At 36.4% G+C, this 70,847-nt stretch overlaps 3 protein-coding genes across 11 annotated transcripts in view; 2 read left to right on the forward strand and 1 right to left on the reverse strand.

Annotated features, from left to right (window-relative positions):
• The window catches only part of LOC144958584 (activin receptor type-1-like), a 56,865-nt gene extending 53,809 nt beyond the window's left edge, over window positions 1-3,056 (forward strand). Inside the window, exon 11 of the mRNA XM_078890658.1 lies at window positions 1,030-3,056. Within this exon, the coding sequence (XP_078746784.1) occupies window positions 1,030-1,245 (216 nt within the window). The 3' untranslated portion in view covers window positions 1,246-3,056. The remainder of the gene's footprint in view (window positions 1-1,029) is intronic.
• A 13,355-nt stretch (window positions 3,057-16,411) lies between these two features.
• Window positions 16,412-27,480, reverse strand: LOC144958585 (uncharacterized). 4 transcript variants are annotated; one of them, XM_078890659.1, is made up of 4 exons: window positions 27,394-27,480; window positions 22,315-22,547; window positions 21,629-21,820; window positions 16,412-19,379 (listed from the first exon to the last, which is right to left on the reverse strand). In XM_078890659.1, exons 2-4 carry the CDS (start codon window positions 22,510-22,512, stop codon window positions 18,756-18,758), a joined length of 1,014 nt encoding a protein of 337 aa, XP_078746785.1. In that variant the 5' UTR covers window positions 22,513-22,547; window positions 27,394-27,480; the 3' UTR covers window positions 16,412-18,755. The 4 variants fall into 4 exon arrangements, with proteins under 4 accessions (XP_078746785.1, XP_078746788.1, XP_078746787.1 ...); XM_078890662.1 differs by lacking the exon at window positions 27,394-27,480 and adding an exon at window positions 27,182-27,201; XM_078890661.1 differs by lacking the exon at window positions 27,394-27,480 and adding an exon at window positions 25,133-25,491.
• A 3,195-nt stretch (window positions 27,481-30,675) lies between these two features.
• Window positions 30,676-60,650, forward strand: LOC144959126 (inversin-like). Of its 6 annotated transcripts, none has more exons than XM_078891575.1 (20): window positions 30,681-30,766; window positions 38,833-39,144; window positions 41,046-41,246; window positions 41,846-41,966; window positions 42,406-42,575; window positions 43,444-43,617; window positions 44,167-44,232; window positions 44,614-44,715; window positions 45,395-45,493; window positions 46,207-46,282; window positions 46,982-47,088; window positions 48,195-48,357; window positions 49,750-49,858; window positions 51,944-52,042; window positions 52,335-52,415; window positions 54,027-54,123; window positions 56,159-56,265; window positions 57,132-57,249; window positions 57,604-57,695; window positions 58,394-60,650. In XM_078891575.1, exons 2-20 carry the CDS (start codon window positions 39,034-39,036, stop codon window positions 59,280-59,282), a joined length of 2,982 nt encoding a protein of 993 aa, XP_078747701.1. In that variant the 5' UTR covers window positions 30,681-30,766; window positions 38,833-39,033; the 3' UTR covers window positions 59,283-60,650. The 6 variants fall into 6 exon arrangements, with proteins under 6 accessions (XP_078747704.1, XP_078747701.1, XP_078747699.1 ...); XM_078891573.1 differs by lacking the exon at window positions 30,681-30,766 and adding an exon at window positions 34,069-34,150; XM_078891574.1 differs by lacking the exon at window positions 30,681-30,766 and adding an exon at window positions 34,076-34,119.
• Window positions 60,651-70,847: the final 10,197 nt, after the last annotated feature.

Below are 70,847 nucleotides of genomic sequence, written 5' to 3' on the forward strand. Positions count from 1 at the left end.
TGATAGTATGTGCTTGGAAACAAACTCAAACATCTTCAAATATTCATTTGCACCCCGTACTATCAAGGACTGGAACGCTCTTCCCAAATCATGTGTGAACATAACAGATTTAGAAACATTCAAACGAAGATTATCAAAATTCTTCAGCCTAAATTACCAACAATGGCTGTAATATTCAACAACTCTCTCTGCCCTCGATTACAAATACTCAGAATTGAGTCAACTCTGAGCAACATTCAGATTCAGAATCTACTTGTTTTCTATTTGAACAAAACTTTGTCTTATTTTTTATCTTGGATGCTTTTACTTGTAAACATATAACTTTTTTACCATTTCATTTTCTTCCTTTTTTGCTGGCCGTAATATGTCGAAAATATGTCACAAATGCCATAAATCCCTTAAAAACCAAATCACAAAGTTACAGTAAACCAACATCGAAAAGGAAGAAATAAATAGTTTTTAACAAAATGTGATTCTTTGTGTCAAATCTATTTTAATGTTGCAATAACAAGGTAAAGAAAGAGGGGGGGGGGGGGGGGGGGGGGGGGTTCAATTATCTGATTATTTCAACTTTAAATTCTGTTCCACACATTCTAATTGCTAAACTTAAGACTTTACAATGGAGTTACTGCCTATCACTTTGAAATAACCTAAATAATTATTAAATGAATAAATAATCTTTATTCATTCATAAGGAAATTGGTTTGACAAATGTGAATTACAAAAATGAATAAATAAATAAACATCAAAATATGATATTTACATAGTTTTATAGGGTAAAGCGAATGAATACAAGTAATAGTTAAAGAAAAAGTGAAGTGTATCTATTATTTTAAAATAAATACATAAAATAAACAATATTGCTACAATCAAATGTAAAGGGAGTTTAACTTAAACTTTCAATTTTTGTCTTTTAGATATTTAATTCAATTGATGTTGATGGTGTATAACTTTTGAAATAACCCCTAACCGTAGTCAGTTGAAAAAGGGTATTAAACTTTCAACCTTCTGTTTTGAAATGTTTTTCAGTTGATGTTAGAAATGGAGAAGCTGATGCGAGGTTGTTGGGCCCAGCACCCGTCGAACCGTCTCAACATCCTGCGTGTGAAGAAAAACCTACAGGCTCTGCGATCACACAACGAACAGATGATGGAGAAAAGGGAGAAATTGACGGGAAAGATTTTGGATGGTAGCACGACGACTAACAGTGTGGTCACTACATCCAGTAACTACACAATCAGTTGAGTGTGGACAATAGGAAGAACAACATTTGTGTGTGTGTGTGCATGCTTTTGTGTCTGTAAGTGAATGAGAGAGAGAGAGATAGAGAGAGAGAGAGAGAGAGTGACAGAGAGAGACAGATAGAGAGAGAGAGGATAGAGAGATGTCACTGAGACTGGTGACTAAATTGGTTGTGTACAGCTTTTTAAAAAGATCAATAAGTTGGTTGTGAGAGTGAGATGTATATAAAACTGAGCATCAGCGTGTTTTCGGTTAGAGTGATACCATTAATGAAAGCTTGAAGAAGTTAGTGAATGGTTTTAATTTTATAGAAAACTTACATGGGATTAATCTGTAAATAAAAAAGCGGTTGGGAGTTGGAAGTCGGGGAATGAAAAAAAAAAAAGGAATGTTTATTTTTAAATGAAATATATAAACAATATTTGGAAGTCTCTGGTTCCAACGACTACCACAACTGGTTTATTTATAACATGACAAATCTGCCTTTTTAAATTTTTTTTTTTTTTTTTAAATGATTTAATCCAGATGTTCATTTATTTTTTTATTTGAATTCTGTGTGTGGAGGAGTTGGAAAGTGAGCGAGGCTGAGAGGCTGCTGAACAATCATTAGATTATTCTATTTTCATCACAACTCATTGTATTATTATTGTTATTGTTATTATTATTATGATGATGTAATAATAATAATAATGCTTAATGCAAATTTGTAATGATTATTTTCCTATTCCTCGCATAGTTGATATAATTTTGTACAATGCCAATGCCATCTTTCTATTCGGTTGTAATTTGTTAAAGTTGTGTGTGACCTTTTAATAATAGCAGAATAAAAGGTTTAAAAGACTAATGTACCTATGTATCCTCCCCCCCCCCCTATCTCTTGACCAATAGGATTTTTCTTCGTTTCATATATATAAATATAGTTAAAAGTTTATAATTATATCACTTAATTCGTGAATGACAATGAACAAAGAGAAAAGTAAATGATTAGTGTAAATTTGTCTACTTGTGTCGACGTAATCCTAGTCCCATTCACCAATTTGGGTAAATGCCAGGATCGTTCTTTTGGGATTTAGGACAGAGGTCATTTGTTTGGTGTTTTTTTTTAAAACCTTGGATTTACCTATCTCACAAAAAGAAATCCACCGAGATGGAGTGAGGACACACTAAAACTGATAAAGCCAAAGACACAAAATGTCCGACGTCACAATGGAATCCCGGAGCAGTTGTTATTAGAACATACACAACATTAACCAATTTTAAAATTGCGCCTAAAAATTAACTTGTTTACAATGATGTGAGCTATACTCAATCCTGTGCTCTCCTTATTTAACTTTGAAGGCAGAGTTGATTGATGCTCGCAATTGAAATGCTGGGTGGGGTTCCTGACTTCCCAGAGTGGGCAGGGAGGTACATACTGTGTCTTCTATCCCCCGATATTTGTTTTCCAACTTGCTTTCTGTCTTTGTCTTGGAATGAGATTACTTGGTTTTGTCCTGGTCCTGGCAGGATACCCTAGCTGGGATGGAAACAGTCATAGGTATAGTTTTGGGAGATGATATTTTTTTCCTAGTAAATCATCTCTCTTTTATGTACAGTTTTTTTTAACACATGATTTGTAAACATTTAAGTGTATTCCTCTTAGTGGAGACGCTGGTGTCTGGGTGAGTCTTAGGTGATCTCAAACTAGGTACACTGATAGTGTGCTCTTGGTATCTACATCTGTTTCCTATTTGAACCAATTCCCATTTGTCTCGCGTTTCATGGGTGCTTCTTTTAACTATTCCATCTCAAAATCTTTTGTTTTCTTACCACCATTTAAAAGCTAAATAAATTATGAAAGGTTACACAAAATTTTAACAGTATGTCATCAACATTGTTGTGATTGCCGTCATCGTTATCATCATCATTATCTCATCATCATCACAATCTTCCGTATCACCATGACCATATTATTTACATGAACGTCTGCTGAGTTTCCATTTGAAGAAACGCATTGGAGTATATCCTCTAAATTAAATAAGGCTGTAAACTGAGTGCAATCATTTTCCTTTCAGGTCCATTTTGCTCTAAGTTTGACCTTTCCTCTCAGTCTGTCTCTTGTTTTATCATAGCAAAGCAAGTGACCCCTCTCGTTTTCAGTTGCCGAACTAAACGCAAAAGTTTTATCTTAGAATAAAAATTTATTTCAGTTTTCTACCAACGAAGTGAAACAACACACATAATTTATTGTTTTTAGAACATCTTTTGTATAATTTGATCTCACTAAATAAATGTATAAATAGTAATTTAAACGTTTTAGGTTACACATAAATTTGTGTGCTGGTATGTTTTATGTTTGTTGTGAGTAAATTACAGAAATGTATAACGTCCATGGCACACTGGTCATTCACGACCTGGTACCTGGTACTCAGCAGACGAAAATGAATGCACTCAGTTTACAGCCTAGGTGCACTCAGGTCTTAAATTATGATCATTTCATTGGCCTGTGTCGCACTACATCATGTTTTGTGAATAGTTATGCAAGGTTGTTTTTTGTTTTTTGTTGTTTGCTGTTTTAAAAATTTGAGATTGAGGTCTAAATTTGTTTTAGTTTTTTTTATATACCAAAGATACAAGTATACAAGTTTGAAAAAAAAAAAAAAGAATTAATTTGTTAGCATTAAAAAAAAAAGAATTTGTGACTTGTGTAAGTCAAGACTTTAACAAAATAAAGAAAAGAGTCGACAGGTCTGTTCTAAAAAGATACCATTTGATCTCTTGGGGAGGTGAAGATTGCCCAGTGGATAAAGCATTGCACTTACAATGCAATAAATAACAATGTGAAATTGAATGTAAGCTTCAATTTAATATACGAAAACAGATTATATGGACATTTCGGGTTTCCCCTTTATAAACAAAAGAGGATGAATGAAACACTACAGACGAATGAGACAATTTGGTACGTTATCTATACATTATCTCATTCGTTTGTAGTGTTTCATTCATTCTGTTTTGTTGATAAAGGGGAAACCCAAAATGTCCGTATTATGTTTTCGTATATTAAATTGAAGCTCACATAAAACGCAAAACAGACCACCAACCATTTGAGGGATTTTACTCCAATGATAGGTCAGTCTTCCATTGAGTCACAGTTACTCATTTTTCCAATTTACTGCTTAACAACAAACTTGCCATTCATCTGCTGCTCTCAGGTTAAGGAATCATGAAAAGACTTTTTAAAAAAATATTAGTAGATGCATAACTTCACTACTGTGGAATGAGACGACTAAGGCCATTGGGCTGACTAAGACCAGCCAATAAATTTTAAAATTATGGTAAAATGGTCATCATTTATTCCGTCTACTTTAATGCTGATAGGAGCCACTTGGAGGAAGCGCTGCGTCACGTGATCACTTTTTAGCGTTGCTTTAGCGTTGATCACTGGAGCCCACCAACTTCAATTTGATTTAAATTCTATATTATTATTATTCTATATTTTCAAACGGAATTGTGTTCAATTTATATGTTGTGAATTCATTCATCTGGATAGTGTATATATTCGTAAAACTTGTGCAATTTTAAACAATAGTTTAACACCTATTTATCGCCTGCCATCTCGGTCCCTTTGTTTACAAACAATGAACGCCATTTTTGGTTCCGAGTCAGTGATGGAGAAAGAAACAATCGAGAGTAGCCGAGCGGACGATAAGAAAGGGAAAGGAGTGGTTAAAGTGAAAGACGGGGCGAGCGAGAAGGAATGTGTTGGGAAAGGAAGTGTAAGAGGTGTGAAGGGGAAAGGTAAAGGAAAGAAAACGGAGGGGAGCAGTTACGGTGCTGGTAGTAGTAGCGTTGGTAGCAGTGAACTGGACTTTAATGAATAAAACAGCAACTCAGTGTGTTGATGGGATTGGTGCCAGTGGTGAGCCAAATGAAGGAGGCCTTTGACCGTTTTAATGAAATGGAGGAGGAAGATGCTAATGTCAATATTGGCCTTTCGCGGCCAATATGTAATGATGACATTGAGTCTGATCTTTCGCGATCAGGCAGTAAAGATGTAAGTAATGCTGACCTTTCGCGGTCAGGCAGTAAAGATGTAGAATGTAATGCTGACCTTTCGCGGTCAGTTGATATGGTGCCAGGCAGTAGTAGAGATGCAGGGATGATGGAGCAGGCATTCTCATATTTCGAGAATGTGGTAGGCAGGACAGAAGTGAAAGGGAAGGTGCTGGCAGAGAATGTTTCAACTGGTGTTACACAGGTTTTATGTGACGGTCTGCCCAAGGATACGATTACTGCTCTCTCTGAAAAATATCCAGTGCCAACAAATTGGTGAAGGAGGCCTTTGACCGTTTTAATGAAATGGAGGAGGAAGATGCTAATGTCAATATTGGCCTTTCGCGGCCAATATGTAATGATGACATTGAGTCTGATCTTTCGCGATCAGGCAGTAAAGATGTAAGTAATGCTGACCTTTCGCGGTCAGGCAGTAAAGATGTAGAATGTAATGCTGACCTTTCGCGGTCAGTTGATATGGTGCCAGGCAGTAGTAGAGATGCAGGGATGATGGAGCAGGCATTCTCATATTTCGAGAATGTGGTAGGCAGGACAGAAGTGAAAGGGAAGGTGCTGGCAGAGAATGTTTCAACTGGTGTTACACAGGTTTTATGTGACGGTCTGCCCAAGGATACGATTACTGCTCTCTCTGAAAAATATCCAGTGCCAGCAAATTGCTCTAGACTAGAGGTTGTCCAATGCAATGAGGAGGTTTTAAACAGATATCCCCTGCCTCTAGAATGAGGGACGCATCCTTGCAGAAAGTGCAGGTATCGCTTATGAAAGGCATTACTGCTGTTTGCAGGGCTATGGAGATGGTGAAAGGAGATAACAAAGAAGTACTGGAAAATATTTCGGATGGAGTCGCTTTGCTCACCAATGCCTCTCATAGTTTGGATATTTATAGAAGACAGTCACTTCGCGGTGAAATTAGAGATGACCTCAACGCTCTCTGTACCGCTTCCTATCCTGTTAGTGACAAGTTATTTGGGAGCAACATTAAAGATAAGATTAAAGACATGAACGATTCTATTCGAGTGGCAAAAACCACAAGGAGATTTTCCCCGTACCCGTCCCATGGCCAGAAAAGGTTTCCTTTTTTAGGCAAAGGTCAACCATGGAAAGGTCAAGGAGGGGGGACAAACACCTTTCGGGGGAATACAAGGACATGGAACAACCACAAACAACACCACAAGCAACACACATTCAAAAGGAGGAATTAAAGGATAAGGTAACCCATTTGCATGGGGGCAGAACTAAATTATTTATATCTACTTGGAAAATGTATACCTCTGATCCTTTTATTATTCAATGTATTTCTGGATGTGCAATTGATTTTTTGTCCCCTCCTGTTCAAATGAAACCAGCTCATACTATCCAATTTAAACAGGATGAAAAGTTAGCTTTACAGGAGATGATAATACAATATGAAAGGGATGGTGTTATCCAGAAATGTACACCGGAGGAGGGTGATTTTGTTAATAATGTTTTCCTTAGGGAGAAACGTGCTATACCCGGTGAGCAGAGGAAAAAGTATCGAATGATATTAAATGTAAAACATCTCAACTCCTTTGTGCGTTATCGCCATTTTAAGTATATAACTTTGATAGATATATTAAAGTTTCAGTTCAATCTTTTATTGAATTAGAATGGTGGAAGTCTGAAGGCGTCCACAGTAAGAAACGATTACATATAGATAACCCTTCTTTTGTGATGAGAACTGATGCTTCAGGTCATGGCTATGGAGCAATTATGAATGATGTTGCCACACAGGGTATGTGGACGGAAGAAGAGCAGATGGATCACATCAACGTTCTAGAAATAAAAGCAGTTTATTTAGGACTTCAATCTTTGTGCAAAGATATTTCCAATTGTCACATTCGGGTAGAAGTAGATAATATGACAGCTGTTTCTTACATTAATAACATGGGGGGAACCCATTCAGTTAAATGCAATGACATCACACGAGAGTTAATTTTATGGTGCAAAACCAGGGGAATATGGATTTCAGCATGTCATATTCCCGGAGTGGAAAATACCATTGCTGATGATTATAGTAGAAAATTATCTATTCATACTGAGTGGTCGCTTAATCGAGCAGAGTTCAATAAGCTTTGTGATCATTTTGGAAATCCAGAAATTGATCTTTTTGCTTCTAGAACCAATTTTCTTATTCCCAAATATATGTCGTTATATCCTGACCCATCTGCCTGTGCCATTAATGCCTTTTATCATTTATGGGCTGGATTTGTGTATTTATTCCCTCCATTCAATATGATCCCCAGGGCTCTACAAAAGATACAACAAGACAAAGTATCGCGAGCGTTGGTGATAGCACCAATTTGGCAAACACAGACTTGGTTCCCCAAACTTATGACTATGCTGATAGCGCCCCCGGTCCATCTAAAAGCCTCAAAACACCTATTGACATTGGCATCAGACAGGGCAGCTGTGCACCCTTTGTATCCAAAACTAAAGTTGATGGCTTGTCTCTTATCAGGGCAAAAATCCGGAAACAAGGAGTTTCCAAGCACGCCTTAAAAATAATTATGAAAAGTTGGCGTCGCAACACCCAAAAACAGTACAATAGTTACTTACTGAAATTTATCCAGTTTTGTGATGCTGATGGGGTGGACCCTATGAGTAAAAATGTTCAGACTACTATAGCTTTTTTGACAATATTATTTCAATCTGGATTGGGATACAGTGCCATCAATACAGCGAGGTCAGCAGTGTCAACATTGAACGAGACTGGTTCAGATCCGCTAGTGTGTAGATTTATGAAAGGTGTATTTCATTCTCGACCCACTCGTGCCCGTTACACTACTGTTTGGGACATATCTACTGTGTTAAATTATTTAAGATCACTTTCCCCTGCTCGTGATCTTAACCTTTTTATGTTAGGAGCCACAAGATATGAAGTGAATAGAAAAGTGCCAGAAGACAATAGAGAATAAAAATTTTTCGCGGCGGTGGTGGGGTTTGAACCTGCGACCTTATTGGTACGACAACTCCGCCTGGCAGGTGAGAGTGTGGCTCTACCGTGTGAGCTATCCACGAACACAAAAATATTCGTTTCAAACTCAAAGTCATTACTAGATCCCTCTCTCACCCACTTCTTGAGACCGCCGATTCGTTCGTACACCACCATCGCGAATAATTTTGACCAGCAGTTAAGCTTAAGCCAATATTCTCAACACAAACATATAACATAGAAACGATTGAGACATTGAGTATGCTCCGGTGTATGGGGTGAATTTTTAATTCAGAAAAGTGAGTGGAGCAGGCACTTATGTTGGTAACAACAAGATATGAAGTGAATAGAAAAGTGCCAGAAGACAATAGAGAATAAAAATTTTTCGCGGCGGTGGTGGGGTTTGAACCTGCGACCTTATTGGTACGACAACTCCGCCTGGCAGGTGAGAGTGTGGCTCTACCGTGTGAGCTATCCACGAACACAAAAATATTCGTTTCAAACTCAAAGTCATTACTAGATCCCTCTCTCACCCACTTCTTGAGACCGCCGATTCGTTCGTACACCACCATCGCGAATAATTTTGACCAGCAGTTAAGCTTAAGCCAATATTCTCAACACAAACATATAACATAGAAACGATTGAGACATTGAGTATGCTCCGGTGTATGGGGTGAATTTTTAATTCAGAAAAGTGAGTGGAGCAGGCACTTATGTTGGTAACAACAAGATATGAAGTGAATAGAAAAGTGCCAGAAGACAATAGAGAATAAAAATTTTTCGCGGCGGTGGTGGGGTTTGAACCTGCGACCTTATTGGTACGACAACTCCGCCTGGCAGGTGAGAGTGTGGCTCTACCGTGTGAGCTATCCACGAACACAAAAATATTCGTTTCAAACTCAAAGTCATTACTAGATCCCTCTCTCACCCACTTCTTGAGACCGCCGATTCGTTCGTACACCACCATCGCGAATAATTTTGACCAGCAGTTAAGCTTAAGCCAATATTCTCAACACAAACATATAACATAGAAACGATTGAGACATTGAGTATGCTCCGGTGTATGGGGTGAATTTTTAATTCAGAAAAGTGAGTGGAGCAGGCACTTATGTTGGTAACAACAAGATATGAAGTGAATAGAAAAGTGCCAGAAGACAATAGAGAATAAAAATTTTTCGCGGCGGTGGTGGGGTTTGAACCTGCGACCTTATTGGTACGACAACTCCGCCTGGCAGGTGAGAGTGTGGCTCTACCGTGTGAGCTATCCACGAACACAAAAATATTCGTTTCAAACTCAAAGTCATTACTAGATCCCTCTCTCACCCACTTCTTGAGACCGCCGATTCGTTCGTACACCACCATCGCGAATAATTTTGACCAGCAGTTAAGCTTAAGCCAATATTCTCAACACAAACATATAACATAGAAACGATTGAGACATTGAGTGTGCTCCGGTGTATGGGGTGAATTTTTAATTCAGAAATGTTAGGAGCCAAACTTCTTATGCTATGTGCTCTTGTTACGGGACATAGGTGCCAATCATTTCATGCCATGACTATTGAATCATCTTGTTTATCTATTCATGATAGCAAAGCTATATTCCATATTAGTAAATTGCTTAAACATAACTCGCCTTCTAATCCTCAAACAATTATTACACTCCATGCATTTAATGAGGACAGGCGGATTTGTGTTATGACATATCTACGAGCATACTTGAAACGGACTAGACCACTTCGATCTTCTAATAAATTGTTTATTAGCACCCTTAGCCCTCACTTAGGAGTCTCCAAGGATACACTGTCACGTTGGATTAGACTTATCCTAACCAAGTCAGGAGTGGATACTAACATATTTAAAGCACACAGCACACGATCAGCATCTTGTTCTTCAGCAGCTAAGGGTGTAGATATATGGCATGTACTTAATACGGCAGGATGGAAAAGGGAGTCTACCTTTGCTCGATTCTATAAAAAGCCCATTGAATCTCATTCGGAATCTTTTGCAAATTCAGTACTATCCTCAAAACCTGCCCTGCTTTGAAATCTCCAAGTGGCTCCTATCAGCATTAAAGTAGACGGAATAATTAAAAAATTATACGAGTCTTACCTTGGGAAGACGAAGTATGATGATAATTATTCCGTCTCTTAATGCTGAAGGAGTCAATTGCCCTTCCCTCCCTTGCCCTTACTATTAATATGATTATAATTCTATATTGAGTATTATTGTTGTTTTTCGGTGAAATTGTGCTATATATTACACATGTGTAACCTATCGCGGGATAAGTTCATAGAGTACTTAGTTTAGTTGTGTATTATCATTACTACACACTTGTTGTGGGCAGCTTTTTCGGAGTTAAATAGTGATCACGTGACGCAGCGCTTCCTCCAATTGACTCCTTCAGCATTAAGAGACGGAATAATTATCATCATACTTCGTCTTCCCAAGGTAAGACTCGTATAATTTTTTAATTAATCGATTTCATCCTTCCCCAAACCTTAGACTTAGAAAAAGAAGATTGGACAGGTAATTTCAATGTCAAGATAAATCATATACAGTACAGATGTTTTTAAAAGTAGTCTAAGCAACTTGCATACTACTAGGAAAAATTCGTGAAAATACGAATTTTTGGATTCAACGGGAGAAATAAATAGACATTTTTGATTCAATACAATTTGTTAAAAAGAAATCTTCGGTGCCATAAAGCATCTATTCAGGGTTTTGAAGGCATATTTAACCTTAGAACTGGGGGCCGATTTCAAGTCAACTCAACAACTTATGTCAAGATATGACTGTTTCCATCGTTTACCAGCAAGAGATCAGTATCTGCAATGCGACTCCAGCTTCTAGAGAAGCTTGAGTCCTTTCACAGTTACTTATCAATTGCAGAGAGCGATGGAAACCATATCCTGACAAAAGTTGAGATTTTTGGTTAGAGTGAAATCGGCCCTCACGTTCACAGTTCTAGGGTTAATATTGCTAAGGGTAAAATATTAATTTGTACAGTTAATTAGAGTAACTTCTATCTCTCCCCTCTGAAGACTACGAATTTTAACATTTCAAGTAGGCCAGTCTGTCTAAGACCATAGTTTACCATATTTGTTCAATAATGTTCAATCTTGGGGGCACATTTGGGGGCTGGCCTTAGTCACCCCATTCCACGGTATCAGAAAAGCATGATAATTTATTTTAATACATAAACAGTAAAGTTCAACCTGACGGGGTCAGCTAAGTTTATAAGAATTGTATTTCCTGCTGTGACGAAACAGTGTATAACGGAAAACGAAAGAAAAAAGAAAAATTGATCTCATTCCATTTGATTTTTCTATATAAAGCCTTGTTTACTATTTGATATGTTATCTGCTGTACTGTAACTTTTGTAAATTAGTCAGGTACAGGCCTGAAATCGGCTCCAAATGCCTAAAAATGAATTGATGCTATGCGTTCTAGTTTAGGTAAAATACTCACATCCACCAGCTGGATATAAAGTACCAACACACAAAACTATGTGTAACCTTAAAGGTTTATAGTCTGATTGATATAATTTAGGGAGAACCAATAATTAAAATGGCTGTTTAATAATAATAACAAAGAGCTGAGTGGTGTCACCTTCATTCCATCTATATGTAAGTCTCCAAAATGGATTTGCCATAATATTTCAAATTGTGGGTCAAAAATTGCAAATGTTGCATTTGAAAAAGGGTGGGCTGAATGGTGCAGGTACTCACGAACAATAAGATAAAAAGAGTCATTGAAAGTATTGATGCCATGCGTTTAGGTAAAATACTTGCAACATCCACCAGCCGGACATAACGCACCAACTTACATAACTGTTGAACCTTGAATGTTTAGTCTGATTGATAGAATTTAGTGAGAACTAATCACTAAAATACTGTCGCAAAATAAGAAAGAGCTAATTGACGTCAAGTTCGTTCCTTATATATATATATATATATATATATGTGTGTGTGTGTGTGTGTGTACTTGAATGTATACAGTACGAAGACCCATTAAGTTAGGCAATCTTGATTTCTAATGTTACTGGAATGTTTGTATTGATTTTATTGTAATCATAATTTTTAAAATGGAATGATGAACACTGCTGTTCCCAAAACGTCGCTACAACTGTAATTTTATTATGTATTTATAGACATGAATACTTATATACTAGTTAAAGATCGAACAAAGTTTTACTGATTTTCCTGTTTTAAGTGTACTTAATATGATTTTCTTTTCCCTGTTTTACTTCCTATCATCATATACTACACAGTGACAGGAACACAGGGCCTTATGAATGGAATCTGTCACTTTTACCATCATCATCATCATCATCTTCATCGTTATTGTCCATTGTTGTCACCATATCAGAAAGATAAGATTACGATTTTACTGTAATTTTAAAAAATTATACATTTTGTGAAATGCCTCGACTTAATAAATTTATTGCATTGTCATTCAATCACAAAATTCTTTATTTTATTTTTTTTGATACCGCACTAAAAATTGAACAAAGGCTTATTTACACCGGCATCTTAGATAGCTTGGTTCCTGTAGTTACTTTGAATATAAGAAAATGGTGTATAATTGAGACATATCTATCGATCCAGCCATGTCGCCGATCATTTCTGGATGTGCACAGGTAATAGAATAATGTTCCTCTTGAGAACCTGGGCGGGGTTCCTGACCTCCCATGGTGGGCAGGGAGGTGCTTACTGTGCTAGGAGGGAAACAGTCAGTGGAATGTTTAGTTATAGTTTTGGTAGATGATATTTTTTTCCTTGTATATCATCTCTCTGTTATTGTTATGTACTGTTATTCTATTTGTAACATGATTTTATAGGAGCTATATTTTAAGGAGCTATTTATAAACATTTGAAAGATAATTCAGATTGTTTGACTTCTACAACGTTGTTATTGAGCGTTGCTCTCATCAGGAAATGGAAGTGAAAGTGTAGATTGTTGTGTTTTCGTATTTTTATAGAGTCGTGTTTATGGAGGTTCGTAATTACATAAAAGGTGTTTGTTTCTATGTCTGCATGAGGAAGTTAGTTCGTTTCTTCTGTTGAGTGTTGCTATATTCGGTTTAGTGATGATGAAAAACTTTTTTCCAAGCAGAGGTTGCAAATCTTAGAAGAGGGGGAGTACGACTGTGCTCTGGAGATGATTTTCCATGTGATGCTGTGTTGTATGTTTTTTTTCTTTGAGGTTCCAAATGTGTTCGCTTAGTGTAGTAGAATGTCGTTTGTGTATGTTTCTGAAGGAAGATGTATGCAGGTTGTATCTGGTTTTGAATGAACACTCCGTGAGGCCAATGTATGTTTCTTGTTTTGGTGTGTCTGGTCGTGTTACTGTGGCTTGATAAATTACATTTTGAGTCAGGCAATTGCCGTTTAGTGGGCATGTTGTCTGGGACCTACAGTTGCATTTTTTCTCTAGGTTGTTGCTGGGCTGATCTGGCTGTGATAGTGATAGTTTTCGGTTATTGTTGGAGGAAATAATGTTTTGTATGATTGGTATGCAGGTGTATTTGTTCATGATTGGGTGTAGAATGTGACCGGGAGGGAAGCATTTTTGTAGTAGATTGAAGAATTTGTTACCGATAGAAGTTGTCACATTCTTGCTGTAGGGTGGGTTGAACCATGTTATGTGTCGTTTTCTTTGTCGTTTTTTTGTTGGGGTGGTAATGGCAGGCCTGTAAATAGTTGGTGAAAAAATTGTCGGAACTTTTTGAACACACGAAAATAGACACAACAGGACAAAAATATGGACACAACACAGATATGACACTGACACGTCAATTGACTAGTCAAATCATGCCACTTTCCTCTTCTCATTTATAACAAGGTCCTTATTTTATGGTACCAAAAAAAAAAAAAAAAAATCCCAATTATTTGAGGGCCCAGGTCTGAGTTCGTTGTAAAATGAAAGGAAGAGAACAATTCCTACCCTTTTGAAGGATGTGTATCTTCGCTCCTGTTTGTGTTAATGTTTACGCTGATTCTTTCGTTTATTTGGATTAATTCTTATAGAAGAAGAAGAAGACAACGACGACAACGAAATAGAAGAAGAAGATGAAGATGCAGAAGAAGAGGAGGTGGTGCGAGAGCTTTCGAGGAAGAATATATATTTCGAAGAAAAATAATTATTTCCCATTATTTATTTCCGGTTCACATCTGGACGGAACCAAAAAAATATAGAGATTGAGAAGTAATAACCGGAGATATGCATGTGTGTCAGTAGCAAAATAGAGAGAAACCTTCCGGTTCGGTTCGACACACTTCTGTGTGTGCGTGATTTACTGACTAGGTGTGTGTGTGTGTGAAGACAACTCGTGCGAACTTCGCGACCTCTCTCTCGCTGGCTGTGGCACAGAAGCAGGCAGTGAATACATCCACGGCTAGCGGAGCGTGTAGGTGACATGATAATATTATAGCTTTTGTTTTGTTTTGTCTTTGATGCGACAAATAAATTTTTTTTTTGTTTTATTGTTTTATGTTTGTTTGTTTTTAAGGGTTTTACGGCGCTTGCAACGCATTTAGGTTATATCAGCGCCAGTAAAAAGGAAGAAAATGGGATAGTCAAAAGTTCTAGAATTACAATTAAAGCACCCAAGAGAAAGGAAGACAAAGGGGACATAACAGATGATTTACAAGGAAAAAAATATCATCTCCCAAAACAATAACTATGCATTTGTTTTTGTTTTGTTTTTAAGGGTTTTACGGCGCTTGCAACACATTTAGGTTATATCAGCGCCAGTAAAAAGGAAGAAAATGGGATAGTAAAAAGTTCTAGAATTACAATTAAAGCACCCAAGAAAAAGTAAGACAAAGGGAACTGAGAACACATAGGGATCAGATGTAGATTCCAAGAGCATACCACCAATGTACTTAGTTTGAAATCACCTACAAGTCTCATCCAGACACAAGCACAAAATCCAACAAAGAGGAACACACTCAAATGCTTGCATTATACATTCAAAATAAAAATAATAATACATAACAGAGAGATGATTTACAAGGAAAAAAATTCTTCTTCTAGGTTCCATGCCTGGTCCAGGCTTCGGATACTGCATGAATTATCTCTCTCCATTCCTCCCTGTCTCTCTCTCCTCCCTGAAAAAAATATCATCTCCCAAAACAATAACTATGCATTTGACTGTTTCCCTCCCAGCTAGGACTTCGGCCAGGGCCAGGACAAAACCAAGTAATCTCATTCCGAGACAAAGACAGAAAGCAAGTTGGAAAACAGATATAGGGGATAGAAGACACAGCAAGTACCTCCCTGCCCACTATGGGAGGTCAGGAACCCCACCCATTTTATTGTCTTAAGTCGGCATTTGAAACGGAATAAAATCTAATTTTTTCGAGGAACGAAATAAAAGTTTTTTATTTTGTTTTTTATTGACGTTACGAATTTTATTTTTTACTATTATCTTTTTTTTTTTTTTTTAGCACTTATAGAGCAAAATCGTACTGTCGGAAATCCGACAATTGACGGAAGATTTACAGGCCTGTAATGGTCTCTTCCTCATATTTTAGTTTGTAGTTATATCCACTTTTTTGTAGTGCGTTTGTGTACGGTGGGATTGCATCGTTGAATAGGTTGTTGTTTGTAGAGTTGTTAGCTAGTCGTTTGTTAATGCTCTCGGGGATGATTGCTGTGTCTATGAACGTACAATGGGATGTTGGGTTTTGAAAATGGTTGATAGGTGCCGTCGTTTAGGTTGATGGTTATGTCCAGGAAGTCGAATGTTTTTTTGTTGGCTTTGATTGTAATTTTCAGATTGTTGTCCTGGAAGATTTTGCATATTTTTTTCTTTATTAATTCTGTCTGTCTCGGTGTTTTATTGCACAATGCGAGTCCGTCGTCCCTGTATAGTCCAATAACAACGTTGTAAAAGTCAAACAATCTTAATTATCGTTCAAATGTTTATATATATATACATACACACACATATATAAAGAGATTATTTACAAGCAAAAAACTACCATCTCCCTTAAACTATAACTATAAATTTGACCGTTTCCTCCCAGCCAAGGACTCTGGCCATGGGCAGGCCAAACCAAGTAACTCGGAAAACTGATAAAGGGAGATTAAAAACACAGTGGGTGACCTCCTGCCCACCATGGGAGGGCAGAAGACCCCAACCACGACAACAAAGAATGATGTTAGTATCGATTGACGTTTATTGTATGTGAATATTTATTGGTAACATTGTTTTCTAAATAAATATTTATCATCATATAAAACAACGGATTTTATCACAGATTATAATTTGGTAAAACATATGACCATAATCACCATACACAATACATTATATCCAAATTTATAGCTAACAGTACAAGGTTAAAACCAAAGAAAAACATTTTGATGTTTACTCATATATCTTTACCACAATGATAATTCTTAAGGTGAATTTTCGATGTCAAACTTTAATCAGTATGTCTAATTAAGTTTGTGTGGCTATGTGGTCTTCTGGTATAACACTCGCTTTTGGATCAATAGGTCCTGGGTTCGAGCCTTGCTTGGTGAATAGTTGAGTCCTTGGAAAGGCTCTTTACTCACATTCTCTCACCAAACTCAGGTGTAAAATGAGTACCTGACCGTTAACAGTTCTATCGTTTAAAAAAAATAACTAATATCGTCTGACACTGACAGGCATCATGTCTTGTTTTACATGTTGCTGTTGGTCAAGCACTTTGAGCACATTTAGTGGATATTGTGCTATATAAAAGCTTGTTTTGTTTATTTAAAGGATAAATCTTTATGAGAAATTAATGGCTGAAGTATATTTGAGGGGTGAAGAGTATAATAAAAGTATTTTAAATTACTAATTCATTCCCAATGCGCCTTCCCGAGATAGTGCAGCAGTATTGGGCAATTCATTCAAAACTCCAAACATAGCAGTCCATAGAATATTAATTTAAGCATAGTACTCAAAATGAAGACATCTGCTAATTCAATTTTTGTGGTCTGGTTTACCATGTCATAATAATATTGAAATGTTCGTTTGTTTTCAAATTTTAAAGATTAAATCGCTCCCGGAACCCGGTAAAACTAAATGATGTGACAAGGTAACTGAAATAGGGGGAGGGGGAGCGTTCAGAATATGAGACAAGGTAACTGAAATAGGGGGGAAAGGGGAGCGGTAACAAAGGTGTGAACCAATGCAGCCCAGAGAAGCCAACATTCCCCTGGTAGTGTAGAAAGGGAATTCCACCTCTGTGGATTGAAGACAAAGGTTGACTATTGTATATAGTGTTACTCCAAGTCACTGCTTATTAACCCACTTTGTAATACAATTAATCCTTCACATTCTTTGTGGAACACAGGGCTTCAGCGGAAAACAAGGAAAAGAATATCATTTCACAAAACTATAGCTATATATATTTGAACTGTTTTCCTCTCAGTCGAGGACTCCGACCAGGGCTAGGACAAAACCAAGTAATCCCATTCCAAGACAAAGACAAAAAGCAACTCGTAAAACAGATAAAGGGGGATAGCAGACAAAGCAAGTGACTTCCTGCCCACCTTGTGAGGACATTTGTTATATTAACTGTCATTGAGAGACGAATGGCATGTTTATACTCTGCAGCTGATTCCAGAGCAAAACTAAACAAAACTTGAGCTTTTATATAGCGCAATATCCACTAAACGTGCTCAAAGCGCTTTACAAGGTGTCCCTGGCCAACAGCAACACATAACATGTAGGACGAGACATGACGCCTGTCAGGCGATATTTCAAATTTTTGGGACAGAGACAACGCTGTTAACGACCAGGTACTCATTTTACACCCTGAGTACGGTGAGAGAATGTGAGTAAAGAGCCTTCTCCAAGGATTCAACTATGCACCGAGCAAGGCTCGAACCCAGGACCTTCCGATCCGAAAGCGAGTGTCATACCATTAGACCACATAGCAATGCACAAAATAAAATTAAGTCAGATACCCAGTAGGTGAGAAATTTCATGATTACAGTGTTACAGCGGGTTATCATTTGGTCAATCAGGGGAAGTTTATGGCGGTTTAGGGAGTGGAGGAGTGGAAGTAGAGGGAAGAGCCTAACCAACCAACTTGTTCCCCCCCCCCCCCAAACAATTTTTTTGAATCAGAAAAAAAAATTAAATAATAATACGAATAATAATAGTAGTAATAATAATAATAATAATAATAATAATAATAATAATAATAATAATAATAATAATAATAATAATAATATTAATAATAATAAACATTTTTTAAAACTCAAAACAAAACAAAAAACCCAGGAAAAATTCCAATCTTACCCTGTGAAAATATAGCCATTTTATCTTATTTGGAAAGTAATGGGTAAAACCCTACTACTAGTATTCATATAGGTGTCCTCACCATACAATAATACACACTCTGACCAACAGCCCTGCAATGCTGTGGCCCAAAAGGCCACTTATTAGGCAGGGACCTCTTGAAATAGAAATATAGATTTCTGAATATAGATATAATAATTTACAAAAAAAAAAAGAAGGAAATTACAATGATTTCAATGTCAAAAAATCTTTGCACATATTGGGTATGGGTAACAAAGCAATTTTTTGATTTAAATGTTTTGGTGGAGCACAGCTAGTCACTGTATCTGTAGCAGATGACAATGAGAGGTGACCTCGTATAGACATACGACAAAGGCGTGTCAAAGACAGAGGGTTACCCATAATGTTATTCATTGCATGCATTCTCTCCAAATGTTTCCTTAAGCATGATAAATGGATTGAATCTCCCATTTCGGTGGAATTAGTTGTTGAAGCGATAGCTTGTTGTATGTCCGTAATGGCCCCTCTAATCGACTTCTGGTCTACCCGAAATCCAACAGCCATGCACAGACATTGAAACATCCACAGAGCAGACATTTCGTTCTCTGTGAAACCCTCCCGAAGAAATCTTCTTCCATGGAGGTAAAATATGCGAGGGAGAAGTCCAGCACAGACAATATCCGAGGCCAGTCGTATGAGCTGGTCAAATTCCTCCAGATTGAATCGTACGCCGGATGCGATCATGACTAGATTGGAGTTAAGAGCGAACACAGATTCAACAAAGCAGAAGGATGGAAGAATAACATTGTTGACATCGGCACCTCGTTTGATGAGCATGAGGGAAGTCTGGAAACGAGGAATGTCAAAGAGAATGTGAACGGTAAAGTGGAGATATACTAGATGTTTACATCAAGGTAATTGTTGGCAGGAATCAGCTTGTTCATTAATAAACAAATAGCAATAAAAAATGATTAAATATTGTAAGTGAATTCAAATGAATGGATGATGATGACGATGATGATGATGGTGACAATAATAATAATAAGAAGAAGAAAGCTAATAATAATAATATTAATAATGATAATTATGATAATAATAATAATAATAATAATAATAATAATAATAATAATAATAATAGTAATAATACAATAATAACTAACAATAACACAACAATAATAATGATAAAAATCTCATCAGTATATTTCTTAAGAAAATTATGTCTACCTAGTCGCCATACCACAATGTCTATCAATGGCAGGTGAACATTCTATCTAAAACTTGTAGACGACATAGACTTAATTGCTGGGAATGAAGAGAAACCCCCTTTATAGGACAAGCTACTACACAGCGGCAAAACAAAGAATGGTATCCAAATGTACAAGGAAAACTGAAAAAAAAAAAAAAAAAAAAATAATAGGTAGAACAGCAACACAACAGAAACCACAAATTAATGTCAATTGGGAGGGAGATACAAATATATTCCAGGAAGATGGTAACAACTATGTCATCTTGTGACATGATACTCGCTTTCAGATTGGAAGGTCCTGGGTTCGAGCCTCGCTCAGTGCCTAGTTGAGTCCTTGGTAAAGGCTCTTTACTCATAACACTTTACTTTACTTTCATAACACTTGTCCGTCCAGATATTTAATTACACACTATACAGAATTTTGTGAAGCCAAATAAGCATTACATAACAGCATTAAAAGTTGTTACATTCATTTTTTTTCTCAATACTTTTGACAGGAGCTTCAAGCAGTTTGTTTGTTGCTTTAGGTCTCTTCCAACACAATTGAGGTTATATGAGAGACCGCTGAAACAAAAAAGCCAGCAATCTAACAAAAATAGTACAAATGTAAATCAAAATCATAACCTAAAGATATCATAAGCTAAATTATAAATAACCAAGAACAAACAGGCAGAAGATTTACAGAAAAAAAAATATCCCCTGTCAAAAATACAATCACAAACCAAAGAAGCAGGATAGGCTAGTAAAGAGAAGAAGAAACGACATCACTATCGGATCGTACACCCATGCGAACATCATAGGTATATGATTCAAGGGTGATGCTCCCATCCAACCACCCGCAGCTTCAAGCAGCTTAACAGTCATTAAAACAGTAACTTTAACAATTGTTAAAAAGCAATCACAACAATCAATGATCTTTGTGTGCTGTGCAATCAACACCCACGGGCAGAATGCTTGGTGCTCATACACACAAGCCATGCAAAATCATTTCAATCTCTCTCATTCTGAAAATTAAATTCATTTCAACGTCTAGGTGTCAGACAGAGGGAATTTGGACTGAAAGGGGAAAGCTGTCGGCATCTTCAGAAAGTTTGTAACAATAATAAAGAAAAATAAACAAACCTATAAAACAAAACACCCAAAAACCACCACCACCACCCCCCTCCCCAAAATCAAAATTTAACAAAAAATTTTAAACACCCCCCCCCCCCCCCCCCAGCAATATCTTAAATTGACAATTGATGTGAAAAAGTGCAGACTAAATAAATTGTAAAGAGAAAAATATTTCATTGCTTAGAAAACACTCTTATTCAGAAAAAGAATAAACGAAAATGACAAGCTCCTATTGAAATGTATATCTAACATCTTTCTCCCTCTCTTCACAAACGATTCACTCTAAGCATAATACTGCATTGTATTTGGACATTTTAAGAACTAAAAGCAAAACTGACAACAAGAACATTTATTATATTTTTTAAAGTTTAAGAAAGTATAAATGAAAATACAAAAGTGAAAAATTGGAAAACCAGTCTGGTACACAATTAATATTGAAAACAAACAAAAAATCAATCAATTAATTAATTTTTGAAAAAACAACGAAAATACAAAAACAACAAAAAAACACACCAAAAAACCCAACAAAACACAAAACTAAAAAAACCCCAATAAAAATAATAAAACAGAATATTTCATCTTGTATCTTTCTTTTGACTTTGAAACACAAACCACTTTTCTCGTATATTCTTTTTTCTTTCTTAAAATTAAAAAAAAAAAAAAAAAAAACTTATCTTATTTGTTTCCTCTAAAAATATGTACCGTTGTTAAAACGCTGTTGTTGAATTATACTCACATCAATTTTCATCCTATAGAAAGAAGCCAGTAAAGGACACTTGCCCTGGCTGTAGAGATTTGGGTTGGAGCCTGCCTCTAAAAGAAAGTCTACCATCTTGTGACGACCGTAGCTGCTGGTCATTGCATAGTAAAGTGGTGTCATGCCACTGGCGTCCATAACATTCAGGTCAGCTCCACTGCTTAAAAACAACTAAAAAAAAAGAAAGAAAAAGAAATAATGAAAGTAAAAATTCTTATGCATCAACTTTTCCATCCACATAGATGTATGTCACATGCAATGCAACAATCAATAATGAACTATCACATCCAGTTCTGGTCCTGGATATATTTAATTTAAGTTGAAAAAAAAAAAAAAACCCTGAGTGCTCATCAATGCAACATATTTACGAGAGTTGATCAAAAATAAAATTGCCCTGACTATGAAATTTTAAGAAATGGGTTTATTGCTAAAATTGGTGCACAATTTTCCATTATTATAATCATGTCATACATCACGCATCTATATGCTTATAACAATTGTTGCAAAATGTAAACCACTGAAAATTTTCCATTTTGCGGACAATAAAGATTTACTATTATCATCACAAGAAAGAATACTTTTTAATTCATTGGTAAGCCATACATGCAATTTAAAGTGAAAACTTGGATTCATATTTGACCACACGGTGAAAATAAAAACCCTACCTTGACAAGAGGTATGTTTCCTGATCGACATGCTTCATATAAAGGGTCCTTCCCATTCACACAGAGAGAGCTGGTGTTTCTAAAATCTAATCCATACTGATTGCGTAACTTGGTTGCCTCCACAGCGAGCACCATTTGTTTGTGAGCTGCCCCAGGCTCTTCAGCCACTGTCATACAAATAGTTATAAGCTTTTCCATGTTTCCGTATTAAGGGCCAGGTGGAGAAAATACATCTAAAAGATAAGAAAGTTAAAACGATTTTGAGATGGATAATAATAATAATAATAATAATAATAATAATAATAATAATAATAATAATAATAATAATAATAATAATAATAATAATAACTTCGATCAAAAAACTTAAGACCTCACGAGAACAAAAGTTTGAAATTTGGTGATGGACGGACCTATGAAATTGCTTATGGGCGGAGTTTAGCCATGAGTGACCGTAGAAAACGAAAAGGCGACTGCAGACATCAAAGGGTAGGCTTATATCATCAAAGGATGTCTACATGATTGACATGGCCATATATATCTACTCCCCCCAAAATAATCTGAACACTAGAGGGTTAAATTATCTTTGAGAGCATATCAATACCACCCCTATTGTCCACTAAGTCCCTACCACCAGCCCTATTAGCTACTGAGTCCTTATCATCAGCTCTATTAGCCACGGAGTCCCTACTAGAGGATATTTTAACTGTTGTATTGAATTGGGTTTATTTACAGGTACCGTATTAAGCCTGTTTCTGTATTGTTGATCAATAAAGAATATTGAATTGCAACAAATACTTCACAGAGTTATTTACTTACCACCAGCCCTATTGGTCACTGAGTCCTTCCCAACAGCTCTATTACTATTTACTATTAGCCACTGAGTCCTTACTACCAGCTCTATTATCCACTGAGTCCCTACTACCAGCTCTATTAGCGACAGAGTCCCTACCGCCAGCCCTATTATCCACTGAGTCCCTACTACCAGCTCTGTTAGCCACTGAGTCCCTACCACCAGCCCTATTGTTCACCGAGTCTCTACCGCCAGCTCTATTGGCCACTGAGTCCCTACCGGTGAAGCCGGTTTGCCTGGAAAAGATGCTAATTTAATTTTTTTGCGATCTACGACTCACCGGTTGAGTGCCAACCTTCCCAGAATGAAAAGTACATTTAATTCTATTACTATGACCCTAAATGTGTTTTTTTTTTTAAAGCAAAAAGAAAAAAGTATTTAGTCTGAATGATTGAAAACAAAATTTATATATAAGCTAACACCAAACCCAAAGCAAATTGATCTTCATCACTCATTCGAAGCATTCTCTAGTGATTACAGCATTACTATTACCTGGTTTATGGAGACACCAAGATAAGCCATCACTTTAAATTTGTATAGTAAGAGGCTCAGAAATTGCAATACCAAGGGCTATTACAATTCGAAACATCCCAAAGAAGTGATCAAGAGACCCCAACCATGGTACTTGTTTTGATGCTAGTGTTGGTATAGGTTGTTGTAGTGATGATGCTCTAGTGGTCGTGGTGATAATGATGTGATGGTAGTGGTTGTGGCAGTGTCAATGCTGTGATGGTGGTTGTAGCAATGGTGACAACTACTACTACCACAACTACTACTACTTTTGGTTAAAAAATGGGAAATACCCACCTATGTGATATACAAGTTGAATACCCCAAAAATAGTCTTAGTGCATTTTTAAAAAACCTACAGCGTCCTTACAGCTCCCCATTTTAATAATAATAATAATTTTAAAAATTAGACTCATACAAAATTTAAAGAAAAAAATATTATAAATGTAAACAATCAAAATAACGTATTTTCAGTTGTATTATAAAGGGAAATAACCCATCTATGTTTACGTTTATTGTCAATACAGTCCTTGATTGAAGGCTTCATTGTCAAAGATGTTGGTTCTATTTTATTTTCACTTGACAAGTTCTATTTAACAAAAAATTAGAAGCTTAAATGAAATCTGAGACCATTTGAAGTATAAAATAAGCTTATATGCATAATTCAATGCAACTAGTGAAAACCAGCGTTTAATAACCAACTGAAAAGATAAATATAGTACTAGTTCAAAATGTGACTCATCAGCTGATGTGTAAACAGATCAAATGTATGAGTATGAAAGAAAAGTGACACATGTGTTCAATTGTCACCTTAACCTTTGAAAGAATATTAAAAGTTAACGTTCCAGTGGTGCAGAAGAGTCAAAATACTAAAAAAACAGAATTTCCGGCATATGCCGGCAAACTTTCATCCATGGTCCCTACTACCAGCTCTATTGTCCACTGAGACCTTACCATCAGCTCTATTAGCCAAGGCTGTCATTATTCCCAGACGCCTGTCTGGGGATAATAAAAATTCGTTATCCCCAGACAGGTGTCTGGGGATAACCAATTTTTGTTATCCCCAGACACCTGTCTGGGATACTATCCCAGACACCTGTCTGGGATACTATCCCCAGACGCATGTAGCAAGTGGGCAGAAAGATTTTATGCAAAATGCCAAACTAGGCGTGAAAAATACCAAATATTCTGGAAAAAATACTAGTGGTTGTGTCCCAAAACAGTTAATATATCAAGTGATATTTAACACAAGATGAAAGTAAATAGTGATCAAATGTCAAAGCCAGCACTTTTTAAAAAAATATTTTAAAGCAAATGGATCAATAAAATGTCTTTTGTTACTTTGATCTGAAAACGTCAAACTGGCAATTCGACTTTTATTTTCAACCAGGAAGAAAGTTGTTAATCATCAAATCTGTTCATAGTCCACCAACCATTTAAATTTTCATTACCTACCTACCTGTTAACTTTATTGATCATCTCTTGTTTCTATAAGTTGCTCATTCTGGCCACAATTTTGGGGACGACCGGGAATAAATTTTATGTCGCGGACGAATTCCTAGGCCATGGTGTTGTTCGCCCCAAAGCCCAAAACCCACACCTGTTATTTTCCTGTCTGCTTCGCACAAGACAATACAATTTAGTATCACACGTCCACAAAACTAGATCCAACAACATATTTTTATTCGAATCAGAGATGAAAATAACTACCAAAACAAGGAAGCAAAAATGGTGGAAATATGTTTAGCTCATATATGAATTTAAAATATTCCGATAGCGGTGTGGATAGGCAGCTCAGTGGGTTAGGCCACCTTTCATTTTACTCCTTTTAGCTGCACAGATTTGACCCAGTCGCGACCCCCCCCCCCCCCCCCACACCACACACACACACATTTTTTTTTTTTTTTACTTTTTCTTTCTTTCTTCTTGATTTTCATTGTTTTCACTTTTGTTCCGAGTTCCGAGCAAGAGTTTTTTTAAAATCAGTTGAATTTTTTATTTCTCCGATAATATTATTTCATTATTTAATTTGCTCTAGATCTATTATTGTTGTTTTTTTTTTTGGTCAAATGATAATAATAATAATAATAATAATAATAATAATAATAATAGTAATAATAATAATAATAATTGTAATATTTGTTATTATTATTACTATTACCATCATAATCATTATTATATTATTATCAATAATAATATTATTTTTATTATTAATACTCTTATTATCATACTATTACTATTATTATTATTATTATTATTATTATTATTATTATTGTTAACACTATTCCCTGCTCCGAGGGAAATCTCTCTTTTTCTTTTTTTTTTATATTTTGACCTAAACCTTAGAGTTTTTTGTTTGCTAAACCTTTATGTAAATGTTCCGTTTCTGAGCATGAATTTCTTAAATTGTTTTTATTTTTAAAACAATTATTGTTTTTATTTTTAAAAACAATTATTGTTTTTTTTTCTCCTCTATCTGACCATTTGGTCGCTCTCTGAATATTTCTGTTTGTTTGCTTTTTAATTATTTATTCTTTTTAGACACTATTTGAGATCGGAGTGGGACGAATATATTTGCTATAAACTAGAAAAAAACAAGAGAGAGAGAGAGAGAGAGAGAGAGAGAGAGAGAGAGAGAGAGAGAGAGAGAGAGAGAGAGAGAGAGAGAGAGAGAGTTTAATAAAAAAAAAAAAGAGGTGGGGGAGGATGGATGGGACATTTATCCCTTTCAACGTTCTGTAAAAAGTAGACGGAATTTAAAAAAAAAAAAAAAAAAGTGACGTTACCAGGATTCGAACCCACAACGTCGATTATGGTCAAACTTCCAGGGCAGACGACTAAACCATTCGGCCATGACACCCACTTCGAAGTCGACGCATATTGTGTATATGTAGTAACAACTGGTTTTAATGTTGGTTAATTTTATGTTTTTATAGATATTTTATTAACTTTCCTTATTTCTATGTGCATCTGGAAACATTCCATATTCTGGAATGTGGATAATTGTTTAAAAGAGGGAGTTTCAAATATGCGTCTGGGGATAATGAAAATTCGTTATCCCCAGACAGGTGTCTGGGGTTAACAAATTTTTATTATCCCCAGACACCTGTCTGGGGATAATCATAGCGATTAGCCAATGAGTCTCTACTACCACCAGTTCTATTAGCCACCATACTATTAATATTAGCCACTGAGTCCCTACTAAAAGCCACTAGATCCTTACCATGATGAGGAGGGGGAGGAGGGTATTTGACACAGTAGAGTACCCACTGAGGCCCTACCACCAGCGCTAAAGACACATAATGGTTATTTGTTCACGTCCATATTCTGGAATGTGGATTATAATTGTTTAAAAGGGCGGAGTTTCAAATATGTGTCTGGGAATAATCACATCCCAACAGATTAATAAGGTAGCGACAGGAACATGTGGAAGGGTAACCAAATGTGTAATTCTGGTGATTTTGACTAAATTCAATTAAAATGATCATAAAAGTAAAAGTACAAGTACAATATTTCTTCCGACATGAATTTGAATCCTCCACTCCGAACTCCTATTGTTTTGATTTTGAGTGAGAAAGTGAAAGTCAGACGTCAAACGTTCACACTGCTGTAGCTTTGACAACAAAATAGAGCTGGATTATTAGGTGTGTGAAATATGGATTCAGTTTTAGAAAATACCAAAACAATTTCTCAGTTTTTACAATAATATGCTATTTTTACCTTTCTAGTTTCATAAGCTGTACATTGTAACTGTAACTGTAACAAGTAACAGGACAAATGAATTGAAATGAAACAAGCAGTCGGCAGTCAAGTTACTGGTCCACGGGGGACAACTATAATAAATAGTGTTGGGTTATTTGATCGCTTTTACTCGATCGACGACCGAGCGCCAAGCCACGAGTCAGTGCTCGATCTCAATGCCGGAAGAGCGAGTTAGTAAAACGATCACTCGATCGTAAAACGATCAAGCGGGTTGTGAGCTTGAGACGATCTTGACACGTGAGACGAGCTTGAGACGATCAGGATTCGAGCGAGCGGAGGGGTAACGAGTGTTTCGAATCATTTCAAATTCAAACGATCACAGTTTGCCATCCGATACCAATCGCCAATGTTTGCACACGGTAGTCTGTGGTTCTTCCACAGCCCTCACTCCTTGTCAGATGTTAGTGTGTCTGGGTGGCAGTGGCAGGGAAATTCGTATAGGTGTATCACGCGTGTGTGACAAGACTTCATTAAACCTACTAAAGTTTGACTATCACACACACACACACACACATACACACACACACACACACACACACACTAAGGCTATTTCTATGACACACACGCATCTCTCTATCAATGAACACTCCTACAGTAGTGCGGCTATGTGGTCTAGTCATGACGTAACTATAGGTAGTACTCTAGTCGACCATGGCTCTCGTGCATTATAATGGTCTAGTGGTATGACACCCGCTTTGGGATCGGAAAGTCCTGGGTTCGAGCCTCGCGCTCGGTGCATAGTTGAGTCTTTGGACAAGGCTCTTTACTCACATTCTCTCACCGTACTCAGGTGTAAAATGAGTACCTGGCCGTTAACAGCGTTGTCTTTGTCTGAAAAATTGTAATATCGCCTAACAGGCGGCATGTCCCGTCCTACATATTAAATGTTGCTGTTGACCGGGGACCCCTTTACAAAGCGCTTTGATCACATTTAGTGGATATTGTAAAGCTCAATTTTTTAAAGTAAAACATTAGCTTTGAATATGGAATGTTTCAATTTTAGATGCCTGTGTATTCTTTGTTAGTTCCCATCATCATCATCATCATCATCATCATCATCATCATCATCATCATCATCATCATCATCAGGGGCAGCGGTACGGTCTTTGGTTGGCACCCGAAAGGTACCGAGTTCGATCACCCGCCGCTGAGTGGTCTTGAGCAAGTCACCTTGCCCTAACTAAATTTGCGGCGCTGCACTGCGGCTATCGCTTGGGTTATTCCAGTCTTCCCTTAGAATAGACCCGAAAGACGAATCTCCCCTATGGGATGAATAAAGGGAATTATGTTTAATTTATTTATCATCACCATCATATCAGCGGGATCATCATCATCACCACCACCACCACCACCCTAATAATAATGGATAAAATAAATATCAACACATTTCAATGTAATAATCAATCTAAAATCAATCAGTGCTCCTAAAAGACCCTTTGATTTCTTTGTCTAATTCGTTCCATACTTTTGGAGTCCCGACAAAGAAAGATTTTCAGCTAACTATAGTTTATATATAGGAATATTAATCAGTCGTTTATATTGGAATCGGAGTTGTCTAGCAGGTGTATTAGTTCAAAGCGCATTTCCAAGGATTTACCATGCTCAATGAACTTCACAATATTTTATTTAATTTATTCCTCCGGCACGCCATATCGACCATACATCCATTTCGTACAGTAGGTACCGATCGCTGTTTGGAGTCTTTTTGTATTAAAGCTCTTTACAATACCCGTCATTGCTTATAAGATAAGAATACATTCACACCTGAGTCAAGTGCCTGACACACGGACTTAACGTCTGGATCACAATTTTCAACAATCACTGTCACTCATCCGGCCATTGACAAGGCTTGATTTTGTGACAAGAGACACCGTACCACTGAGCGACCGAACAAATAATCACCATCTGCGCCATCGTCATCATCATCATCATCATCATTATCATCATCCTCATCACAGCCGTAACAGCCAGCAAAACCACAATCATCATCTTCGGGTCCGGTCTATCCGTGTGGGGGGTGGGGGTGGAACCTGCTAAAGTATTTCATTTTTTAAACAGAAACACGATAATCATCATCATCATCGTCATCCATTGTCGTCGGCATCGTTATCATCGTGTCCGGGCAATCCGTGTGTGTCTGGGTGTGGAACCTGCTAAATATTATTATTATCTACCTACCTAATAAAAACACACCATTCTTGTTCATTTATTTTTCAAATAATGAAATGAAAGGCACGACCTTTCCCGCACACACAAGAGGCGATGACGACCAGTGACAAATTATGGGAGGTGGGGCGGCCGACAACTTTTGGCGCGACATAAATATGAAATGTTAAGGTGACAGCGGGATGATGGTGGTGGGAGGGGGGGGGGGGTCTCAACCCTTCACCATCAACAACTGTTTGATGGCGTGTGTGTGTGTGTGTGTGTGTGTGTGTGTGTATGTGTGTGTGATGCGACGAACGATCATAATCAAGGCTGCCAGACAGCCAGATTTCTTCTTGCCCAAGTAGTCAAATAGACCCCAAATAGCCCAACACCACAAGCATTCTGACTCCCTTGAAAAACTCATTTGTTTTGATTAACAAAACAATCGACTACAGTTGGATAAACTTATCTTTTCATTTTTTTTAAATAAAAGATTTTTTTTTTTTTAATGAATAATAATAGAAAAGCGTTTCTTAGTAACCAATTTTGAACTTGGCCATCTGGCAGCCCCCATCATAACCAGCTGCAGTCAAGCCAGCCACAGACATAAGAGAGGGAGGGGTATGTGAAGTTTCCTGTGGCAAACGAGTTGCTCGTGTTTTTTTTTTTCAAACGAATCACTGCTCGATGACGTCACTGACTCGAAACCCGCCCGAAACCGACTCGATTTTAGAGGACTCGATCGAAAACCCGCTCGATTTGATCGTTTCAAACTCGACCCAGCACTAAATAATAAATCAAAATGAAGCTCTGTGTACTGTTTGGTTGCCTCCCTGCATTTGAACGGTGTAGTCGATTTCAGTGACGAAGACTGCTCCACTTCAAATACATACTGAATAGCGTTATAATGTGAATAATATCTTAACCAAAATAATAGGTAAAAATAAAATAAAAATAGAAAATAGCTAGTTTCTCTCATTTTCAATATTTATTTTACTTTCATTTTCTGTTAATATTTTAATGGGCTATCTTGGTTTCAAATTCAACTGACTACAAGTAATTCACAGAATCGATATTGACATAGCTTTTCTTACTTTTCTTCAAAAGAAAATAAAGATGGCCGATTCATTGTGTACCGTGACAACAGGAACGTATTCTTAATAAAAACTTGGGTTTACTGCAGGTAAGAGGAGACACGATTTATTGCCCTGTGCCTGTACTTTACCGTCTTAGGATTGCAAACTGCGTCAGTTTGTTTTTAGTCTGTTCAAGTGTTTCTCCCATAATTTACCACGCAAAATACATCTTCGATAACTCCGGTCAGAGATAGAGAAAATTCCGCCGATGCCGAGTTCGAGTGTGATTGATAAATTAGCGGTATGCTCACTGTAAAATGAAAGCCTTTTGGAACTTTCTTTTTAACCATTATTGGTTTGGTCATCATGCCGTTATCTGTAAACCTATGTGGATAATTTTGGTATCATCTTTAAGGACACATAACAATTTGACTTTTGGTGTATTTTCTTCTTAATTTCTGATTGTATCAAAAAGCAAACGAAATAAAAGTTTATCATTTTAAAAATAAGAACTTCGATTTGAACATGTCTTCAATTTAAAGAGAAATATTTTGCAGAAAGGTGCATCTATTTTAAAAACTTACATGTTTCAACTTTCTTTGCAACTTTTTGATTCTTCACAACTTTTGTTCACTAAGAAAATCACGGCCGTTCGTTGGTTGGGCTCTCTTTGGACATTTCTTGTTGACATAGACTATTACGTGGTCAGTTCTGAAATTAAGCTATTCAGATATTCTTAAATAATTTTGATGACGTCATATGACATATTTCAATACTTCTGCTTTAAAATATTTTGATAACCGCTGACTATCTTCCATCCTCTCAGCAAGAAGAATTTACATAAATTTAGTTGTTCATTTGAGACGACAAAGCAAAATCCTGGTTCTATTTACAAACTTTGGTTAATTTTGATTTAAAAGGTTCGTTTTATATATTTGAACACGGTGGCCAGAGGTTAAAAGTTAAATGAGACATGAACAAGATAGTCTCGGTTGCTGCTGGTTTTCTGGATAAATGTTAGCCATTGCATTTGAATTTCATGATGTATTCATGTTTTTATTCACAGGAACCTTATAAAGTTTTAAACACATTATTATAACAAAATGTATAAAGAGTTGGACTACCCACCCCTATATTTTATTACAGGTGGCAATAAACAATTAATAATTAGACTCGCCCTGACCTTTTCAAAACAGTTTAAATTTAAAGATGTGTCTGTTCTCTCCAGTAAAGCACTCCTAACTAGACAACCCGTATATGAATTTCAAAAGTCAAATATATATATATATATATATATATATATATATATATATATATATATATATATATATATATATATATATATATATATATATATATATGTGTGTGTGTGTGTGTGTGTGTGTGTGTATGTGCAAATGTACAAAAATGTAAAAATATACAACCAAGAACCAATAGCAACACTTTATATATTAATTTGATAAAATGAGATAGGCCATACCTCTGGCCTTTAGTCCGAACGTGTGTGTGTGTAAATATACACTGTATATTTAAAAAGATAGCATTTACTTTAAATCACAGTTGCGCGTTAAAAATTCGAGCACCATGTGGCAAAAATGAATTAAGGTGACGTGTTGTCTTTGTTTTTATAGATATGAGGCGACGGCTCCTCATGGAGAACTTAATATATTTGTGAAGGTGGTGATTGCCATCCTTCATAACTTTCTCCATTTTACTTAGACAAAATCTCTTGAACAGTTCTTCCACATTGGAAATTGGGTGAGTATAACTCCTGGCTTTATCAATTATCCGATCAATTTGCTTAATGTCGCAAATACTGGCATTTCCACACCATGATGTAATACAAAAAGTAATAACGGATCTATAAAAAAGGGTTCATAACGTTTTGTCTATGTCAAATTCTGAAAGTTTCCGAATAAAATACATTCTTTTGTTCAATTTAGAGATAACAGCATGATGATGATAATGATACATATAATAATAATAATAAAATAATAATAATAATAATAATAATTAATAATAATAATAATAATAATAATAATATAATAATAATAATAATAATAATAATAATAATAATAATAATAATAAATAATAATAATAATAATAATAATAATAATAATAATATAATATAATGAATATATTAATAAATAATGATAATGATACAGATAATAATAATAATAATAATAATAATAATAATAATAATAATAATAATAATAATAATAATAATAATAATAATATAATTATAATGATAATATTAATAATAATGATAATGATACAGATAATAATAATAATAATAATAATAATAATAATAATAATAATAATAATAATAATAATAATAATAATAATAATAATAATAATAATAATAATAATAATAATAATAATAATAATGTTGGCATGTTGGCATAGGTAGTCCTTCAGAGCTGTTTGAGTTTATTTCGGATCCAAAAGCTTGAGACGAGAATACAATTGTGTCTTACCCTTTGGATAGGACACTAGTCTATCGCGATGTACTTTTTCACCAGATTCAACAGACCCAGCAGCAGCTACCCATCACTGTTGGGTGAACAAAGGTGAGGGGAGGGGGGGGGGGTCAGTAAACAATCTCGACTGCACACGAGATCGATCACGGTCCTTTGCTTGTGAAGCAAATGCTCTACCAGTATCGAGGTATTGAGACTCCCATGTTATCACAGAACTCATGTTTATGACTATAAGTTCAACCGGGAACAAAAGTGTGATGTAAAAAAAAAAAAATGGTTCCTATCTCATTGGAAGTGTAAAACCACTCTTCCGGGAGCCTGGAAACATACAATAGGGTGGTGACATCTTATTTTCTAGTCTCATCTAAATAGATGCTGGTCGTCAATAACGATTATCCATCCTCGCTCTTTTACGTCCCGAAATCCTTAGAATCTGCCGATACACCCTGGTACTAAAATGATTCAGTATGTAACATATTCATTATAACGCAGGACTGGTTACACGCACGCTTCTAAAGACTTTGGAACTGGAAAAGTAGTGACGTCAATACTTTTCTTCCCATTTTCAGCATCAAAGCCTTTTCGGACTACATAATACCGTTTTGAGGTGGTTGGTCTTTAATTACTTAATATTCCAATCACCACTCCCCTCTCTCTCTCTCTCTCTCTCTCTCTCTCTCTCTCTCTCTCTCTCTCTCTCTCTCTCTCTCTCTCTCTCTCTCTCTCTCTCCATGTTTCTTTCTTTCTTCCCCATATCCCCTTATCGTATCCGCTGTTGACACGAGTGAGTTGTTTTTAACAGAGTTAAGAACAGAATGAGTACCGTACCGCACGTTCGTTTCGTTTGTGTGGATCATAACGTGTATTCTGAGCGGCACAGAGAGATAAGTACACATAGGTAGGGAGGTAATCAAGGAATGCTCTATTTTAAGACACAGGGGTGTGTTGTTATTTCACTGCTTCTGCCTCGAACTGCTGTGGTGTGATTTCTGTAGCATGTGTTTATTATGAGTATGAGCATAGAATGTTGAAGATGGATTACTATAGATAGAATGAAGTTGACGTCACTTTTTTTTGTTATTGTTTCTTGCCATCCTTATTTATGAGTAATTCTCACTCAACTGTAGGCCCCGATTAACCATTCTATAAAAGTACATGGTTACACAGAGTTTTGTGTGTTGGTACGTGTGAGATTCTTCGCGCCATACGCGATACGTTGGTCCCTTATTAGGAATGAAATGTGCCGCTATAACTATGTACCAAGGATGTTCACAACATGTGGTTCTTACCAGCCGTTCACGCGGAAGGTTCAAACGACCAAAACGACAAACCAAACTCTGTGTAACCATGAACTTTTAAAGTCTGGTTAATACAGTTTAGTGAGAACAACTCACAAACGCGGATGGCAAAAACAATAACAAAGGCCTGAGTGACGTCATCTGCATACTATCTATCGATACAGAAGTTGACGTCACTCAAGACTTTGTTATTGCTTTTTGCCATCCGCGTTAATGAGTAATTCTCTGTATTAGCCAGACTATAAACGTACAATGTTACACATCGTTTTGTGTGTTGGTCCGTTATACTTACAGATGACAATGTTGTGAGCTTCTTAGCCAAGCGCATGTTATCTATAGATAGAATGCGCTTGGCCAAGGAGTTCACAACATTGCCATCCGGAAGTATAACGGACCAACACACAAACTCTGTGTAACCATGAACTTTTATAGTCTGGTTAATACAGTTTAGTGAGAACAACTCACAAACGCGGATGGCAAAAACAATAACAAAGGCCTGAGTGACGTCATCTGCATACTATCTATAGAATGAACGAAGTTGATGTCACTCAGCTCTTTGTTTTTGTTTATAATAATAGACATCCATTTCAATGAGTAGTTCTCACTATGTTCTATCGATCTGACTATTGATGCTGTGCTTTTAGCCAGAAAACTCGTAACATCCACCAGCCGGATGTAACGTATTCAACACACAAGATGTTGAATGTTTATAGTCAGATTGATAGATTTTAGTGAGAACTACTCATAAAAATGGCTGGCTGAAAACAAAGACAAGGAGCTGATTGGCGTCAATTTCGTTATATCTATAAACGTTGAAGGTTTCACATAATTTTGTGTCTTGTTGAGTTTTGGACTGGCGGATGCTGTGAGAATTTTACCCAAACGCATAGCATCAATGGATGCTATTATGAAACTACAACGTTATTCTGTTGGTTTTGGAAGAGGTTTATTGGAATAACTGTATCATTCTGCTTGTTCTATATATAGAACGAAATTGACATCACTCGGGTCTTTGTTATTTGTTTTGTTGTCCCCCCCCCCCCCCCCCAATTTTTTTGTGTGAGTAATTCTCACTATACTGTATTTAATCAGACTATAAACGTTTTAGGTTACCCATAGTTTTGTGTATTGGTCCGTTATATGTAATCCGCAACATCTATAGATGCTGTGCGCTTGGCTAAGAAATTCACAACATTGCCATCCGGAAATATAACGGACAACACACAAAACTGTGTAACCTTGAACGTTTATAGTCTGATTAAATACAGTATAGTGAGAATTACTCATAAATGTTGATGGCAAAAAACAATAACAAAGACCTGAGTGACGTCATCTTCGTTCTGTCTCTATAGTAATCTTGATGACGTTCGTTTGTACCGAGATTAATAGGGCGACATTGCCGTTGTGAGAGTGTTTCTAAAGTTAAGGAGGGAATTTACGTTCTGCTTTATTTTGATGGTTGAGACATTAAAGTTAAGTTACAATATTGTTAAGGGGCGGTTTGGGCCTTTTCAAAAAAAAAAAAAGTTAATTACCTATATTGAAAATTGGGCAGTTTTAATCATTCTGTATCGTCTTTATAGGATTTTTAAAAAAAAAACAAAAACATAATTTTTGGTGATAAATTATTATTACATTATCTGTGTTGATACCAGTTTTGCGACCCGATTTGGGGTATAACAATATATAACAATCTTGTGGCAAAACTTTCCACAAAAGCTAATGAAGGAATAACTTCCATATTCTTCCCTCTTATCAACAATATAGCACTTTGTGTTACCATAGAGAGATTTAACAGCTTAGCTTATGGGACATTACAAAGTTGCGAATCAAAATGTCATGACAAAATTGTTAAAATTTATAATTTGGATTATAATTCGAAATACACATTCCTTATCAAACAAACAAAAAAAATCTCTCTATGGTGACATACATAATACATTATCTCTGTGACAACTGTGGGAATTTTCAGACATTGTCATCGAATAGATTCTGAGACATATTTCACACAGTATCTCATTATCCCTAGAAAAATGACAACAGCTTGAGAAAATAGCTAAATAGCTTTCCGTTTTTCACACTTTTCTTATTACCTAGACTCTACCCTTTTCGATCGTGTTGTATTCCGTGATTTTTAATTTTTTTTTTTTTTTTTTTTTTTTTTTTTTTTTGTGGGGGGGGGGGGGGGGGGGGGGGGGTCTATTTGAGAAGTTGGATTTCAATTATATATTTTCTAAGATAATGAAATATCGTTTCCCACCAAAATCTCAAAATTATTTTTTTTAAAGGATTTCCCGAATAATTGGACCCAAACCACCCCTTAAAGTGAATGGAAGGACTCAACTGTGCGCGACTGCCGACAAAACACACAAAAAAAATCCCTTTATTCATCCCATAGGGGAAATTTGTCTCTAGGGTCTATTCCAAGGGAAGACTGGAACAACCCAGGCGTCAGCCGCAATGCAGCGCCGCAAATTGAGCTAGGGTGAGGTGATCGAACTCGGAACCTTTCGGGTACGAAGCAAAGACCGTACCGCTGAGCCATGCAACCCATGGTGGAGTTGTGTGTTTGTAAACTTGCTGGGTCTAACCAGTAAACCGCCGGACTTCAGAAAGACACGTAGGATTTTAAAATTTGACCGGAAATCTCGTCTTTCAAATATCTATCGATTCAAATGATTCTCTACTGGGCAAAAAACTCTCAAACCTGGGACCTCGAACATTGTTTTTTCTGTCGGGAAAAAAATGTTATATAGTCTAGCCTTCCAGTCGACATATCTTGTTCTATATCATGTTAAGTGTTACTGCTGGCCTGGACCCCCTTGTAAAGCACGTTGAGCACATTCTAAATGTAGACGTAGCACGGCATACAGCGTCAGGCAAATCGTTTCAACCCGATAACTGCTGTACTTCTCTCTGTGTGGCATATCACTTGGACGTAGCCTCCCACACAGTCCTTCGGAAGAAGTCTCTGTCTTGTGCCCATCTGCCACATTCCGTCACGCCGTTGTTGAGCCATTCCCGTATATCCTGTTGCCATCTTCTTTGTGGTCTTCCTCTGCCTCTTTTGCCCTCCGCCATGCCCTCCAGTACATCTCTCTCTAGTGTGTCGTGTCTTTTCAAGTGCCCAAAGTAATTGAGTTTCAGCTTTTTTATCTTACTCATTAGCAGGGACTTTTTTAGTCCTAGTGTTTTCATGATGTTTGCTGTACCTACTCTGGAAAAAACACGTATTTTAAAATTTGGCTAGAAAATTGGTCTTTCAAATATCGATCGATTTAAATGACAGTCACCTTGGCAAAAAAAATAAATAAAAAAAATAAAAATAAAAAAATAAAAATAAAAAAACCAACAAAAAAAACAAACACAGAACAATAACAACAACAAAAAAAAAAAAACCAAACAAACAAAACACACACACACACACACACACACACACACACACACACACACACACACACACACACAAAACCCAAAACCCCCAACAAACTCTCAAACATGGGTTTTCCTTGAATACCTCGAGAGGTCCCAGGTTTGAGAGTTTTTTTTTTGTTTGTATTTTGTTGTTGTTGTTGTTGTTGTTGTTGTTGTTGTTGTTGTTGTTGTTGTTGTTGTTGTTACCAGATGAGGATAATTAAAATCAGTCGATATTTGAAAGACGAGTTTTCTGTACATATTTTTAAAAAGGTACCCCCCCCCCCCCCCCCCCCCAGAGTAGGACTGGTTAATATAATAACATCTGACCTTACGATCAAGTGGCGGTTTGTTTTGTAGACCTGGCATACGACACCGTAATCTTATCAATACCTCAATCAGTAATTATGTTGTCCTTAGGAAAAAAGACGTATCTGCACTTTAAAAAAAAAAGAAAGAAAAAATTAAATGAAAGTGAGAAACAAGAAAAAATATCTCATTCTTGACTTATTATTGGGTATTTATAATATTGATAATTTAATGAACAAAAAATAACCCGCTGCGAAAAAGAACAAAATACAAAACACGAAACGTTTCCGAATCAAAACCCTTCTTCGGTCAGTACCAATAAATGAATAAATATAAACATGACTACATCACTTAAATTCTAGACCGACAGATTAATTAATTTACACAATTTTAACCAGTGGAAAAGCAAAATCATTTACAGATTATACGCCTCTTTGTCTGTAACACAAATGGTGGATGTATATTAGTTTGCATAATATTTGTAGTGTGATTAACAAGTTAACTGCCTTGCTGTGGAATGGAAAGTTTTTTTTAAAAATTGGCCTGAAAACTTATCCTTCCAATAATAATATTAATCGATTTAAATAACCCTCGTCTTGGCAAAAACTCCCAAACCTGGGATCATGACAAGTTTTCCGGCCACGTGTTTTATGCATGTACGCGTCTTTCCAGATTACGACAGAAACTGGTGAATAGAAAACGGAAACATTGAAAATGGTCGACCTTTCGAACTAACTCAGTGCTTTAAATTATACGAATAAGAGAGAAAAATAACTTTTTCAACTGTTGGGATTGACATGTGTTGGAATCAATAGGCGGTGGCGGTACATACCAGAACCAACTGTGCCACGACTCCACTCGATCCATCACACAATGGTCTCTTATCTCAACTGCTCATGTTGCCTGTTTACCCGTTTGAGCAGCAACTCTATGGTGTACAGCGGCAGTAGCAACAGTAACAACAGTAACACCAGAGATCCCAAGGTACGTGTTGCGTGTGTAAGTAAGAATGAACCATATTATTATTTCATTGGAATTTAAAGTAATGAGGGCAATGAAGCAGGGATTTGTACTGGGAATATTATTATTATTTGTTTAGTAATGTGCATAGACTGTAGTGAATATCTACTTTACACACTTTACACTGTTAACCCTCTGGATAGGACGCTGGTCTTTTGTTGTACGGTATCTAAAAGTCAGACCTGCCTACCTGAAAATCTTTTTTTTTTTTTTTAAACAAAAAATCGTAATATTTAGGAGATAAAAATTGTAGTCTCTATAGTTAAGTTTAAAAAAAAAAAACCCTCAAAAGGATAAAATAAAAACTTCAAAGTCCTTAGAATTATGCACTCTGATACCAACTTTCACTTTCAATAAGTTTGTTGATAATAACAGAAAATGAAGTGAGTAGAAAAGTGCCATAAGACAATGTGTATTGTAAATGTTGCTGCTCGAAGCTCGAAGAAATAAATAACAATATGAAATTGAATGTGAGCTTCAATTTAATTACGAAAACAGATAAAATGAACGTTTCGGGTTTCCAGGAAATAGTATGCTCCTTTGTTCATCAATGTTTTATTTATTCATCTTAACAACGCCACTACCACATTATCTCATTCATCTGTAGTGTTTACTTCATTCTGTTTGTTGATAAAGGGGAAACCCGAAACGTCCATTTATCTATTGTCGTAATTAAATTGAAGCTTACATTCAATTTCATATTGTTATTTACAGAAGACAATAGAGAATAAAAATTTCGCGGCGATGGGGGCTCAAAAAAAAAAAATAGATCTACACTACCTTTTCTTTTTTTGGAGAGATGATATTTTTTTCCCCGTAAATCATCTGTTTGTCCTGCGCTTTTTAAATTGTTAGTTTTGAATTTGTAAACATTTGACGATACATATATCCATCATAGAGGGTTCCTTTGCTTGTGCCTGGATGGGACTTTGAGGTATGGTCATAATAGACACACACACACACACACATATACATATATATATATATATATATATATATATATATATATATTATATATATATATATATATATATATATATTGATCATGGAACCTTCTGTCCCGTTTTTGAACCAGCAGGTCCATGCAGCGGCTATCAATTGAGACAAACAGTCGTTTCAGATCTCTCTCTCTCTCTCTCTCTCTCTCTCTCTCTCTCTCTCTCTCTCTCTCTCTCTCTCTCTCTCTCCCTCCCCCCCCCTATCATTGTTTTTCTTTTTGTTTTATTTTTTTCTGACGCTAAAATGACCTAAACGTGTACAATGGCTGTAAAGCCGTTATAACCAATAAACAACCTTAGAATAGAGTGGGAACGCTTTAACTTTAGGCCATTATGACACATCATAGGAAATCCCCTAATTTTTCACAACTCATAAATGTTAACTCTCATTTTTTTTTTCTAAAAAAACGGTCAAGTTTTATCGTCAAGAGAATGATGATCCTCCTCTTGTTATTGTTGTTGTTGCTGTCCTCCTCCTCCCCCTCCCTCCTCCTTCTCCTCCTCTTTCTTCTTCTTCTTCTTCTTCTTCTTCTTCTTCTTCTTCTTCTTCTTCTTCTTCTTCTTCTTCTTCTTCTTCTTCTTCTTCTTCTTCCACTTCATCTTCCGATCCTTCTTCTTTTTGCCTTTATCACCATCGTCATCCCCCCCCCCTTTTTTTTTTTGAGAGGACCAATGTAAATTTTAGATGAAATCTGAGATTTTCCATGGCATGACAAGTCAACAGCAGCACTGAAGATAAGATCGGAGAATGGCTGGTAGACCCATCAGGAATATGAATTATTCATCTTTTCACAAGACGAAACCTATTATATAATGATTCCACTCTCTTCCATTTTTTGAAACGTTTCATTCATTTTTGTTCTCTAGTTGGCCCTCAGGTCTCCAGATGACATGGCTACGTTTTCATCCCTCAACCAGCCGCAATCCCACCACCATCACCACCACCACGGTCCATACGGCAGCCTTACTACAACCACCAACATGACGCCTAAACACGGCGATGCCCACCCGCCTGCCATGGATCACCGCAGCAATGCGCTAGGCTCTAGTCTATCTCACAGTTCTCAGGTAAAGATAGAAGTTACAATGATATTGATATTGAGTACAGACTAACAGGAGAATGTTGTACATCTGGATGGGGTCTTTTGACCTCCCATGGTCACTTGCTGTGTATTTTATCCCCCCTTATCTGTTTTCCGAATTGCTTTCTGTTGTTGTCTTTGAATTGGATTGTGTAATTGGTTTTGTCCTGGTCCTTTATGGAGTCCTTAGCTGAGAGGGAAACAGTTAAATGTATAGTATTTGTTTTGGGAGGTGATGTTTATTTTATTAAGAGAGGGGTAATTGAGTATCCTGAAACTTTATCTTTCTTTGTAACTCTATTTAAAGCCTCTATTTATATTTAATAGTACATCTATATCAATCAATCTGAATTACTCCCGAGTTCATAGCATGGAAAATCAAACAAATTTGTGTGATTTTCCATGAGAGTGAACTCGAGTGAGTTAAGATGATTATTAAAATTTCGTCACACGTTATCAATTTAATTTCAGTTTTGAAAGCTTTTGTTTGATATTATACTTCTGCAGAATGAACTTAATCATTGTCAACAATAGTGCGTGAATGGCTTCAATAAAACTTCTCCTTTGCACCTCGTATTATTTCAGCCTGAGACTCCACGAAGTCCGCTGTCCACTCGATCTGAAGGAGGAAAACACCAGGAAGTGAGTCAGGTCCATGCAACGGCTATCAATGGAGACAAACAGTCATTGTCAAGATTGATATCAGGTGAGAGGTTTTTATTGTTTCCTCGCCGCCAATATCATTTAGCAATAAACACATTTTAATAACAAATACTCATGTAAATAAGATAAAATACTATATATTAAAATCAATTTTTACTTTATACATGATACATGATACTAAATAAAAAATACTTTCTCTTTCCCTCTGTCTGTCTGTCTGTCTGTCTGTCTGTCTGTCTGTCTGTCTGTCTCTCTCTCTCTCTCTCTCTCTCTCTCTCTCTCTCTCTCTCTCTCTCTCTCTCTCCCCTCTCTCTCTCTCCTCCTCTCTTTCTCTCTCTCTCTCTCTCTCTCTCTCTCTCTCTCTCTCTCTCTCTCTCTCATGCAAACATATAGATATTGGTTTCAGTTCATGGATAAAATTAAAACATTAGTGCTCATTTGATGCATATTTATTAAGTTACTTCTTTATTTTTTATTTAAAGTATCAAGTGCAGAGGATTTAGACGTGGGCGACCAGTTTGGCCGCAGCCCCCTCATGTTTTGTGTGCTGGGAGACCGGTTGGAGTGCGCTGACATGCTGGTCAAGGCTGGGGCACTGGTCAATCTCAAGGACAAAGGGGGACGCACGGCTTTGCACTGGGCAGCACATAAGGTTAAAAAAAATATTTATTATAGATATTAAATTTTGAAATTCTGATCACATCTTGGCATGAAATTCAATTTTAGTTTTTTGTCAACATAAAAGCAAGTTAAATTTTGTGAATAACTTCTTTAAGACTTAACTCTCTCTTGCGTTCATCAGGAATGAAAATTGAACAAAATTGTTTGATAGCCTGTTTATGTTGACATACATGGGATAACAATTGCCTTGGGGTGGGTAGGTCTCTGGTCCCAGTCCTGCTCTTGACAGCACAAAGTTTAATCCTTGGAAAAGATTCTTTAATCACAGGCATTATGACTCGTCCTCCATAATAAGTGTTTCTGTCAACTAGGGGCCTCTTTTAAAGCACAGGGAGCACGTCCAGTGGATATTGTGTTATATAGATGTGCAAGTTTGTTTTGTTTTTTTTGTTTTTGTTTTTTTTTCCTTTGGTGTTTTTTAAAAAACATTTTCTCACTGACTCTGAACAACATTGTTTCTGTCAAAAAAGAAAGTATAATATCGCCTCACAGGCATCATGTCGCATCCTACATAATAAGCTTGCAACTCCTTGTAAAGTTCATGTCATATAATACGTGTTACTGTCAGCTTGCAACTCTTTGTAAAGCACTTTGACCATGTTTGTGGATATTGGCTATATAAAACTATATTATTATTATTTCTTTTAAAGACTCAAGCAAAGATATACAATTGGGATGTGAAATTTTTTGTCCCAGATGTAATTTTGTGAAACTGCAACTAGCTCGCAAATGGTTAAATCAGTTCTGCCAACATTTATTCTCAAAATATTTTTTTTCTTTTATTTTTTTTTTCTCGTGAAAACCATATGAATTATAAGTTAGTTCTATCATTTTCACAGGGAAATCTTCGGTTCATGAAATTACTTTTATCTCGTGGAGCTGACTGCAGGGAGAAAGACAACGAAGGTCAGACAGCTTTGCATCTTTGTACCAGACACAAGCTGCCAAAGTGCATGGCTTTGTTGCTGCGACAGCTTACACCAGGGGAGATCGATGATCAAGATAATAGTAAGGTAAGAAGTTATTTAGGAACAAAGATAATTTAGCACATTTCCACAAGCGTGCCATAAAGATAGTACAGAACGCTTCCACAAGTTTACCATAAATATAGTATAAAACATTTCTACAAGTTTACCATAAAGATAGTTAGGCACATTTCCACAGGTTTACTTCCAAGATAGTTTACCCCATTTCCACATTTTTTCCAACGAGATAATTCAGCACATTTCCACAAGTTTACCATAAAGATTGTATAGCACATTTCCACAAGTTTACCACAAAGATAGTTTAGCACATATTCACAAGTTTACCATAAAGATAGTATAGCACATTTTCATAAGGTTACCATAAAGATAGTATGGCACATTTCCACAAGTTTACCATAAAGATAGTTTTGTACATTTCCACAGATTTACCTCCAAGATTATTTAGCACATTTCGACAAGTTTACCACCAAGATAGCTTAGTACATTTCCACCAATTTACCACCAAAATAGTATAGCACATCTCTATAAAACAAATGCACCATTTTTATTATTTATTTTGATATTATACTGTTGCAGAGGACGGCATTGCACTGGGCGTCCTCTTACGGGAACCTGGATCATGTCAAGATGCTGATCAAACAAGTGAGACTTGCTATTAATTATTGTTATTGTTATACTAATAATAATGTTGTTGTTGATAGTAATGATGATAATGATAATCGTAATGATGATGATGACAATTATAAGGATGATAATAAGAATAATGATAGTAATAGTGATAATAATAATAATAATAATAATAATAATATAATAATAATAATAATAATAATAATAATAATAATAATAATAATAATAGTAATAATAATGATGATGATGATGATAATGACATCGATGACGATGGTGACAACGACAACGACGATGATGATGATGATGATAACGATGATTAATTTATTCATTCATCCATTCATTCTTGATTAATTGATTGATTGATTGATTGATTTATTTGCTTATTTTTTTTTTTAGGATTCCAACATTGGTATCCCAGACACGGATGGGAAAACACCTCTTCACTATGCTGCCAGCAGTCGGGACAGGGAGGCCGTCAGTTGTGTCAAGCTTATACTGGTAAGGCTTTTCTTTAAATGCATTTTCTGTGTTTAGTTTTGTTATGCTTTTTGTTGGTTTACTTCTATGTCATAATAATAATAATAATAATAATAATAATAATAATAATAATAATAATAATAATAATAATAATAATAATAAATAATAATAATAATCCGGTATTAATTATATCAGGTGGTAATCCAGATGATGAAAAGTGAATTTAAATTTAGAATGTTCAAAGACGAGGCATTTTATTATTATTAATTTTTAACTCCTTAAGAATTTTCCAGTCTTTTTTCTTATTGAATTATAATAATAATGAAATTAATAATGATAAAAATAATAATAATAATATTAATAATAATAATAATAATAATAATAATAATAATAATAATAATAATAATAATCATCATCATAATTGTAATAAGGATGATGATAATAATAATAATAATAGCAATAATAATGATGATGATGATGATAATAATAATGCCAAAAAAAGTAATAACAATAACAACAATTATAAATCAGCCATATTAAGAAGACAAATAACTTTACATGATAAATTGTTCGAATAAAGAGGAGGAACAATATAATTTACATGACGTTCTGAAAGGCAGTTTCTAAGGCATTGTTTTAAGATTTTGTTTGACATCACAACATTACGATTTTGCATGGGATTCCTTTTTTCTTCCTCCAGGAGACGACTCCAAGCGTCATAAATTGGCAAGACTATGAAGGACGGACTGCTTTACACTTGGCGGTGGCTGACGGCAATGAGAGTGTTGTCACTGTTCTGGTTTGTGCTTCGTTTTCTGTCGATTTTTGTCTGCAATATGACAATGTTGATGATGATAATAATAATAATAATAGTAATAATAATAATAATAAAAAAAAAATAATAATAATAATATTTATAATAATACTATAACGATGATGATGATGATGATGATGATGGTGATGATGATGATGATGATGATGATATCGATGATGATGATGATGATGATGATGATGATGATGATGATGAGGCTAGAAGAAAAAATATAACAATAAGTAATGAAATGTAAGCTTCAATTCATTGAACGAAGACAGATAATGTGGACGTTTCGAGTTTCCCCTTTACCAACAAAACACGATGAATGAAAGAAACACACTAATTACGAATGAGAAATGTGAGAATGGCGTGGTTAACCTCTCACATTTCTCATCAGTCTTTAGTGGTCTTTTTTCATTCATCGCATTTTGTTGATAAAGGAGAAACTTGAAACGTCCACACAATCTGTCTTCATTCAATAAAATGAAGCTTACATTTCATTGACTTACTTGACTTATTGCCGATTGCCTCCTTATCTTCGGACTGGGACACTTTGGCAGCTTCTCTGATTTGTTGACTGAGTTCTTTCCCCTGATGACGGTCTGTCTGCCGCAATTGATTACTTATCACAATTTTTTTTAAATAATATAACAAATACACCTTCTTAATTCTATTTATCTTTCTTTGTTTCCCCACAGACCTCTATAAAAAACTGTAATGTCTCAGCCCTAGACAATGTCTTCCGAACACCCCTTCATTGGGCAGCTGTTCTTGGTAAGCTAGAATTTTATTTATTTATTTTTTGTTGTTGTTATTATTGCTGTCAACCGTTTCACAATGTTTAATTGTAATTTTACATTAAAAAAATTACTCAGACCATACCTTTTCGAAATGTACTATATTATATATTTTATAAAATATTCATATTGATAGTGACAATTATTTATACTCATTAATCTATTTTCCTTTTTTAAAAATTAGTCTTACAGAGCTATTAGGCTCATGAAACTGGATTTTATCCTGGTTTTTATAGTGTGAAATGTGCAATAGAAATTGCTTGCTACCCTTTGAACAGGATGCTAGTCTATCACAAAGTACTTTCCTCCAGATATAACAGACCCAGCTACCCAATCACTGCTTGGTGGACAGGGGGGGGGGGTCAGAAAAAAAAAGTCATATCCACTCAGAATCGATCTCGGTCCCTTTGCATGTGAAGCGTGTGCTCTACCAGCTTAGCTATTGGGACCTCCAATCAATTTATATGGGGATCCTGACAGCTCAATTGATAGAGTACTCGCTTCAGCTGGGTCTGCTAGATCTGGTTCGATAGACTAGCATCCTATCTGAAGGGTAGCAAGGAATTACTTTATCGGTTTCACGCTAACGACACCAGGATAAACTCTGGCTTCATGGGCCTGATATCTCTGAAGGACTACTTTAAAAAGATAAATTATCATTATATTTCCTCTGCAGGACACTCCAAGATTGTTGGCCTTCTTTTAGACAGTGAGGCAGACTACACAAGCTCTGATTCCAATGGTGCTACACCCTTGCATTATGCAGCACAAAATAACTTTGATGTAAGATGCTTGCTTTTTAAATTTTTTTTTCATCATATCTGTTCTAGCGTAATACGGTTGTTTTCTGAATGGAATGTTTTAGATAATTTGTTTTTATGAGTGAATGAGTATTCCTGAAAACAAAAATTAGATATAGCCGCGTCAAATTTTAAATTTCACCCTAGGCTTTAATATCTTTTTTCTTTTCTTTGAGGATTAATTTTATACTGCTTCTCTTAGGATAATAGCTCAGTTATTTGAACACTCGCTCCACATGTAAAGGGACCTAGGTCAATTCCAGGTGCATTCGAGATTGTTGTTTGACCTACCTGTTCACCCAGCAGTGATTGGGTAGCTGGCTCTGTTAGATCTAGTGGAAAGTACTCTGGAATAAACTAACATCCTATCCAAAGGATAGCAAGCAATTGCTATTGTCTGTTTCATGCTGTAGAAACCGGGATAGACTTCAGCTCCATGGGCATAATGGCTCTGAAGAACTACTTGGAGTAAGCACTGAACAGAGAGTTCATTCATTCACTCATCCATTCATTCATTCATTCATTCATTCATTCATTCATTCATTCATTCATGTTGTGTTGTACTACATTGTATTGGAAATCAAGGCTCTCCTCTCTTCTCTTTCCTGCATCTTCTGCAATGTGTTCGTTGTTCCCTCTGCCTCCATTTATTTTGTCAAGCCGTCCAACATTATTTGTCGCCAACAGCCAGGTACCCTTTATCCATCAAAATATTTTTTTTTAAATTGAACTAAATGTGCTCAAATCGCTTTACAAGGGGTCCCTGACCAACAGCCGCACCTAACATGTAAAACGAAACATGATGCCTGTAAGGCGATATTACAATTATTTTCTGACAGAGACAACGCTGAAAATGGCCAGGTACTCATTTTACACCTGAGTACAGTGAGAGAATGTGAGTAAAGAGTTTTTTCCAATGACTCCGCTATGTGCCAAGTTAGGCTCGAACCCAGGACTTTCCGATCCAAAAGCGAGTGTCATACCACAAGACCACATAGCCGCACTTTCCAACTTTCCAATTGTTATCAAGTTTCCCCGACCCTACTTTCTCATACATTGAGTTTGAGTTTATTTGATTTTAACTTTCAGGACACAGTGACAGTTTTCCTTTTGGCAAACTGTACAGATGAGCCTGACCTTGAAGGTCGTACTGCCTTCATGTGGGCTGCTGGGAAGGGAGCAGACAATGTCGTCAGAGTTTTCCTCAACAACCGAGTGGACATACAACAAGATGACAAAACTGGGGCCACTGGTATGTTTGAAATCTTTACTGCAAGTCCAGGACCTGTCTAACTGCACCCATTTATAAGCGATCTAAGAAATTATGGTCTGAAAGAAATTCAGTGTCAACTTTACAGGCTTAACTCTTTCAGCACCATTCGCTGTACTGTGCGGCCAGAGCAGAATCTGTTCTACTGGCCAATGGCCGCACAGTGCAGCTGGTCTTGAAAGGCAAAAATAATAATGTATTCCAATCCTACTTTCTACAAAAGTACTATAAATTGAACCAATGGTATAGTTTCTTTCATCAAAACTTTCAATTGACCCTAGGGGGGTATTTTAATTGAGATTTTGCGCCGAATTCGAATGTCACTTTGTCTTAGCTTGTCAATCTGATGCTGCCTGAATCAGGTGTCAGCCATTTTGTGATGGAAGTGTGAATATAGCCCCAGTGCTGAAAGAGTTAATTATAAAGTGAACGCATTTGTCATCGGTTCAGTGCCTAGTTTTGATGTATGAAGAAAACATAACAGTTGTAATATGTATTGTAATGTATTGGATTTGTTTGGTTATGTGTGAATGTAGTTGTTCGGCTGTGTGTGATTATGTTAGAATTCTTTCTAGAGTTACGCATTTTGTGTTGTTCATGTTTTACATGTGAATATGAATGTTGACTGTGTGAACTTTAAAGCACTCCTTGGGAACATCATAAGACAATTGCTTTGTTTTAGTTAGTTACAGAAAGATCTCCCTCCGAGCTGGTCGCTGTATACATTTATTGTTAACATTTACCATATCATTGATGATAAACAATTTGAAATAACGGAGTCTGAAGTTTTTACAATGGTAACAACTTCTCACAGGTTGAAAAGATTTGTTATGTTCAATTTGTCCTTGAGATGGAACTTATCTCAGATGGCCTTACCATTGAAAGGGGGAGGATGACGGGGGCATTAAGGGATAGGGGGTGGCAGGGAGGGGGGGGGGGGAGGGGAAGAGATACTATTTCTATTTTTATTGGTATTTGTGATGATTATCATTGAGTCTGAGGTCAGGGGACTGAAATAAGAGGCAGATTCAAGTACATTCTATCAATGTAAATCATGTTCTCATAGGTTGGGAATTTTGATTGAGTTCTCAGTCAAAGCTACAGTAAAATATGTGATGATGAGAATGTTGTTGATGATGATGATGATGATGATGATGATGATGATGATGATGATGATGATGATAATGATATTGATGGTGATGATGACGATGATGGTCATAATGATGATGATGATAACGATGATGATGACAACATCGAGAATGATGGTGACGTTGAATTATATTAAATTTTGATTTAAATTACAAATTTTATATGCTAACCCCCCCCCCCCCCCCACCCCTCCCACTTCCCATTTTTCCATTTTTGAAAATTTAGCTTTACATGCTGCAGCTTTGTCTGGTCACAGCTCAACTGTGAAATTGTTACTTGACCATGGGTCAAAGCTAGAGGCAAATGACCAAGTTAAACATACTCCTCTCTTCAGGTGAGAATTAAACGATAGCATCGCAATTTGATACAGGGAGACCAGTATCTTAAACAGTTGATTGTGTAACCCACAAAAGGTGAATTTTTCAATTCGTCAGACTTTTTATTATCCTGGCCCCCTGTTGATGTGATCTTTTTATAATTCGGCTTCGTGGTCATGTGGTATGACACTCGCTTTCAGATCAGAAGGTCATGGGTTCGAGCCTTGCTCTGTGCGTAGTTGAGTCCTTGGAAAAGGCTTTTTACTCACATTCTCTGACTCTCCCCAGGTGTAAAATGAATACCTGGCGGTTAACAGCATTGTCTCTTTCGGAAATAAATTGTATTATCGCCTAACAGGCGTCAATCTCGTTCTTTGTGTTAAGTGTTGCTGTTGGTCAGGGACCCTTTGTAAAGCGCTTTGAGCACGTTTAGAGGATATCGCGCTATATAAAAGCTCAAAAAGCACATTTATCTGTAGCCTTTATAGTTCATGTGCGGCTATGTGGTCTTGTAGTATGACACTCGCCTTTGGATTGGACAGTCCTGGATTCCTGATGAAATGGAAGCTAGTTGGCGGTTTCCTGCTGAAATGGAAGCTAGTTGGCGGTTTCCTGCTGAAATGGAAGCTAGTTGGCGGTTTCCTGCTGAAATGGAAGCTATTTGGCGGTTTCCTGATGAAATGGAAGCTATTTGGCGGATTCCTGCTGAAATGGAAGCTATTAGGCGGTTTCCTGCTGAAATGGAAGCTATTTGGCGGTTTCCTGCTGAAATGGAAGCTATTTGGCGGTTTCCTGCTGAAATGGAAGCTATTTGGCGGTTTCCTGCTGAAATGGAAGCTATTTGGCGGTTTCCTGCTGAAATGGAAGCTATTTGGCGGTTTCCTGCTGAAATGGAAGCTATTTAGCGGTTTCCTGCTGAAATGGAAGCTATTTGGCGGTTTCCTGCTGAAATGGAAGCTAGTTGGCGGTTTCCTGCTGAAATGGAAGCTATTTGGCGTTTTCCTGCTGAAATGGAAGCTAGTTGGCGGTTTCCTGCTGAAATGGAAGCTATTTGGCGGATTCCTGCTGAAATGGAAGCTATTTGGCGGTTTCCTGCTGAAATGGAAGCTATTTGGCGGTTTCCTGCTGAAATGGAAGCTATTTGGCGGTTTCCTGCTGAAATGGAAGCTATTTGGCGGTTTCCTGCTGAAATGGAAGCTAGTTTGCGGTTTCCTGCTGAAATGGAAGCTATTTGGCGGTTTCCTGCTGAAATGGAAGCTATTTGGCGGTTTCCTGCTGAAATGGAAGCTAGTTGGCAGTTTCCTTCTGAAATGGAAGCTATTTGGCGGTTCCCTGCTGAAATAGAAGCTATTTAGCGCTTTCCTGCTGAAATGGAAGCTATTTAGCGCTTTCCTGCTGAAATGGAAGCTATATAGCGCTTTCCTGCTGAAATGGAAGCTATATAGCGCTTTCCTGCTGAAATGGAATCTATATAGCGTTTTCCTGCTGAAATGGAAGCTATATAGCGCTTTCCCGCTGAAATGGAAGCTATATAGCTCTTTCCTGCTGAAATGGAAGCTATTTGGCGGTTTCCTGCTGAAATAGAAGCTATTTAGCGGTTTCCTGCTGAAATGGAAGCTATTTAGTTAGCGCTTTCCTGCTGAAATGGAAGCTATATAGCGCTTTCCTGCTGAAATGGAAGCTATATAGTGCTTTCCTGCTGAAATGGAAGCTATATTGCGCTTTCCTGCTGAAATGGAAGCTATATAGCGCTTTCCTGCTGAAATGGAAGCTATTTAGCGCTTTCCTGCTGAAATGGAAGCTATTTAGCGCTTTCCTGCTGAAATGAAATCAGGTCCCACTTCAAACCCGCTATTTTAATGATAATATTCTGCAGATCAACGTCTTGTCTTGTGTGATATTTTGACACATATGTTCAGTTGCATGAAATTTGGTGGCATTCCCTTTTTATGACACCAGCCTAGACTGACTGGCGCCAAATGTCAGATTAATGATGATCTGGATGAGTATTGTATGGTCTAAAGGATGAGGAGGGGGGGTGGTGTGCAATGATCTGTCAGACCTGTGCCTTATGTAACCATGTTCTTTATGTTCGAATCCAGAGCTTGTGAGATGGGCCATTTGGATGTGGTACAAACCCTCATTGACTTTGGAGCTAGAGTTGATAGCTTGGACCAGGATGGAAGGTCCTCTCTTCATTGGTCAGTTGAAGAACAGTTGTTATTTCATTGTCTTCATCATCATCATCATCATCATCATCATCATCATCACCATCATCATCATCATCATCATCATCATCATCATCATCATCATCATCATCATCATCATCATCATCATCATTCATCTTAACGCTATTGTCATCATCATAATCATCATCATCATCATCATCATCATCATCATCATCATCGTCATCATCATCATTATCATCTTCATCATCATTATCACTACCTTTAAAACTAAAACTAACTCCCAACATTCTTCCCTGATTCCCAGGGCTGCATTAGGTGGACATGCTTACATCTGTCAAATTCTCATCAAGCATGGGGTACAACCCAATGTGAAAGACCATACCTTGTGAGTTGAGATTGTCTTTATTTAGTTCATCCCGACATAGTATATGCATTTTCTTGTTAGAATATTAATTATTAAAAAAAAATAAATTAAAATTAAAAAAAAAAAAAAAAAAAAAAAAAAATTAGGACAAAACAAATCTTCCTGTATAACTACAAATACTGGTGCTCCTCAAGGTTGTGTATTGTCCCCTGTATTATTCACAATATACACGAATGACTGTAGAAGTCAAAACCTGAGTGTACCTTTAATAAAGTTTGCAGATGACACCGCTCTTCAAGGCCTCATAACAAATGGCAACGAAGTGGCTTATAGGCAAGAAATTGATAGATTTGTGTCTTGGTGTGATGCCCACCACCTAGAGCTTAACATAAGCAAGACAAAGGAGCTAGTGATTGACTTTAGGAGAGTGAAGGAACCGATAGAACCGTTAAAATTAAAGGACCAATTCGTCCAGCGAGTTCCTCACTACAAATACCTTGGTGTAACGATTGATGACAGGCTCAAGTGGGATGAACACTTGAAAATAATTAGGCATAAGATGTGCAGACGTACATATTTTTTATCAAAACTCTCTCAGTTTAGAATAGATAAAACCCTCTGCACATTATTTTATATAGCAGTAATCGAAAGTGTTTTGTCATTTTGTATAACAGCTTGGGGAGGCAATTGCTTAGCAGTGGAAAGGAACAAAATAAATTCAAATATTAAAAAATCCATTAAACGCTATATAAATGATGTTGACGATGTAGATCTTTTATACGAGAAATTTTGTATAAATAAAATAACTAAAATATTAAATGACCAGTATCATCCACTAAGACCATCAATTATTATGTCAGAAAGAAGTGGTCGCCCTTTCTCTATTTCAACGAAAACAGAGAGACACCGAAAATCTTTTCTGCCGTCCAGTATTAGGCTTTATAACAACAAGCAATAATCATTTTATATAATTATTTCTCATTTTTACTTTTAAAAAAATATAAATATTAATTTATTAATTTATTTGTTTTGCAATCTTTTCAATTTTCACTTTATAGTGACAGTTTTAACTTTTTTACAGTGTTGATATTATTCATATTATAAAGCGCAGCTCTGGTTATAGAGCTGCTCCTTTTTTTTATTTTTTTTATATATACATCCTATTTCCATTGTATTTTTATCTTATTGTGTAAATTATAACACGTCTGTACAAAAAATTTCCTTTTTGGGATGCAATAAAGTATTATTATTATTATTATTATTATTTATTATTATTATTATTATTATTATTATTATTAATTATTATTATTATTATTAATTATTAATATTATAGATGCACTTTTACTTATATTTTTATTCTATTGTGTTATGAAATTATTTAGATATATTTTATAACATTTTTTTATACTAACCAAACCTTTGTTTTTTATACAATTTCCAAGATGATTTTTCTAGCAATCAAGCTTTAATCCAGCTGTAATCCAGTTAAAATTTACAACACAAGATGTCTATAAATTAGTTCCATCCCGCATTGTAATTTGACATTGCCATTGATTGCTGGTGCTACAAAATGATTCGTGTGTTATTTGAGTGGTTTGAGAATAATAATAATTGTCCTATTCTGTTTCATAGGAGAGCACCCCTGCACTGTGCTGCATATGGGGGCTACGTCAACTGTATGTCTGTCCTGATGGAGCATGGAGCTGAACCAAACTCTCATGACAGGGAGGTAAGAAAATTATCTGTCTACAACATGTCTATCTGTTCTCAATTAAAAGAAATTTGTAAGCGTTGAATACGTTTTCTAATTTTTACGAATATTACATTTGTTTTTATTTTTCCACAAGGTCATAATTTTGGAAAATTGGTGGGTGTTATTTTTTTTATTAGTTTATTTTTTATAATTATTATATTATGTTTTTCTCGTAAATGTTGGTTCAATCCTCATCCATCCTGTATAACTCTTTGCTTTACCTCGAGGAATAATCTCACAGAACTTGCAAAAGTCACAACAATTTAGAGTGATGTACAAACAGCAGGAATTTAAATCTTTCCCTTAGTTTTTTCTCTTCTCAGTACAACTCTTTGCCAGCTTTCTTTTGGTGGGGTGTGCCCAATTTTGCGACATTTTTCTTTTGAAATAAAAAAGGCTTTGGCACAAAAATGTTCTCTTTCCATCATCTTATTGTCTTGGATAAAATTCACTCAACCCCTAGCTCTCTTCCTCAATCCATATTGTCTGCTATGCCAGGATATTTTTGGTTCTTTTTTGAAAGGTGAAAACTGTAGCTCAATCTTATAGAAAAATGAGATGTACAAAGTATTCCATAACCAGCAACATTATGTAAAAATAAAATTGAATTGGTAGCTTTATTTTAGTGCGGCTATGTGGTCTAGTGGTATGACACTTGCTTTAGGATCGGAAGGTCCTGGGTTCGAGCCCTGCACTCGGCGCATAGTTGAGTCCTTTCTCTCACCATACTCAGGTGTAAAATGAGTACCTGGACATTAACAGCGTTGTCTTTGTCCGAATAATTGTAATATCGCCTTACAGGCGTCATGTCCCGTCCTGCATGTTAAATGTTGCTGTTGACCAGGGACCCCTTGTAAAGCGCTTTAAGCACATTTAGTGGATATTGCGCTATATAAAGCTCAATTAATTTTTTAATTATTTTTTTTTATTAATGTGCATTTAATTTTGGAGTTCTTTACTTGAGATTTTTTTATATAGCGCATTATCCACTAAATGTGATGAAAGCGTGTCACGGAAAGATGTAAATAATGATGGGGTAAAAGTAATCGCATCTAATTTTGTCATTTGTCGTCATGAAAATGATGCTGCTTGAAGCTCGAAGGAAAAAATAATTGTAAAGATTGAATAGTAGTGTTGTTAAGGTGAATAAATAAAAACATGTTTTTGTTTATTCACCTGAACAACACCACTATCACATTATCTCATTCGTCTGTAGTGTTTCATTCATCCTGTTTTGTTGATAAATGGGAAACCCAAAACGTCCACAGTATCTGTCTATTTTTGATAAACTGAAGCTTACAATTCAATTCTTACCATTAATATTTTCATTTGTCATCATAAAATTCCCTTTGCTACATTCTTTTTAAAATAAGACTTGGACCAAAGGAAAAAAAGTATAGTCTTATTTTTGAATAAAAACGTTTGATGTTTCCTCAGAACTGTAGTTTGTCTTTTAAAGAATGACTTGTAAGATTGTTTAATGGAAAAGTCCATACATGCCAATAAACTTGTAGTGGAGGAAATATAACCATTTCCTTACCCTTTAATACCAAATGTCAGAACAGTCAATATTTAGCAAACACTGATAGTTATTCCTAAACTAAGTGAAGAACACATGTATATAAGTAAAACCCTTCCTATTTCTTTCAACAACATCAATAGAACCGGCACATAATCTATGCATAACCTTAAATGTTTAAAGTCTGATTGAGAAAACCGTGTGAGAACTAATCACACAACATGCAGTCTAAAAACTGTAACAAAGAGTAGTGTGATGTCAACCTCATTAGTTCTATTGTTAGTAAACAACCAGCTATATTTTCTCCAAGCAGGTTTGAAGGTGTGTCACGAATTCTATGTTTTGATTGGTCAAAAATGTACTATATTAATATTATAAGTGTTAATAGTAAACAAAGGTTTGCGCATAGTGAGATAGATGGTGTTGGTCTTGAGTGAATTTTCATGACATGACAAAAGGAATTAAATGTCATCTCAATTTCTTCCACACCAGGGCATGACTTCCCTCCACTGGGCGTGTTCTAAGGGGCATCTGGATGCTGTCAAACTCCTTGTCGAGTACCACGCCTTTCCAAACCACATGGAATTTACAGAAGACAGGTATGCTTGGTCCATTGATTTGACCAGTTTTATCAGTCAATCAATCAATCAATCAATCAAATAGGTATTGAACCTACCTTTAAAGCATTCAATGAGTCAAACATTTCATCAATCAATCAATCAATCAATCAATCAATCAATCAATCAGTCAATCAATCAATCAATCAATCAATCAATCAAATCAATCAGTCAATCAATCAATCAATCAATCAATCAAATCAATCAGTCAATCAATCAATCAATCAATCAGTCAATCGATCAATCAATCAATCAACCAAACAAAAATTCAATCTTCCACTTTCAGCGGTTAGTTTGTTACTCAACAATTCCATCAATTTATCATTGAAACTGTTTTATTATTATATTATTTTTGTTGTTGTTGTTGTTGTTGTTGAGGATTTGGCATTGGTAATCTCTTATTCCATGTTTTAGAAAAGTTTAAAATTAAGGATGGAGTAATCTGAATCTGAATCTGAATGTCGACACAATTTGAGTATTTGTATTTGAGGGTGGTGGCCTTTGTAGAATGTGGCTGCCATTGTTGGTGTTTAGGCTGAAATAGTTTGATAATTTTTGCCTGAAGGGATCTAGATCTGTTGTGTTAACATGTGATCCAGGAACAGCATTCCAGTCTTTGATGGTGCGGAATGCAAAAGAATACTCATCATCATCCTCATCATCATCATCATCATCATCATCATCATCATCATCATCATCATCATCATCATCATCATCATCAGACATATTTGTCCATTGTGCCTTCTATTAGATAAAATCTTTGTTTTTACAACCTCAATAATACTTACAAGAGAGCTGCCCAATGTTTTATACTCAATGTATGCTAAGACATCCTTTACCAATTTCAGATACACCCCCTTGGACTATGCCTTGATGGGAGAGCACCACGACGTGGCCCAGTACATGATTGAACAAGGGGCTCTCTCCATTACGGGAATTCAAGACATAGCAGCACTTAGTATACAGGTCGGGGATCACTATCATCAATATCATAATCATCATCATCATCATCATCATCATCATCACCATCATCATCATCATCATCATCATCATTTATACTATTATTAATGGACTGTTATATTGTGTACTTGTTACTATAAATAGTACTGAATGTGGGTCAGTATTTACTTTTCTAGAAAGCAAGTAGCCCGTGGATTGGTCTTTGTCCCAAATTATAGTTTTAAAAACCCCAAAAAAAAAACATTCTTGATTTCTCAATACTCCCAGTAATAACCGTTTACATTTCATTTGATTTAAAAATTCATAACACAAAATCATTCAAACATTTTTCTTTTCTATTTCCTTTTTTTATTATTTCAGTCTGCCTTTCGGGGATATCGAGTCCGTAAAGCATTTACAGAGAGAAAGAAACTTTTAATGAAACACGAGAAGTTGAAAAAAGAAGCTGCTCGGTAACGATTTGTTCTTTGGTTTTGTCTCTTTACATTGCATAATTCAGTTGTGCTTGAAACAATCTGCCTATTGTAATGTAATGGAAATGCCATATCTTTTTATATAGTTGATGGTATTTATTATCGTTTCTAAAATAGCATTTCTCAGGGATGCCAAACGTCCATTTTTAAAAGCTTTTTTCCTGGGTTTTTTTTGGTCACTTCTCAGTTCACAACTCAACAGCTTTTTCTGTCTTAAAGAAGAAGACCACTGAAGGTCGTTCTTCTCAAGACAAAAATAAATATTATTGGAATTGATGCAGCAAAGGCCCATATACTTGAAAAGGAAATGGCGGGGGGTGGGGGGTGGGGTGGGGGGGGGGGGTGAGAGAGATGTTTCTGTTTGCTCATTTACAAACTTGACAAGGTTTGTTTTCGGTGAGATGTAATGCTCCGCTCATTTTCAGGTTTTAAAAAAATCATTTGGCATCCTTAATTTCTAAAAGTTGTCAATAACATTCAAAGAATTTGGATGTATTTTGCTTTATTCTTTATTATTAAACTCACTTGCTTGAAAAATATTTTCTTAAAAGCATAGGTCTTAAAGTGATTTGAATTTATGGTAAATTAATTCATAACCAATTAAGTTCCTTTGTTCAATAATCTCTCCAATGAATTGTACCTATATTTTTCTTTCTCCACCTAATCCGGGACTACAGAAAAAGAGCAGCAGAGGAAGGGAAGAGAACAGAATTGGGATCACCTCAGCAGGATGGTTCTAGTAATTCACAACAACAAAAATCACATCATCGTCATCATCATCAAAAACAACCTCATCATCATTATCATCATCCAGACAATGAAGAACAGATTGTAAAAGCAAACCTTATCATTGATTCACCCAGTCACAAATCCACAGACATCAAAGACAGAACAAATACGCCTCCTTCATCTCTAACGGACACAGATAAAATTATTAAATCACCCCTTCAAATTTCTAGAAGGTTTTCTGAAGACTCTCAAGATCCCGATAACGAAAGCAACCAACTCATGAAACGTAATGCTCACCCCCATCATCACCATACAACAGAGTCACAAGCTTTGTTGTCGTCTGCCTCAGACACCCGCAGTCAGCAGGTCCCCTCCCCACAAGCCAGAACTCCGAGGAGTAAAGCATTACAACGAAGAAGAAAACAGGGTGAAACAGCAGTCACTTCTACAACAACAACTCTTGCTCAAAATCTACCACATTCTAAGTTATGTAATTTACAACAATACGAAACTAGTCCGTCTGTAAGAGAAGAATATGAACAACAAAACACCAACAGTGTTTGCCAATTCAACCAAGTCATTCATGAATCTAAATCAGATCACAACAAGGATATAAAAAATCAACAACAGACTGTTAAATTAGACCACTCACATCACCACCCGTCTCAAGCTGCTGTGAGGAAATCACGACAAAGGACGGGCAGTTCTTCTTCTTCTAGTCGACACAGGAAAGATAACGCATCTTCCAGTAGTAAATCAGATTCTTCCAACAGTAATAGTAAAACCAAAGGGATGAAAGTCAAATCAAATTCGTGTACAGATGAATATATAGGGTAAGGAAGATTAATATGTGACCCAGCTCTCCAAAATGGTTTTAAGTCCAGAGTTCATTTACTTGATTACAAAAAAATAATGAAGAGTTGCAGTTTAACCCTTTGAAGGCGAGACTGAATTTTCACAAAATACCACCTCTTTTATTCATTGTGTCCTAACTAAAATAAAAAAAAAAAAGAAGAAGAACCGTGACTAAGCGCAATATTAACTAATTTGCTCTTAGCACTTTTGAAAGGCTCCCAAGCCAGCAGCAACACTTAACATGTAGGACAACACACAACACATTTAAGGCATCATGACAATTTTTGTTGGCAGACACAACGTTTTTACCTACCTTGTACTCATCTTGCAAGTGAGTGCATCAGAGAAATTTGAGTAAAGAGCTTTTTTCAAGGTCTGAACTTTTGCACTGCCAAAGCAGAACTCTATTCAGGCTTCAGAAAGGTGAATTCACATCTTTTTTAAAGGCTCTCTTGGAAAAAACAAAAAGTTATTGTGTCGGATAAGAATGAAAATGAATCTCACCTTTAAAGAGTTTATGTAACTTTGGCTTTATTTAGCTCGATGGGAAAATTTCAAGCAGAGCTGCCAACTCTCGTCCCCCCACCCGTAATATCCGATCTTTTTTAGGCTCTTAAATTAGATTTATCCATAAAGCATTCTAAAATAGTTTTTTAATAATAGTCCTTTTTATTGATTAGAAATGTATACACATATAATTCGACTGTCTTTAAGTGTTGTTTACGCATATTTCTATTGGACTTAAGTACAAAGACTTGCAGCTCTTAATATCTTATTATTTTAATGAACTGTATTAGAATAATAGATTTTTGTGCTTTTTTGCTTCAGGGAAAAATCCAGATTTTTAAAGATATAAATCTTGATTAAAAAAAAAAGTCTTAGTCTGTTCTACTGAGATCGTGGGTTGGTAGCTCTGATTTCATGGCAGTTATTTCCCATGTAAACTTTGCCACTTTGATACCTTTTTGGGAAGAATGGTCACACAAAATTGGCACATCTGGTGGGCATAGTATAGTCTAGTCTAGTCTATAGTCCTTTGTTTCGTTGTCTCCTCCATCTTTTATATTATCTCACTATCCATTGTGTCTTTGTGTCTTTTTCCATTTACTTTACGCCTTTTCTCTGTGTTGATTCAATTTTAAATATCTAGATTGTCTAAACAAGTCTGACAACTTAATCTATCACAATCTTATTACTGGAAAATAGAATAATTCAAAATGATTATGATAGCTTTGAAAAAGAATGTAATGGACAACCAAGGAGATGTTTTAGTATCAAATCCTTATTGCCAACGAATAAAGTAGAGGTCCTGATTAAACATGATTTACTCGGCTAGTTCTCTCGAATTTTTGTCTTGTTTTATCGTGTTTACACTTTTTTTATATATTGGTTGCAGAGGAGATTTGAGCCAAAAATGTTCCAGGTCACATCTTTTATATTTCTTTTTGAAGCTGTTATATTCATTTTTAGATTCTTATTTTACACTTCACAACTTCAGGCAACCTGTGATTTATTGAAAACTGTCTAAAGATATTATTCACCTTAATTGTAATAAGATTGTAATAAATTGTAATACACACTCAATGGAATCTGACTAATTCATATTTACACATAACAACCATCTGTGAGTGTGTAGAGTTATCAGACTTGTCAATGATAATATCAATACACACTCATAGCATCACTTATCTATACTTACACTTATCCAACCATCTGTGTGTAGAGTTATCAGACTTGTCAATGATAATATCAATACACACTCATAGCATCACTTATCCATACTTACACTTATCCAACCATCTGTGTGTAGAGTTATCAGACTTGTAAGTGATAATATCAATACATACTCATGGCATCACTTATCCATACTTACACTTATCCAACAATATGTGTGTAGAGTTATCAGACTTGTAAGTGATAATATCAATACACACTCATAGCATCACTTATCTATACTTACACTTAACCAACCATCTGTGTGTAGAGTTATCAGACTTGTCAATGATAATATCAATACACACTCATAGCATCACTAATTCATACTTACACTTACACTTAACCAACCATCTGTGTGTAGAGTTGACACGGGCTGAGTTCAAGTCTTATGCCTTATTTTTATTTATTTAATTATTATTATTATTATTATTTTTTAAAAATTATTTGTTTGTTTGTTTTTTTTGTTTTTTTTTTGGACATTTATTTCAAAAATGAAAAACAAAAATCTATGTTAAATTGATTAGCAGCTTCAGACTTATACAAAGGCAAACGGTATAGACTTTCAGGTTACTCCTCTTAAACGTGTAGATCAACAACAACAACAATGGTAAAGAATTGTAGGGTTTTTTGGATCCATAGCATGTACCCATTTCCATCGTCTTGTACACAATTTTTGTCTTAGGCTAGGGTCCAAAGGTACATTTCTTCTATCATCTACTTCTGTTCTCCCTTTTATTTGAGATTTTTTATATCTAGAGAAATATCCACTGAAAGTCTCAAAGTGCTTTACAAGGGGTCCCAGGCCAACAGCAACCTTTAACATGTAGGCGAGACATGACGCCTGATAACTTTTTTTTTTTGGACAGCACAACACTGTTAACGACCTGATACTCATTTTACACCTAAGTACCTTGAAAGAATGTGAGTAAAGAGCCTTTTCCAAGGACTCAACTATGCGCTGAGTGAGGCTCGACCCCAGGACCTTCCGATCCGAAAGTGAGTTTCATACCACAAGACCTTATACTTTTATCTTTTCTGTCGTCTTAGTTTCATTGCCTCCATCCATCTTTTATGTTTTCCAATAATACCAGTTTGAGGTAGTGGGTCACAATTACTGTCAATGTTGTATTTAACTTTCTCCTTACCGACCACTTTCCTGATTTTCCTGGAAACATCCATACACATCCAACATAGAAATTGATTTATTAAAACTCTAACTCAAAAGAAATAATTATATATGTTATACATAACTTTTGTTCAACGATGTAAGCCCTACAACACAGCATTAAGTTCTCATACCTAAAATTTAAAAAAAAATAATTGTTAAAATTTTGTGATTGCAAAGGGAATCAGAATCAGAAACATGTTGGTTGTGTTGTCACAAATGTGATGATTTTCCTGTAGTTGGTAAAGCAACGGTTAAAAGAAATTAAAAACAAAATTTTCCTGGGCTTCTAGCCACAAAATCTTGCATTGCACATCCTAAATTATTATAGATGACGTCACTCAGACTTTGACTGACTTACTTGACTTAGATGCCTTTCGCGTCTCGACCGAAAGATCGGGTCGCCTTGGCTGTTTCCAGTATTTCCTGTGTGAGGTGTCTCCAATATTGCCGGTCCTCTGCTAGGGTTCTCAGATTTTCAAGGTCCCTGCCGTTATGAGACTAATGCTTTGTCCAAGTGTTGTGAGGTTTTTGTTTAGGATCACAGGGAGTGTTGTGATCGGTCTTCCTCTGAAAAGGTTCCCGTGTTTTTGGAAGTATCCCGACATGGCTTGGTTTGCTGGTATGTTTTTGTCCCTGCGTAGTATGTGACCGAAAAGTTGCCATCGTTGTTGTAAAATGTCAAGGGAGATTGGTCTTTCTTTTGTGATCTTATAGAGTGATTCATTTGAGATCTTTTTGGGGTATTTGATGTCCAGTACCCTTCTTAGCTGTGTGCGATGGAAGGCATCCAGATGTTCTTCTTCGGATTTTGTCAACGCCCAAGTGCCGCAGTTATACAGAAGTACCGGTTTTACAAGAGCATGGTACAGTTTCAGTTTGGTTTTTCTCTTTATTTTGTCACCTCTAATCCATACATTGGTGAGTTTACTGAGTGCGGCGTTTGATAGCTGTTTTCTTCTTTGTACATCCTCGGTGTCTCCAATTAGTGAGCCGACTTTCTTTGTTCTTTTCCATTCCTCTTTGTTCCTCGATATTGTTGTAAATTCGGTTTTATTGGCATTGACTTGGAGGTTATATTTCATGAGGGTATTTTGTATGATGTCTATATTTGCTGGTGTTGATCCAATAAAATCGACATCATCTGCATAGGCGATTTCTCTAGGGATTGCATTCTCAATATGAGTCGTTGGTTTTGGAATGACTTTTCGAACTTCTTTCAGAGCGTGTTCTAAGTATATTGTGAACAGAATCGGGCTCAGACTATCTCCTTGGGGGGTCCCGATGTTACTTTCGAACTGCGTCTGTTTTGTGGCCCCGTATATCCTTGGTTGTATCTTTGTGTTGCTGAGGAGAAATCGGATTATTCGGAGCTCGTCTTCGTCTACTATTTCTGTTAATATCTCCAAAAGTTTTCCTCTGTCGATCGTATCAAAGGCTGCGGACATATCGATTCCGGTTATTGTTATGGATATGTTTTCTTTGAGTGCCTTTGCTGCCAACCATTTATGTGTCCATACAACGCCCGATGTGCTTCGGTCTTGGTCTTACTCAGACTTTGTCATTGTTTATTTGCCGTCCATTTTTATGCGTAATTCTCACTAAACTAACTGTATTAACCAGACTATAAACATTCAAGGTTACAAATAGTTTTGTGTGTTGGTCCGTTATATTTCCGGATGGCAATGTTGTGAGTTTCGTAGCCAAGTGCACAGCATCTATAGCAAAAACTCTTTTAACAAAGCCAGTGTTACTGAGAAAATATTAAGTCCTCAAACATTTTTGAAATACATTTACTGCTTTGATTTTGTTAGAACAAAAAATAGTCATGAATAGATTGTCCTTAATCCAAAATATTGCAATTGCAATTTTCACATACACTTGCGTAATAGTAGAGTCACTAGTCACTAGTCACCTTTAATTTTTTTTTTTTTTAAACCGGACAAGACCAACAAATAAATTAATGGAACCCAGTTGCTATTGAAAGCAGAAACTTATTTCGTGCCAACTGTCCATTATATCGTCTCATGCTTAATTTGCTTTCTTTCTTTGTGCTGTTTGATAGCTGACATGTAACACATAATAATATATGTTATAACACATATTTAATCACAATATACTTACCTTTAAATGACTTAAAGCCTTATACAGACCTAAATCTTATACATAAAGAAATCTTTATGTCAAAACTCTAAGTCAGATTGGGCGAGTTTGGTTCGTTTGGTTTTCTTTTTTTCCCCTGGAAATTCGAATTTTTTTTTCTTGGGTTTCTATTTTGTTTTGTGTGTGTGTGTGGAAAATTGAAAATATTTATGTTTCACTCAACAATGGACTCGTTATCGAATTGGATCAGGGCGATATTTGCATGGCAATGCTTTCTAATAATCATTTATCTGAAACAGGATGAGAATTTTACTTCAATGGTAGATATTGGGTTTTTTAAAAATTTATATGATAAGAGATGCGGCTATGTGGTCTAGTGGTATGACACTCGCTTTCGGATCGGAAGGTCCTGGGTTCGAGCCTCGCTCGGCGCATAGTTGAGTCCTTGGAAAAGACTCTTTACTCACATTCTCTCACCGTACTCAGGTGTAAAATGAGTACCTGGCCGTTAACAGCGTTGTCTTTGTCCGAAAAATTGTAATATCGCCTAACAGGCGTCATGTCTCGTCCTACATGTTAAATGTTGCTGTTGACCAGGGACCCCTTGTAAAGCGCATTGAGCACGTTAAGTGGATATTGCGCTATAAAAATGCTCAATTTTAATTTAACAGATTTTGTGTTTTTACACTTGGCAGATCTGTTGTTTAAAAAATTTAGTAATTCTCCAGAGCCATTAGGTCCTTGGAGCCGGCATTTACTTAAGTTTATAAAACTTGAAACGGACAATAGCAATTGCTTGCTACCGTTTGGATAGGATGCTAGTCTATAGAAAACTACTTCCTACCAAATCTAACACACCCAGATACCCATCACTACTGGTTGGACAGGAAGAAGTGGGAGGAGGGAGGGGAGGGGGGGGGGAGGAGGGATCAGAAAAAAATCTCAACTGCACCAAGGGTCAAACTCAGTCCGTTGCATGTGGGAGTTCTCTACCAAATGAGCCACGGTAGCCAGTAGCATGGAAAAATAACTTCTTAACCTTTTTTTTTTTTTTAAATTTGAGATTTTCACAAAGTTTGCGCTTAAATCATTGCTCATCACAATAACACATCAACTAAATTTCCCTTCCACAATTAGCTTTTTCTTTAAAATAAAAAACTATTTCTTTTTAACACCGTATATTTCTAACATAGACAAATGCTTCTTTGTGCCACTAATATTGACTTGAATGATATTTAACAAACTCTCTCTCTCTCTCTCTCTCTCATTCTCTCGATGTGTATCGCTCTCTGTCTCCCCCCCCCCCTCTCTCTCTCTCTCTCTCTCTTTCTCTCTCTCTCTCTCTCTCTCTCTCATTCTCTTTCTTTCTTCTTTGAGCTTCTTTGTGCCACTTATATTAACTTGAATGATATTTAACACCCCTCTCTCTCTCTCTCTCTCTCTCTCTCTCTCTCTCTCTCTCTCTCTCTCTCTCTCTCTCTCTCTCTCTCTTCTCTTTTTTTCTCTCTATTTATCTGTCTGTCTGCCTGTCTGGCTGTCTGTTTGCCTATTTGTCATCTGTCTTCTTCTCCCTCTCCTCCTTTTCTACTTTTATTTTCGCCTGTTTCATTTCTGAAGTCTTTATCTTGACAACATTATGCCCAACACCAAGATATGCTGCCAATCAACAGGGTTTTCCCCCCTTCCTTTTGGGAGCACTTTAAAAAATCCATTACAACTGTAAAAATTAAAGTTTAGAATGAAATATGAGGAGATATCAAATTAAGAAACAAAGGAGCAGGCACCGGTGTAAGATAAAGAACTGAACAAGTTTGTATGGCACCTTCAGAAGGTCTGAGGTTCGATCCCCAGCCGAGGTCGACTGATTTTTTTGGGATGTTTTTTTTTTCATTTTTCTTTCTTGCTTTATCTGGCACATTTCATACACACTTGTTCAGTTCTTTAGATATGACGAGGCTGTCTGTGTGTGTGTGTGTGTGTATGGAGGGGAGGGGGGGGGGAGGGTTCAGCTCTTTCATTTAGTATTTCCATGCTTACTAGAATTGGAACTTTTGTCAGGGGCATCATCTTTAAATAGATAAAATAGATATATACATGATATGAGGCATTTCCACGTATTCACCATCTTTATACGCCTTACAAAGCTCACTTTGTCCCTGAACCATGTCACCTTGAGCCAAATTTTCATTACTTACTGAACAAATTGCCTGTTACTCGTAGCTTTAATTAAAGAACCATAGTCATTCAAAGCCATTAGTCAAATGGAACCGAGGTTTATCCTGGTTCATGACGTCACTCAGGTCTTTGTATGTTTTTTTTTTTTTTTTGCCATCCACGTTTATGAGTACATCTCTAAACTGTATGAACCAGACTACACATAGTTTTGTGTGTTGGTCCGTTATATTTCCGGATGGCAATGTTGTGAGTTTCTTAGCCAAGCGCAAAGCACATTATAGATAGAATGAAGATGACGTCACTCATGTCTTTGTTATTTTTTTTTTGCCATCCATGTTTATGAGTAATACTCACTAAACTGTATTAACCAGCCTATAAAAGTTCATGGTTACACATAGTTGTTTATGTTGGTCCGTTATACTTCCGGATGGCAATGTTGTCAGCTTCTAAGCCAAGCGCACAGCATCTATAGATAGAAAGAAATTGGCGTTACTCAGCTGTTTGTTAATGTTTTTAACCCGCCGTCTTTATGAGTAGAGTTCTCACTAAATTGTATTAATCAGACTAAAAACGTTTTATGTTAAACTTAGTTTTATGTGTGTTGGTATGTTATATCCGACTGGCAGATGCTTTGAGTTTTAAAATTAAACGCACAGCATCAGTAGCGTGAAACGACAATAGCAATTGCTTGTTACCCTTTGGATAGGACGCTAGTCCATAGCAAAGACCTCTTTTTGACATAGCTACTCAATCACTGCTGAATGGTTAGGGGGGGGGGGGGGTCAGAAAAGCATTCTCGATTATTGCGTACGGCATTCTTTTTTTTTTTTGGTTAATTTGTCTTAATGCATTTACAATATCCGCCACTGTCTGTATTCACGCCTGAGTCAAATAAGATAAAGTGTGTGAAGTGAATTGCCCTAGGACACAAGCAGATGTTATGATCATTGCCAGAAACACCGTGCTCTGCGATTAATTATGTTTTACTTATGTGAGTAACCTTGCCAGATAGATAGTTAGATAGATAGATAGGGAGAGAGAGAGAGAGAGAGAGAGAGAGAGAGAGAGAGAGAGAGAGAGAGAGAGAGAGAGAGAGAAGGCTAACATTTCTAAAATTGGATTTGAATTAAGGTTCCTAAGACTAGATTAGTGCAGTCCCAAATCGACTTAGTCAATGTTTGCCCAAGTGGTGTAATAAAGGGGGTGGGCGAAATTGTAAGAAATAAAAAAGAAGGCAAGATTGTACAAAATTCATTTATTAACATTTGTTTTCTATGTCACTGTTATCAAAAGTGTTGAATTAATAAAAGTAGCTAAATATTAAAAATATGTAGCTATATTTGAAAGTCTTTGGATTCATTGATAAACTGACTAAACATTTACTAACCCTATTTGACGTTAAAAAAAAACAAACTTGAAAAAAGCTTGAGCTTTTACATAGCGCAATATCCACTCAACGTGCTCAAAGCGCTTTACAAAGGGTTCATGACCAACAGCAACACGTAACATGTACAATGAGACCTTTCAGGCCTGTAAGTTGCGATGTTGCAATTTTTATTCCGACAGAGACAACTCTGTTGACGGCCAGGCACTCATTTTACACATGAGTACGATGAGAGAATGTGAGTAAAGAGCATTTCCAGTGACTCAACTATGCTTCGAACAAGGCTCGAACCCTGGACCTTCCGTGTGTCACGCGACAAGACCACGTAGCCGCACATAGACGTTCAATGGAATCTTGATAACGCCAACACCATCGGACCAGAAAGATTGATTGACTTTGACTTTAACCAATGTTGACTTTGTCCATTTTGACTTTAACCAATGTTGACTTTGTCCATTATCAATGGAACATCCTTACACTTACATGAAGAACAGAACATTTGGGAACAACAGGAGTAAAGTATTGACTTTAAGCAGAAGTTGACTTTTAAGAGGTTTGACTTATGCGGATACTACTGTAATTAATTCATGTAGTTAATGAGCTCCTTCGTCTGTGGAAGGCAAAGTCAAATATATTACAAACTAGGCAGTCGGGATATCAACCTTTTAATATATTCTTACTTCCCTCTGATGTTGACTTTCATGTTTTATTTTGTTTCTCCCTCTATGCGTTCAGCTAATGGCACAACCTACCTGCTGGAGTAAAGCTTCTGAGCTATGTCGAGACAGCGGCATTACGTCACAGGCTGACACTGACAGAACACTGCCATTGTTAATAGGGCACAAAAGTGCGATGTCAAAAAAAACTGGTTCCAATCTCATTGGAAGTGTAAAACCACTCTTCCGGCGAACTGGATTCTTACATACCTTGTGTAATTGATCTTCTGATTTCAAAGTGATGACATCTTATTTCCTAGTCTAAACATATGCTGGTCGTCAAGAAAGATCATCCATCCTCACTCTTTTACGTCCCGTAACCCTAATAATCTACCTATCCACCCTGCTACTAAAATAGTTATGCAGCATTATAATTCAATATGAACCTATTCATTAATAGTCCTCGGAAGGGCTGGTTACATAACACTTTCAATGAGTTTGGAATGGGAAAAGTAGGTGTGACGTCACGACTGTTCTACCCTATTTGTGACCCATTATGCCAGAATGAACGAGGTGTAGAAAATTGAGTTTAAAGTCTAGATAGTAAGAATTACGGAATCGAAGTACTTTGAGCTTTACAAGAGCTTTTTCATCAGTTTGAATACGTATAATGATTTGTGAGCATTTGAATGGATTCCTTATAACGGAATCTTGTCCCTATGTCTGGATGAGATTTTAAGGTGATCTCAAACTATGTACACTCGTGCGTGTGTGCTCTTGGAATCTACATATTATCACTATTTGAACCATACCGATTTGTCTGACTTTATCTCGTCTGGTTTTGATTATCGTGTCAAACGTTTTTTGACTATCCAATTATTTTTTATTTTTTTTTGCTGGCATTGAAAAAAAGATCTAAATGTGTCTCAAGCGCCGTAACACATTCAAAAACAAGAATACAAACAAAGATTGAAGCATTGTGGAATGGGGTGACTGAGGCCAGTTGGGTGACCACTTGTATCAAATAACACCGATTATTAACTCTCTCCTTACCAGCCATTTTCAGAATTGTCCCCAAAACTTCACACCCACCCAACACAAAAACAAACATTTCTTACTCCAACAGAAAAGCAAAATGCTCATTCTATACAAAATATTGTTCGGCAATAATATGGGATCTGTTAGAGAATGTCAAGTTTATATAGATATAGCAAAAAGAAATGAAATCTGGATGAGAAAAATGACGGTTGCATCGTAACAAATGTGACGATTTCCCAATAGGTGGTAAGGAGAGGGTTAAGCGCCATCTCTTGTATGAACGACAATGGTCATGTGGGCAAATCATGCGTCTCCCCAGTGAAAAATCAGGAGCACGGACTGATAAAAGATACCGTAGGCTACTCGCTGTATTCCAGAACGCTCTCGGGAGAAACCAAAAAAAGCGTAGTAGAATCCAAGCGTTCCGAAATCCGATGTTTAATGGTGGTGACGACCCCGATAGGACGATTCCATGCTTATAATTTTCTTGACAAGAGTACACGACTGAGTAAACGAATTCTATCTGCTTTGTCTGGCACAGTATCATATAAACAAGTTAACGATATCGACGTTGAACGACGAACGACGAGCAATGAAGCCCAAATCTGTCCTCTTACGTCACCACACGATGTCGGGTGCAAGTAGTATTAGTAGTCGTCGTTGGTGACGTGAGAGGACAGATCCGGGCTTTTTTTTTGTTCGTCGTTCGTCATCGATTTCGTTAACTTGCTATTATCCCTTTTCAGATGACAAAACTCGAAAGATTCTTACACGCCGAATTCCAGCACGCTCTGTAATGCGGTACACTGAAGCTGGGTGACCGAATTTTATCTACGTATAGGGAATGAGATTAGCGGAAGAGTAGCGTCCCTTGATTGGACGTCACCCATAGTCTGTGACGTCACCGGCGGAAAAGTTATTAGAGAGAGAACGTCATGTTGGTTGGGCGCATGCGTCTCTCGTCTTCGCTTCCGTCGATATCGTTAACTTGTTTATATGATAGTGTGCCAGACAAAGCAGATAGAATTCGTTTACTCAGTCGTGTATTCTTGTCAAGAAAATTATAAGCATGGAATCGTCCTATCGGGGTAACCTCTGGTATAATGGATGCATGTCTGTCTGACCCGTAATCAGGAGGTTTGAGGTTCGATCCCCAGTCGATTATATTGATTTTTTGTTCCTGGCATTTTTCTTTCTGCTTTACCATTGCAAAACCTGATAACACAAAACAAACAAGCGACATATATTTAAGAGTGCGACTATGTGGTCTTGTGGGGCTGGCGGGTGTTGTGAATATTTTACCTAAACGC

This window comes from Berghia stephanieae, chromosome 13 (genome assembly GCF_034508935.2).
Source record: "Berghia stephanieae isolate SIO BIC M18660-M18661 chromosome 13, UCSD_Bste_1.3, whole genome shotgun sequence".
In the NCBI taxonomy this organism is placed as follows: Eukaryota; Metazoa; Mollusca; class Gastropoda; order Nudibranchia; family Aeolidiidae; genus Berghia; species Berghia stephanieae.

Excerpts from the sequence above, each read along its gene's own strand:
- LOC144959126 (XM_078891575.1), top strand. The coding sequence starts at position 39,034 with ATGGTCTCTTATCTCAACTGCTCATGTTGCCTGTTTACCCGTTTGAGC. Across the intron at positions 44,716-45,394 it reads GTTGTGTCAAGCTTATACTG|GAGACGACTCCAAGCGTCAT; the intron begins GTAAGGCTTTTC and ends TTCTTCCTCCAG. Across the intron at positions 57,696-58,393 it reads TTGAAAAAAGAAGCTGCTCG|AAAAAGAGCAGCAGAGGAAG; the intron begins GTAACGATTTGT and ends CCGGGACTACAG.
- LOC144958585 (XM_078890659.1), bottom strand. The coding sequence starts at position 22,512 with ATGGAAAAGCTTATAACTATTTGTATGACAGTGGCTGAAGAGCCTGGG. Across the intron at positions 21,821-22,314 it reads GAAACATACCTCTTGTCAAG|TTGTTTTTAAGCAGTGGAGC; the intron begins GTAGGGTTTTTA and ends CTTTTTTTTTAG. Across the intron at positions 19,380-21,628 it reads TCTATAGGATGAAAATTGAT|ACTTCCCTCATGCTCATCAA; the intron begins GTGAGTATAATT and ends CCTCGTTTCCAG.